The sequence below is a fragment of the Triticum urartu genome, chromosome 2A (assembly GCF_056163025.1).
Source record: "Triticum urartu cultivar PI428250 chromosome 2A, HENAU_Tu73, whole genome shotgun sequence".
Lineage (NCBI taxonomy): Eukaryota > Viridiplantae > Streptophyta > Magnoliopsida > Poales > Poaceae > Triticum > Triticum urartu.
The window spans coordinates 275,596,928-275,669,016 of NC_141874.1; the positions used below are offsets into that span (position 1 = coordinate 275,596,928).

Genomic DNA, 72,089 nt, shown 5'->3' on the forward strand with positions numbered 1-72,089 from the left:
AGCGCGTCATGATCCATGCAGCTTTCGCCACCACCCACGCCAGCAGAAGCTTTGGCATGCGCGCAGTTGCTCCTCGACTCTCCTCCTGCTGCGAAAAAGCTCGACGAGTGGAGAGCCACCATCCGGAGCCTCGTCGGCGCTGCCAACAAAGATGAGCCGCGACCAGCTGGGCACTCAGGCCGGTGCTCCGTCGAGCCACCACATGCCAGTGGTGGAAGGGCCGGAGGTGCTGCGGCCACGATGCACTCCCCTCCGCACGCCAGCCACCGCGGGTGTCGATCCGTCGTGATGATGTTTGTGATAATATTTCCATAGCATCGTCCGACCCATGGACCCACCGTGATCAGCGCCAAGTTCTTTGGGAGCAAGCCCATGAAGACGCTCGAACCACCATCGAGCGCCGGCGCGAAACACACCACCAGTCAGGTAGGTGGGCGGGGCCCACTATGGACCACCCAGCACTGGGAGGCTCGGGCGGCCTACCCTACAAGGTGGGTTGCCCAGCCTTTACCCATGAGCTACGGCAGTTCTAGTGGCCCTCCCACCGCACGTGCAAGCCCCACGTTGGCGAGAAGTACATCGGCAAGACCCACCCGTCGGAGTTCCTCAGCATCTACACGATCGCGATGCAAGCTGCTGGTGCTCGCGACGACAAGGTGCTTGCCAATTACTTCCCGTTGGCGCTTAAACCCAATGCCATGTCATGGTTGATGCACTTGCCGACGAATTCCATTTCTTCTTGGTCGGATTTGTGTCATGAGTTCGTTGGCGCCTTCACTAGAGGCCACCAAGCTCATGGCCAGGCAAGCGATTTTCATATCATCCCCTAGAAGGAAGGTGAAAACCTGCGCAAGTACATATAGAGGTTCAGTCGGGTGCAGTACAACATCCCAGATGTTCATCTCGCCGCCGTGATCAGCGCATTCCATCAGAATGTGCGCAACCGCAAGATGCGTGAAGAGCTGGCGATGAACAAGGTCAAAGATGTGGCCAAACTTTATGTTCTGGCCGATAGGTGCGCTCGAGCTGAAGAGGGGAGGAAGTACCATGGTGAGGACGCCGGTGCAGAAACCGACTCCACAGACGAAGACACAGCCACCCCGACGAAGAAGGGCCGACGCCGCAATAGGAAGCGCAAGGGCAAGACTGTGCTTGCCGTCGAGGGATCCGAGGACACCGGTGTTGCCAAGAAGGCCAAGGCAGACGACCTCGACAAGGAAATTGCTGGGTGCACCGCTTGCCGGGCCTTGGCGGCTGCTGACAAGCCAGGAGGCTCCAACAAGTAGTACTGCAAGATCCACCGCACCAAGGGCCACGACCTCCAGAATTACCGACAAGTTGAGTTGCTTGCTGAGAAGCAAAAAGCTGAGTATGAGAGGCGGGGCAAGGAGAAGGGTCAGGATGGTACCGAAGGATCCGGCAAGAAGCATGGTGGCCAAGGAGGTCGCTGCAGCAAGGATAACCAGCAAGAGAGGCCCGCCCGGGGCCGTGACAAGAAGCAGGAAGACGATGGTCATGACGAGGACGATGAGTCCAGCAAGCATGAGTTTCAGAAAGCTATGGAGGCCATGTGCATCGACGGTGGCGCCTCGCTGCACACCTCTCACTGCCAGCTCAAGCAGTGGGCGCATGAGATCACAGCAGCGGAACCATCATTCGATGCTCGAAGGCCCCTGAAGTGGTCCAACACGCCAATCATTTTTTACACTGAGGACCACCCTGATCGCACAACTGCGGTCCGGTGTTTACCGTTGTTGGTTTCGCCAACAATAGGCAACCTCAAGATGACAAAAATGCTAGTCGACGGCGGGGCCGGTCTGAACTTGATCTCGCATGTTGTGATCAAGAGGCTGCAGATTCCTGATGGAGACCTCGAAGAGACGGGCACGTTTCAAGTTATTGATGTGTCCCCTATTAAATCTTTGATTTGCAATATGAATCTTTATAATGATGGGACTGGAGATCAGTCAACTTTAGTTAGAAGGCGTCCCCATGATTCGGAGTTTTTAGATCTTGATGCAAAAACTGATAAAAGTGGGATTGGAGAGGTCAAAACTTTAAATAGCAATGAACCCACTATCTTGGATTTCAAGGAATTTAATTATGATAATTGTTCTTTAATAGATTGTATTTCCTTGTTGCAATCCGTGCTAAATTCTCCGCATGCTTATAGTCAAAATAAAGCTTTTACTAAAGATGTCATTGATGCTTTAATGCAATCTTATGAAGAAAAACTTGAATTGGAAGTTTCTATCCCTAGAAAACTTCATGAGCAGTGGGAACCTACTATTAAAATTAAGATTAAAGATCATGAATGCTTTGCTTTATGTGATTTGGGTGCTAGTGTTTCCACAATTCCTAAAACTTTGTGTGATTTGCTAGGTTTCCGTGAATTTGATGATTGTTCTTTAAACTTGCATCTTGCGGATTCCACCATTAAGAAACCTATTGGAAGAATTAATTATGTTCTTATTGTTGCAAATAGGAATTATGTGCCCATAGATTTCATTGTCCTTGATATAGATTGCAATCCTACATGTCCTATTATTCTTGGTAGACCTTTCCTTAGAACGATTGGTGCAATTATTGATATGAAGGAAGGGAATATTAGATTCCAATTTCCGCTAAGGAAGGGCATGGAACACTTTCCTAGAAAGAAAATTAAATTACCTTATGAATCTATTATGAGAGCCACTTATGGATTGCATACCAAAGATAATAATACCTAGATCTATCATTGCTTTTATGCCTAGCTAGGGGCATTAAACGATAGCGCTCGATGGGAGGAAACACAATTTTATTTTTGTTTCTTGCTTTTTGTTTCTGTTTAGTAATAAATAATCCATCTAGCCTCTGTTTAGATGTGTTTTTATGCTTTTAATTAGTGTTTGTGCCAAGTAGAACCTTTGGGAAGACTCGGGGAAAGTCTTTGCGATCTTGCTGTAAAAAACAGAAACTTTAGCGCTCATGAGTTTGCTGCCATTTTTATTGGAGAGTTCTATTTAGTTAATTCTTTTTGCAGATGATTAATAGATAAATTCCTAACGTCCAGCAATTTATTTTAGAATTTTTGGGGTTCCAGAAGTATTCGAAACCTACAGGTTACTACAGATTGTTCTGTTTTTGACAGATTTTGTTTTTCGTGTGTTGTTTGCTTATTTTGATGAATCTATGGCTAGTAATAGAGTTTATAAACCATATAAAAGTTGGAATACAATAGGTTTAACACCAATATAAATAAAGAATGAGTTCATTATAGTACCTTGAAGTGGTGGTTTGTTTTCTTTTACTAACAGAGCTCACGAGATTTTCCTTTTAAGTTTTGTGTTGTGAAGTTTTCAAGTTTTGGGTAAGGATTTGATTGATTATGGAACAAGGAGTGGCAAGAGCCTAAGCTTGGGGATGCCCAAGGCACCCCAAGGTAAAATCCAAGGACAACCAAAAGCCTAAGCTTGGGGATGCCCCAGAAGGCATCCCCTCTTTCGCCTTCGTCCATCGGTAACTTTACTTGGAGCTATATTTTTATTCGCCACATGATATGTGTTTTGCTTGGTGCGTTGTCGGTGTCAAAACCGGCGGATCTCGGGTAGGGGGTCCTGAACTGTGTGTCTAAGGCGGATGGTAACAGGAGGCAGGGGACACGATGTTTTACCCAGGTTTGGGCCCTCTTGATAAAGGTAAAACCCTACGTCCTGCTTGATTGTTCTTGATGATATGAGTATTACAAGAGTAGATCTACCACGAGATCGGAGAGGCTAAACCCTAGAAGCTAGCCTATGGTATGATTGTATCTTCCTCTACGGACTAAAACCCTCCGGTTTATATAGACACCGGAGGGGGCTAGGGTTACACAAGGTCGGTTAGAAAGGAGGAGATATCCATATCCGTATTGCCTAGCTTGCCTTCCACGCCAAGTAGAGTCCCATCCGGACATGGGATGAAGTCTTCAATCTTGTATCTTCATAGTCCAACAGTCCGGCCGTCCGGAGACCCCCTAATCCAGGACTCCCTCAGTAGCCCCTGAACCAGGCTTCAATGACGATGAGTCCGGCGCGCAGTGTTGTCTTCGGCATTGCAAGGCGGGTTCCTCCTCCGAGTAGACCACGGAAGAGTTTGAATACAAGGATAGTGTCCGACCCTGCAAAATAAGTTTCACACACCACCGTAGAGAGAATAATATTTCCACAAATCTAATCTGCTGACACGTTCTGACAGCATGACATCACGCCACGGCCCGGTCATTATTTGAACCGTTTTTCTTGACACGTCTTGTCAAAGCAGAGATCGTGTTCTCCTTATCACGGGATTCTCATCAATACAAATGTGGGTAACCCAACCGTGCCTGTTGGTATGACTCCTAGATCTTAGGTAAGTCTCAAACGACCATGAGGGGGACGCCTGATATTCACCCTCTTTATAAAGGGACAGGGCTTTTTCTTTTTCCCCTCCCGCGCTCAATCGAATCCTCCCCCCGCGTCGAGTTCTAACACCCAAAGCTCAGGTCAGGCGCTTCAGACCTTCAATCATGTCCGGATCCAGCCTTCAAGGCTGGTGGATTCCTTCCTCCATCACAGAGGAGGACATCAAGAAGTTGAGGGAGGCCAGATATCTGATAGCCGAAATTTCGCATAGGCTGCCTGCCCGAGGGCAGGTAGTCCCTACTCCCGAACCCAACAAGAGTGTCGTGTTCATCTCCCACTTCCTCCGAGGACTAGGCCTCACTCTGTATCCCTTTGTTAGGGGTCTTATGTTCTATTACGGGCTGGATTTTCACGATCTGGCCCCGGATTTCCTTCTTCACATCTCGTCTTTTATCGTTGTATGTGAGGCCTTCCTCCGCATTACCACTCACTTCGGCCTGTGGCTCAAGACCTTCGATGTGAAGCCGAAGATGGTCGAGGGGCAATACGCAGCGTGCGGAGGTGCTTTAATAAGCAAAATTGCTGACGCTCCATGGCCAAATGGTTCCTTTCCAGAGGTGTCCGGATTGTGGCAGCGGGAGTGGTTCTACATCACAGCTCCCCGAAGTGCCAAATGGGTAGCTGCCCCCGCCTTTCGCTCGGGCCCCCCACCACAACTGATGTCATGGATCAGCAGGGGACTGAGTTGGGGTCCAGCCAAGGACGTGCCAATACTGCAGAGCCGTATCTGAGATCTCTTCGAGGGAGATTTCAGTCTGGTTATGGTTATGCAAGTTATGCTGGTTCGTCGAGTCCAGCCTTGCAAATGCCGACCCCTCCGTATGTGGGAATTCAACCCGGAAGGACCATGCGCTATTCAGCATTTCCTCGGCATGACGCACGAGGAGATGTACAAATCGTTCTTCGGACCCCAAATAGAGTGTCCGGACACCACCGAGGACGTGGGCCTAAGCTGCAACCGCCCCGCTGCCCAAGTAAGTAATCCCATGACCGAACACACTGTCAATTTCCATGAGGAACAACTTATAGAATAAGTCTTACAATTTCCTCATGGAAGAATGACTAACCTTGCCAAAAGGAAACTATAACAATAGGTCCCCCGGCTAGGTGGGCTAGGCACGACATCCTGGATATAAAAGATGGTAATATTCCAAGGTAAAGAAGAACAAATGTTGGATAGCAAGGAACTCAAGGTATAACACAGAACACGAACAAGTTTGTGTTGGAGGGAAGGCAATAAAGTTGTCGATGATAACACAATTCATCGAGGGGCAAGGATGGTATTTCTCACCATGACTTCGATTGATATCCTAGAAGAGCTCAGAATGCTGATGATGATCACGACACAATTGTTGAGAGATTTCATGAAGATGTAATCCATCGGCGATGACATCAAGTCAAGAGAATGATGAAGCGAAAGGTTATTGGAACAACGGGTACGGCACAAACTCGAAACCAAGCTTGTGGTTTAAGGAGAAATGATATGATGAGGAAACTCAACGTAAGCTTAGCTCATCATCGAAAATTGTGCTCTGGGAAGAAGGACCATGTAGCACAGTTAAAATCGGCATGACAAGGATATAGCCAAGCAGGCTAGGAATGACATGATCGAGTTCAAACTCGTAAGTCATGAAGGTTACCAAGATTTGTTTAATCGCGGTGCGGACTTCAGTCAGTTATCGGTGTCTTTGAGTGTTTAATAACTCAGAGCCCGTGAAAAATTGGAATCAGTGAGAAGGTAGCACCTGATGAAGAACTCATAAGATGCAACACAGTTCTTAGATATACTCAAGATACCAGAGGGTAATACTCGACTGTAGATCAAGGTAGAGGTTGGACTGGTGTATTGACTTGCAAAAGACAAGTGCTTTAACTTGTCCGAGAAATGGGATCAAAGAGAAAATGTGGTCGAAACCACGATTGCATAGGATCAGTTCACAGATACCAGATAATATTATATCAACAGAATAGATATTATTACAAGAAGCTTCTCTGGTAGGATCTACATCGTGTCCATGGGCATGAACACAAAGTTCAAGGTCGACTCCCACTTCTTCAATGTATAACCTTCCATTCACCTCTCACTTTCGAAGAAGTTGTAGTGTTGAGATTTTATCTAGCAAAACACCAGAAGAGTATGACTCGTGAAAACTTTCGAGTTCACACATATTCAGGAAGGCATAGGTTCAACCCGTCAGGGTATCGTGGAAACATATACCACAAGCTTCAATAGTAAATACCACAAGCTCGAAAGCAGAGCATGGTTGGTCAATCAGAGGATAGGATTTACCAATGGAGAAAGAACTTCCAAAGGGATTGAATATGAAGGACGCTATCGGATAAAATCCAACAAAGGATCCGGTGGTCCTCAAAGGATCTGATGTGAGCATCGGTACTCAACCAAAGGAAGAACAATGCAAGGAGATCAGACTATAGAAACAATTAACTAATTCAAAGCTTAAATGCAAAAGAATTATGATTTCCGACCAAGGGATTAGAAGAAAACACTCTGATTAAGGATGGATAAGTTGCGTAAGCTTAGGGGTACAATCGATGGCAATCCGATTGGTCGAGAACCAGCTCATGTTTAAAATGATGTCTGAGCCGGAAGGATAAATCCTGAGGATTGCAAGCATCCGCAACATATCGAATCAATATACGCTAAATGATAATGACAAAGGATGCCAATAAGATTACCAGACCTATTGGATTAATCATAATGCTAGCAAGCAAGAATTTCAAGAGCATTAGGTTGTTGAGGATTTTCAGAAGAACGAACGGTATTACGAAGACTTTTGTGAAATACCTGAATCAACTGGGGATGAGCGGATACTCGGTAAGTGCGAGAATTATCCGTAGGGGTATTCAGGTGACAAAGTACAGCAAGGCACTAAGCTTAAAGGATTCTCGGAACAACAGGGAGTATTTAGGGACATCTTGTAATAACAAGATCAATGGGGAATGATTGTATGAATGGCAAGTGTATGCAGTTTTCATAGGGGTTGACGATGGAAGGAAATCGCAAATGCGATGTCACAAAGACTCGAGAGGACATCGTAGAGTAACTTTGGATTCTTCTAGTGCATCAGGCGATCATCTGAAGTGAGGGGCTCTCCAGGAGAAATAGTTACGAGAACCTAGAGTCGGATTTAGTAAATCCGTTTAACCCGAGTAGAAGAGAGTTCAGAGTCCCAGAGTAGAGATCGAGGAGTAAAAGACCCTAATACCACCCAGATGGCGACGTGGGCTCGTAAGGCACACAACCATGTTACTAAAAGTTTTTGTAATGTCTAGACTCAACTTCAGCCAAGGAGTGTGGAAGGGGGATTCCTACAGGCAGTCGGCTCTGATACCAACTTGTGACGCCCCGATTTAATCATACACTAATCATGCACGCAAACGTGTACGATCAAGATCAGGGACTCACGGGAAGATATCACAACACAACTCTACAAATAAAATAAGTCATACAAGCATCATATTACAAGCCAGGGGCCTCGAGGGCTCGAATACAAGAGCTCGATCATAGACGAGTCAGCGGAAGCAACAATATCTGAGTACAGACATAAGTTAAACAAGTTTGCTTTAAGAAGGCTAGCACAAACTGGGATACAGATCGAAAGAGGCGCAGGCCTCCTGCCTGGGATCCTCCTAAACTACTCCTGGTCGTCGTCAGCGGGCTGCACGTAGTAGTAGGCACCTCCCGAGTAGTAGGAGTCGTCGTCGACGGTGGCGTCTGGCTCCTGGGCTCCATCATCTGGTCGCAGCAATCGGGTATAGAAAGGGGGAAAAGAGGGAGCAAAGCAACCGTGAGTACTCATCCAAAGTACTCGCAAGCAAGGAGCTGCACTACATATGTATGCAATGGTATCAAATGGAATAAGGGTATCATATGTGGACTGAACTGCAGAATGCCGGAATAAGAGGGGGATAGCTAGTCCAATCGAAGACTACGCTTCTGGTAACCTCCATCTTGCAGCAGGAGAAGAGAGTAGATGGTAAGTTCACCAAGTAGCATCGTGTAGCATAATCCTAATCGATGATCCTCCCCTCGTCGCCTTGTTAGAGAGCGACCACCGGGTTGTATCTGGCACTTGGAAGGGTGTGTTTTATTAAGTATCCGGTTCTAGTTGTCATAAGGTCAAGGTACAACTCCAAGTTGTCCTATTACCGAAGATCACGACTATTCGAATAGATTAACTTCCCTGCAGGGGTGCACCACATAACCCAACACGCTCGATCCCCTTTGTCCGGACACACTTTTCTGGGTCATGCCCGGCCTCGAAAGATCAACACGTCGCAGCCCTACCTAGGCACAACAGAGAGGTCAGCATGCCGGTCTAAATCCTATGGCGCAGGGGTCTGGGCCCATCACCCATTGCACACCTGCATGTTGCGAGGGCGGCCGGAAGCAGACCTGGCCTAGCAGGCGTTCCAGTCCAATCCGGCGCGCGCCGCTCAGCCGCTGACGTCACTAAGGCTTCGGCTGATACCACGACGTCGAGTGCCCATAACTGTCTCCGCGTAGATGGTTAGTGCGTATAGGCCAGTAGCCAGACTCAGATCAAATACCAAGATCTCGTTAAACATGTTATTTTGAAGTAACCGCAGACGCCGACCAGGGCCAGGCCCACCTCTCTCCTAGGTGGTCTCAACCTGCCCTGTCGCTCCGCCACAAGGTAACAGTCGGGGGCCGTCAGGAACTCAGGCCCACCTCTACCGGGATGGATCCACCTGTCCCTTCAGCCCCCATCTCCGAACAGTACCACAGGTAATGTAATAGTGTAAAGTATATAGTATATGCCCGTGATCACCTCCCGAAGTGATCACGGCCCAGTAGTATAGCATGGCAGACGGACAAGAGTGTAGGACCACTGATGGAACACTAGCATCCTATACTAAGCAGTAGGATAGCAGGTAAAGGTATCAACAGTAGTAGCAAGGACAGACTATGCAGCAGTATAGGATTAACTGAAAGCATTAACATGCTACACTAATCTAATGCAAGCAGTATAGAGAAGAATAGGCGATATCTGGTGATCAAGGGGGGGGGGGCTTGCCTGGTTGCTCTGGCAAGAGAGAGGGGTCGTCAACATCATAGTCAAACTGGGGGCGCCGGCAGTCTCGATGTCTAGCGAGAAAAGAGGGGGAAGAAACAATAAATATTAAGCAAATAGATGCATGACAAGACAAATCGTGATGCTAGGTGTGCCCTAACGCGGTATGAGGTGGTACCGGTGAAAGGGGAAACATCCGGGAAAATATCCCCGGTGTTTTGCGTTTTCGGACAGATGAACCGGAGGGGGAAAGTTGCGTGTTCACTATGCTAGGGATGCGTGGCGGACGAACGGACTGCGTATCTAGATTCGTCTCGTCGTTCTGAGCAACTTTCATGTAGAAAACTTTTTCATCCGAGCTACAGTTTATTTTATATGATTTTTCAAAGTTTTATAACATTTTTGGAATTTATTTTAATTCAAAAATAATGTTAAAATGCTACGGGTACCCAGCTCTGTGTACACAGAATGTACACAGAGGCTGACATGTGGGCCAGGGGGACCCAGTTGACCAGTCAAAGTTTGACTGGTCAACAGGGGGTGGGCCCCCTGTCATTGACTGATTAAACTAGTTAGTTTGTTAATTAGTTAACTAAGCAATATTAATTAAGTTAATTAATTTTTAATTATATTCAGTTACTTTGAGATCCCCTTTTTTTATTCTAACAGGGGACGGGCCCCACTAGTCATACTCATAGGGGGTTAGTGCTAAATTACTTGGGGTTATCCCCTCCAAGTCAACAGAGGGGCCAGCTGGGCTCGCACGGGCACAAGGCGCCGGCGGCCTCGCTCGATAGTGGTAGGAGGTGGCCCCGAACAGTGGCGGCCCTGGCGAGCGCGGCCAGGTGCCGCGGGACGGAAGCGGTGGTGGTCGGGCGCAGGCGACACGCGCGCGCGGACAGGATGGGGCACCGATAACGGCAAGCAGCGGTGGAGGCGCTAGGTGAGCATGGCGGGGCCACGAGCAGTAGGTGGTGGCGGCGGCGAACAGCAGCAGGGGGAGCTGCAGCCGGAGGCGGGCGCGGGGAACGTCGACCGCGGGCGTGCGCGGCTAGCAGCAACGAGGGAGGAGGCGTGCGGCACAGATGCAAGCGGGAGGCACCAGGTAGCGCGGCAGCGGCGGACGCGACTGCGGTGCAAGACAGCAGCAGCCGCGGGAGCGAGGGGGGCTGGACGAGCAGGAGGTGGCCACAGGGGCTCGCATGCAAGCAGCAGGGGCGCGCGCGGCCATGGGTGTGGACGTGGACGGCGTGGTCGGGGCCGAGAGACTCGACGCCGGCAGCCGGAGCCGGGCGCGATGGTGAACGGCGATGCTGGGCACAGCAATGCAAGCGGTTTGCGTCGTTGGGTCGCTGTGGTTGCGTCGAGCATGATCGTGAGTTCGGACGCGAGCGGCAGCTGTTGTGGCTGCAGCTGCACCGTTACCGGCGGCAACGAGCTACTGGAGGTGGCAGGGGCTTGTTAGAGCTCAGGCTCATGCTTAAGAAGATGCAGGGGAGGAAGTGGAGCTCACGTAGAAGTTCATGGAGGGCTCGAGGATGCCGGAGCTGCTCGGAGACGGGCGAATCGAAGACGAGCTGTGGCGGTTGCCGACGGAGGGGATCGACGGATGCGGCGTCGTCTTGGCGTTCCGGCTCGAGGCAGTCCATGTCGAGGTCGAGGATGATGGCCTACATCTTCTGGACAAGGTGGAGTGGTGAGGGGAGCACGGTGGCTACGCCAGCAGCAAATCCATGGCGACGGCTACGCTCGAATTCACGTGGGAGAGAAGAGAAGCGGTGCGGGGAGGGAATGAATGGCGCTAGGGTTCGCCAGGGGGCTCGGGGTGCCTTGTAGATGACGGGGATGCGGCGGATTGCCGGTACGTGGCCGATCCGCGGCGTGGACGGGTGCAGGTCGGCCACCCAGCCTCTGATGAACAGAGGTTGAAGAAAAAGGGGGAAGTTGGGCTGGGCCAATCGGGTGGCCGAGGCCCAGGTGGGGATTGGGGCCCTTTGTTTTCTTTTGTTTGTTTTGGTTTTTCTCTTTTTCTTATTTTTCTTATTACTTTTCTGTTTCTTTTAGCTGCTGCTTATTCTAGCGTTAACAATATACCAAAGTGGCACCTAAATTGATGTTACCAATTATTTCACTGCCACATTAACTTGTTACCCAAACTAAAATAGTTTTTGTAATTATTTGATATTTAAAAGTATTTAAATAATAGTTTTCGCTACTGTTTTATTCATCTTATAGTATTGAAATATTTTATAAAGGTGTGGCTTATCCTCCATAATTACCTGTGCAATATTTGGTTCACTCCGAACATTTTAGTTTTAATATTTGAAAACTTTTATTGTTTGCTTGATTTTGAATTTGAATTTGAATCGGTTTCGAACTAACTCGAGTTTATCAATAGTAACCGAGGTGACGTGGCACCATTAGCAGAGTTTTACTGTAGCTTGATTATCTAGGCGTCACAGTCTTGACTCTCCGGTAGAAACTTTGGGGCACTCTTTGAAGTTCTTTGTGTTGGTAGAATAGATGAATCTGAGATTGTGTGATGCATATCGTATAATCATACCCACGGATACTTTAGGTGACATTGGAGTATCTAGGTGACATTAGGGTACAAACTCTAGGATAGATTGAACGGAAAGAATAACTTTGTGTTATTTTACTACGGACTCTTGAATAGATCGATTAGAAAGGATAACTTTGAGGTGGTTTCGTACCCTACAATAATCTCTCCGTTTGTTCTCCGCTATTAGTGACTTTGGAGTGACTCTTTGTTGCATGTCGAGGGATTGTTATATGATACAATTATGTTATTATTGTTGAGAGAACTTGCACTAGTGGAAGTATGAACCCTAGGCCTTGTTTCAACGCATTGCAATACCATTTGTGCTCACTTTTATCATTAGTTACCTTGGTGTTTTTATATTTTCAGATTACAAAAACCTATATCTACTATCCATATTATACTTGTATCACCATCTCTTCGCCGAACTAGTGCACCTATACAATTTACCATTGTATTGGGTGTGTTGGGGACACAAGAGACTCTTTGTTATTTGGTTGCAGGGTTGTTTGAGAGAGACCATTTTCATCCTACGCCTCCCACGGATTGATAAACCTTAGGTCATCCACTTGAGCGAAATTTGCTACTGTCCTACAAACCTCTGCACTTGGAGGCCCAACAACGTCTACAAGAAGAAGGTTGTGTAGTAGACATCACCCGACACTCCTCTGACTTCCCCTACGGTAATTTCATGAATAAGGCCTTCCACATCACTAGGACGTGGTTCCTCGATGCTACCTTCATAAAGTAACTTACAAACCTCACAAAAGTTATAAAGCGTCATTTCTTTGTACTCATCATATAAGTGAAAATCTACCGTGGGTGGTGATCCCCTAGCATGAAAATGAAAATTTTGCACGAAAGTATTAGTGAGTAGGAGACACTGATTACACTGGTCGCATAGGAAGTCGGTGATGCCTGCATTCTCAGCCAAATATTAGAAATCATCATAAATCCCGGCCATTTGTAAGAATGCATCACGTGGCCATTCGCACAGCCAAATTTCCGCGGCGCGAGGAAGATTATATTTGTGCTTTTCCTTCTCCTCATTTTCTTTTTCCTTCGAACCCCGGCTCGAGGAGCCTCTCAACAATCTCCTCAACATTTTCTTCCTTTGTATTTTTTTGAAATTTTTAGTGACTCAAAATAAAGGTGAACCAAACTGAACAAAATTGATAGCAACTACTCCCTCAAGTGTCCAGAGGCTATATCACGCATCAAAACTACTTTGGACCATATAAATTTGGCATGCAAGCTCAAGAACAGGGTCACCACAACATCATTTTTTTCAATAAATAAAGCATTAGAACAAAAACTAATTGGACTGAGGAGTCACATAACGAAGAACAATCCCCAAAGCAGTTTTGTGAATGGAGCTTTGAGTAAGGAGATCGAAAATTGCAGCAAGATGAGCAAGAACACGAGTTTGAGCAATGGAATGATTTTTTTCTGGAGGAAGAAGGAGTGGATGGGTGCTGGAATAAATGGAGGGGGCCACGTGGGGCCCACAAGGTCAGGGGGCGCGCCCTGCACCCTTGTGGCCAGCTGGTGAGGCCCCCTGGTGTGTTATTTGCACCAGAAATTCTAAAGCATTCTATAAAAAATCATATCCAATTTTCAGGGCATTTGGAGAACTTTTATTTTTGGGACATTTTTTATTGCATGGTTAATTCAAAAAATAGACAGAAAATACTATTTTTGCTTTATTTAATCTAAATAACAGAAAGTAAAAGATGGGTACAGAGAGTTTGTGCTTCTAAATTCATCCATCTCATGCTCATCAAAAGGAATCAATTAACAAGGTTGATCAAGTCTTATTAACAAGCTTCTTCCGAATGACATGAAACTGGAGAACTTTTGAATAACACTAGGTTACCTCAACGGGGATATGCATTTTCCCAACAATAAGAATATCATCTTTTTGACAGTAGGAAGAGGGAATTCAAAACCTCCGATAGTAATAGTTGAATTTTTTTCCCAATAGAATTGATACTATGAACTTGAGGTTGTTTATTCGGAAAGTGTACCGTATGCTCATTACCATTAACATGAAAAGTGACATTGTCTTTGTTGCAATCAATAACAACCCATGCAGTATTTAAAAATGGTCTACCAAGAATAATCGACATACTATCGTCCTCGGGAATATCAATAATAACAATGTCCATTAAGATAGTAACATTTGCAACCACAACAGGCACATCCTCATAAATACTGATGGGTATAGCAGTTGATTTATCAGCCATTTGCAAAGAAATTTCAGTGGGTGTCAACTTATTCAATTCAAGTCTACGATATAAATAGAAAGGCATAACACTAACACCAGCTCCAAGATCACATAAAGCAGTTTTAACATAGTTTCTTTTAATGGAGCATGGTATGGTTGGTACCCCCGGATCTCCTAGTTTCTTTGGTATTCCACCCTTAAAAGTATAATTAGCAAGCATGGTGGAAATTTCAGCTTCCGACATCTTTCTTTTATTTGTAACAATATCTTTCATATACTTAGCATAAGGAGGCATTTTAAGCATATCAGTCAAACGCATACGCAAAAAGATAGGTCTAATCATTTCAGCAAAGCACTCAAAATCCTCATCATCTTTTTTCTTGGATGCCTTAGGAGGAAAGGGCATGGGCTTCTGAACCCATGGTTCTCTTTCTTTACCATGTTTTCTAGCAACAAAATCTCTCTTATCATAATGTTGATTCTTTGATTGTGGGTTATCAAGATGAACAGCAGGTTCAATCTCCACATCATTATCATTACTAGGTTGAGCATCAACATGAACATCTTTATTAACATTATCACTAGGTTCATGTTCATCACCAGATTGTGTCTCGGCATCAGAAATAGAAATATCATTGGGATTCTCATGTGTATTTGTATCAGGTTCACTAACATGCAAAGTCCTATCAGTTTTCTTTTTCTTTTTATTAATAGGACTAGGTGCATCAGTATTAGTTCTCTGAGAATCTTGTTTAACTCTCTTAGGATGGCCCTCAGGATACAAAGGTTCCTGGGTCATTTTACCACCTCTAGTCATAACCCTAACAACATTATCATTATTTTTGCTATTCAACTCATTAAGCAAATCATCTTGAGCTTTAAGTACTTGTTCTACTTGAGTTGTAACCATAGAAGCATGTTTACTAATAAGCTTAAGATCACTAACAGTTCTACTCATATAATCACCCAAGTGGTCAAGCATGTAAGCATTACGTTTCAATTGTCTACTAATATAAGCATTGAAATTTTCTTGTTTAACAATAAAATTATCAAATTCATCCAAGCATTGACTAGCAGACTTATTATGAGGAATATCACCTTCATCAAATCTATGGAGAGTTTACCTCTACTACTTGTGTCGGGTTATTAAGACCATATATTTCTTCAATAGGTGGTAGATTCTTAACATCTTCAGCTTTAATACCTTTTTCTTTCATAGATTTCTTTGCGTCTTGCATATCTTCAGGACTGAGAAATAGAATACCCCTTTTCTTCGGAGTTGGCTTCAGAGTTGGTTCAGGAAGTGTCCAATCATTTTCATTACTCAACATATTATTCAATAGCAATTCAGCTTGCTCAGCAGTTCTTTCCTTAAAAACGCAACCAGCACAACTATCCAGGTGGTCTCTGGAAGCATCAGTTAGTCCATTATAAAAGATATCAAGTATTTCATTTATCTTGAGAGGATGACTAGGCAAAGCATTAAGTAATCGGAGAAGCCTTCCCCAAGCTTGTGGGAGACTCTCTTCTTCAATTTGCACAAAATTAAATATTTCCTTTAAAGCAGCTTGTTTCTTATGAGCGGGGAAATATTTTGCAGAGAAGTGATAAATCATATCTTGGGAACTATGCACACAACCAGGAGCAAGAGAATTAAACCATATCTTAGTATCACCCTTTAATGAGAAAGGAAATAGTTTAAGAATATAGTAATAACGAATTTTTCCTCATGAGTAAATAGGTGGCTATATCATTCAATTTAGTAAGATGTGCCACAATAGTTTCAGATTCATAACCATAGAAATGATCAGATTCAACCAAAGTAATTAACTCAGGATCGACAGAGAATTTATAATCCTTATCAGTAACAAAGATAGGTGAAGTAGCAAAAGCAGGATCATATTTCATTCTAGCATTCAAGGATTTTTCTTTCGGCTTAGCTAAAAATTTCTTTAGACCTTCTCTGTCATTGCAAGCAAAGAAGTCTCTAACAGTTTCTTCATCCACAACATAACCCTTAGGAACAACAAGCAATTCATATCTAGGGGGAGAACCATAATCATCATTTTCAATAATATCATCACTTTTAGTAATTTCATTCTCTCTAACCCTAACAAGTTGTTCATCAAGAAAATCATCAAGTGGCACATTATTATCAAGCACAAAAGTAGTATCATCATAAGCATCATGCATAGCAGAAGTGGCATCATCAATAACATGCGACATATCAGAATCAATAGCAGGTGTAGGTGTCGCAAGTTACTCAAAATAAAAGAGAATCAAGAGCAGAGCTAAATGGTAGTTCCTTACCTTCCCTCGTAGTTGAGGGAAAAATCTTGATTCTTTGATCTTTCAAGTTCCTCATAGTGATCAACAGATATAAATCCCAAGTGACTCAGAGAATAGAGCTATGCTCCCCGGCAACAGCGCCAGAAAAAGGTCTTGATAACTCACAAGTATAGGGGATCGCAACAGTTTTCAGGGTAGAGTATTCAACCCAAATTTATTGATTTGACACAAGGGGAGCCAAAGAATATTCTCAAACATTAGTAGTTGAGTTGTCAATTCAACCACATTTGAAAGACTTATTATCTGCAGCAAATTATTTAGTAGCAAAGTAGTATGGAAATAACGATAACGGTGGCAAAAGTAACAGTAGTAGTTTCGTAGCAGTTGTGACAGTAGCAGCCGAAAAGTAACGCAACAAATATCAATATATGCAAAGCTCGTAGGCAATGGATTAATGATGGATAATTATGTAGAATGGCATTCATCATGCAACGGTTATAACATAGGGTGACACAGAACTAGCTTCAATTCATCAATATAATGTAGGCATGTATTCCAAATATAGTCATACATGCTTATGGAAAAATAACTTGCATGACATCTTTTGTCCTATCCTCCTGTGGCAGCGGGGTCCTATTGAAAACTAAGTGATATTAAGACCTTCTTTTAATAGAGTACCAAACCAAAGCATTAGCACTTAGTGAATACATGAACTCCTCAAACTACAGTCATCACCTGGTCCCGACTATTGTCACTCCGGAGTTGCCGGATCATAACACGTAGTAGGTGACTATTGACTTGCAAGATAGGATTAAGAACACAAATATATTCATGAAAACATAATAGGTTCATATCTGAAATCATGACACTTGGGCCCTAGTGACAAGCATTAGGCATATCAAAGTCATAGCAACATCAATCCTAGAACATAGTGGATACTAGGGATCAAACCCTAACAAAACTAGCTCGATTATATGGTAAATCTCATCCAACTCATCACCGTCCAGCAAGTGGCGGAGAAGGCGGCAGAGTTCTCGGAGTCAGCCTGCCGCCTGGGCGGAATGAAAATCAAGGCAGCTGGGCGGTTGGCATGCATCCGCCTGCTTTTACATCTCCTGAAGGTAAAGATGCAAATTTGCATCTCCAGTTGTTGTATTTTACATCTCTTGAAGAAGGTGGCGTATTTTTTTTCCATCTGCCTCATGTGCTCAAGATGGTTTTTTTTGAGAAATTATTCATTCAAATCATGAATCAGTACAGAGTAGATGATCCTTACAAGCACACTGAAACGCAAAAACAAAAGACCATAAACACTTAGAATACCCTAAGACAATCATAACACAAGAAGATCTCCGGAGCCCTGTGTCATCATCCCTGAATCTTGAGAGAAGACCCCTGCAACAGAAAGATATGCAACCAGTCGCAAACAGGTCATCATCTTCGACCACGGTACAATTGTCACCACGCTGCTTCCTCCTTTCTTGACACCAGCGCTGAGAGGGCATGGGCATCAATCCAACACACATGCAACAGATGTCGCCATCTTTGGCTTTGAGTACCGCGAGAAGTGTCCCTTCCGGAAGAAAGAGAACCCGAGTCATCCGACCGGTCCAGCACCGCGGCCGGGCCATTTGCCCGGACAAAGCAGGATCTCCCACCAGTATCAGCACAGAGGAAGGAGAAGAACAGCAACAACAAATCATACCAACAAGGAAGAAGAAGGGTCTTCGTCTCCCTGAATCCATCGCCCATCTGAGGACCCAAACGGCCAGTGCCGATGGACCTCCAGCCATCAAAGCCCGCGACCTCGACGAGACCCGGGGATCCCCAACTCCGCTGGCTCCTAGACGAAGGCAAAAGCCTCGCCTGACCGCGAACGAAGCCTGAAGAAACTTATCCCGACGCGACACCACCGCAACAGACTCGGCAGCGTCTCCCTCAACCCTAACCCTACCACACACCCACCTAGTGAACAGACCCGAGGTTCCCCCTCCCTCCCGCCGCCGGAGCGGCCGATGGAGAGAGGGGGAACCGGAGGTGTCACCGGCGGCGCGCAAGGGCCTCGTCACCTCCTGATCGCCTCGTGCGATCCGATCCTACTTTCCGGTAACTGAAACCGCAACCTCGCTGAAGATGAGTTTTTGGTCTAGAAGAGACGCAAATACAACACCTGAAATGTGCTCTAATACACTAGACTTGAAATGAGCTAAAACGCATACAGTTTCTGTCAAACAAAGCGCAAATTAATCTAATCCAAGCTAATCTATTCATTGCTTCCGACCTACCAATAATTTTGCTCCTCCCCCGCCCTCCTCCCCTTCTCATCGCCTTCCCGTCCCGGCCTCGCGTCGCTCTCGTCTGGTGGTCGTCTCCCCTCCCCTCCTCCGTCCCCGCGCGAATAAAGCCGGCGTCAGATTCTCCCCAGCCCCAAGCAAGCTCCGATTCCCCCGCGCCAAACCAAGTAGGCTCTCGCCCAGGTTAGGATTTGGCTCCACACGCCGATGCGCCAGCGCGACGCATGGCCGTGAACTGCCTATACGTCGCCGCCGCATCCACGGCGGCCAGTGCCGCCGCGCTGCAGTGGTGGGCGGCGTCCTTCCTCGACGCCCCACGGGACGGGGATGTCGGCGGCGGGGACTGGCTCGAGACCTCGTTGCGATCGCACGTGACCGTCGCGCTCTTAGCGAATCTGGCGGCGCACGTCCTCCTCGTCCTCCTCCTAGCTCTCAAGGTGATTGGTTAATCGGCTCAGCATAGGAGTGTTTATCAATTCGGGGATGGTTTTCCGGGCTCGATTAATGCCGCCACGGATACTGGGTTCCATCGCTGCGTTGTAGGCAATCGACCGAGCTCATTATGGTAGGTTGCGTTTCTGGTGGCTAATTGCGTTAGCAACCTGCGTCATATTCCTGATGTTATGGTCCTCGAGCTGCAATTTTGTTGGCCGTGCATTTTGTTTAGAAAGGCTTGTCACTCGTCCTCATTTCATTTACCAATGGATTGATGTTGATAGTTGGGACTGGGAAATGTGTGGTAAGTTTTTTCTCCAGTCCAAGTGCTGGTCTTGCAAGAGCTGGGTTGATGCTGTGATATGCTTAGTTGAGCCTGTCCTCAAGGTTCATTTGTTTGTGAGTTGTTTAGTCGTCATGTAAGCTGACGATACTAAATGCATTTCACTTTGTGCTATGCTCATAATACTAGTGAAATCGTTCTATTAAAATATACGGTCTTAGATGCCAAGCCCATATGTATTTTGCATTTGCTGAGTTTTAGTTATTTACATCGCTAGGTTTCTTGGCTAAACAAACAGTAGTGGTGGGCTTATGACGGTGGAATCCCAATGAAACTACTGAATAACCCAATCTTAATGATATTACTAATTATTTTTCCTATGAAGTTATCCACTTGGAATTTATGTCTGCCTGACTGAGTTGTAACTGAGTTTCTTCATATTCACACTGTGCAATATGAGACATCTTAAAACAGGGTTATAATCTTGAATCTCAATCATGAAGCTCAACCAAGGCATGTTCTATGCTGGGAAACTCTAGTGTACAATGTAAACAGCTTGGCTATTTCCCTTAAAGTTCAGTTTTAAAGGAGAAATCAAGTTTAGATCTATTACAGAACAAAATAAAATGATGGTACGTACTATGGCGATGGCCACCCAGTGCTCCAAGAAGTAGGAAAGATAAATGAACAGACCATCATCATTCTTTGAAAGTAGCAACTGTTGCTATCTGGCCATATCTACCTTCTCTTGGCGCCTTTAATTAATTAAGCTGAAAGCATATTAGATCTTTGTACTAAATCAGCGACAATTAATATGGATCGGAGGGAGTAGTAATCTCCAGTAATATAAAATATCCTCGGGTGCTGTAGCTCGGTTGTAAATTCAACACACTCATCTTTCTTATTTCTCTAATACAACAGTCTGAGACTTACATATCTTTTCTCCTATGCAGACATTATTTTTTGTTCGGTTAACTTCTACAGAGACTAGAAAAGTGTTGGAACACATCATTAACTATGTAATCTACAAGGTAATACTCTCTCTCTCTCTCTCGTTATTACATGTCCTTCCATTGAACTATTCATGTGTTTTTACTGCTCCCAAATATTGCTGACAAATTTGGCCTGCTTAAACCTCTAGTCCTCTGAACAAGTCTATGGTTGATAAGATGAATCTTCAATCTAAGGCCCCAGTGAGCTTCAAGCATCTGGATAATGAGCTTACTTTTTTGAAATGAAATTAAATGCAATATCGCACATGTCTATGACTTGCAGCTGACATATAATGCTCTTGTGCCCTCATGCATTTCCAATAATAATACACATACATCATAGGAAAGCCTTGCCCTTTCAGTTTGTTGAAGTGATTTTACTTATAAACTCGGCAGCAAGAGAATTGGCATAGATTAACAGCAATGCGAAAGGAGACCACATAAATCCTATAGAAAAACAACTAGGACCAGAAAGGCCACAAAGATTGTATAAAAAAGGACCAGAAAGGCTTTGTCGGGGAACTGCTAGACAAGGAGGACTCGAGCGAGAGGTTCCCACGGGGGCCTTAATCTGGACGTCGGCCGAGTGAGATGACATGCAGGCGGTTGGCGAGAGGTGGCAGCCCAAATGTGGCCGCATTTGAGATGTGGCCACAGGATGGATCTTGGCTACGAGATTGAAAGCGAGACCAAATGAATCAATCGGGAAGTGAGACCAGATCAATCTATCAAGGAGGAATGACGGGAAAAATCAATTAGAGTTTTCGATAGAAGTGGAGACTGATATTCGATAAGATGGAGACCGAGAGGGAGAGGACTCGATCAGGAGAGACATGGACCAGTTCCGGTGTCCAGCCCATAAACCTGGGTTCATGATACCATGCTAGAGGAGTAACTTATCTGTATTGCGTAGCCCGACGGGCGAATATATATTACAATGAACTTGGAGTACAGGTAAGGAAATCTAGACTAATACTAACATGTAAGGAGACCTAGACCAATACTTATACTCCTTAATAGTTGTGACCTCTAACAACCTGCACTTGGGGCTGGATGGATACTAGTGGGTGTGTGGTTTGTCTTCTAGGTCTCCTGTCCCTTCTCTCATGCCCTGTCCTTTCAGATTGGCTCACTGCAGGTGGATACTCCCTTCTTAATGCCACCAAGTAGCTGTGGCAGCCATGACTACTAGCAAAATACTACTCCCTCCGTCCCATAATGTAAGACGTTTTTTGACACTACACTAGTGTCAAAAAGCGTCTTACATTATGAGACGGAGGGAGTAATTCAGTGCCGCCTAGAAGCTAATACAGCCATGGCTACTTCTAGCGATACTAAGAGCATCTCCAACAGGCGCGGCAAAACGCGCGCCCGCGCGGTAAAAGCAGTTTTTCGCGCGCGCCGGTTGGTTCCGCGCGCTCCAGCGGTGGCGGTTAGTTACCACGCGCGGGAAGCGTTTGCGCGCGCGCGGGAGAAAGCGGCACGCGGTGCGGTAGATTTGGCGCGCCGCTTCACGCGCGCCTATAAAGTCCCGCGCTTCGCCACGCGCACAGAACAGCCACGCGCCCTCCTCCTCGCAACCTCGCCGCTTCGCCGCTTTCTGCGCCACCACCGCGCCACCATGCCGCTGCGCCGCCGGGGTGCTTCGGGCTTTCGCGAGCGCCCCAACGGCTGGTACTCCGCCGAGATACGGTCCGGCGACGTCCGGCTCGGCCTCAGGACGTTCCGGAGCGCGCGCGAGGCGGCCCGCGCGTACGACGCGGCGGCGTGGCGCTTGGAGAGGCCCCGGTCGTAGATGAATTTCCGAGACGTCTTCACGCGCGAGGAGGCGCAGCGCCTCGCCCCTCCGCCGCGTCTCATCACGGACATGGATCGTGCCGACCACTCTCGGCGGCAGCGCCGTCTCCTCGTCGCCGAAGAGGACGAGCGAGCCATGGCAGAGTGGCGCCGTCGCCACCCAGAGGACGTCGACGCCGAGCGTGCCTACTGGGCGGAGAGGACGGCAAGGCGCCGCTTGGAGCGGGCGGACCGGTGTCAGCGGAAGGCAGTGGCGAACGAGCAGTGCGACATCGTCTCCGCAGGTGGGAGGTCATTCTTCACCTCGGACGATGAACGTTGGGACGACATATGGCTCTCAACCTCGGACGACACCGACGAGAGTGATGATGGTGGTGATAGCGACTTGGAGTAGTTTCCTATCTATGTATGCCGTAGTAGTTTCTATCTATCTATCTATGCCGTAGTAGTATCTATCTATCTATGTATGTCGAACTATCTATCTATCTATGCCGTAGTAGTTGCACCGATGTAAATATCTTCGTATCTTTTTTATATCTATGTAATTTTAATTTAAAAAATATTGTAGAATGAGCGCGCGCTGCATTTTACCGCGCCTGCTGGAGCTGCGCGCGCGCGCGGCTTTTCAGCGCGGCTGCTGGAGCAAACGCTGCGCGCCGCGCCAAACCAGGCGATGGGCGCGCGCCAAATCCGTTTTTACCGCGCGGCGCGTTGGGCGCCTGTTGGAGATGCTCTAATGCAGTTCTGATTCAAGATGTCAAAAAAGTACTCCCTCCGTCCCATAATATAAGAAACACTCTTATATTATGGGACAGAGGGAGTAAAAGTCAGAAAATTTACTTTCTACACATTTTTCAGTTTTACAATTGGAACGTCAATGAAGAGAAGGCCAGAGCCCTAGCTGCTGCTAAGTTGTGCGCACACACAAAGCCAAATTATGTATGTGCATGAACCAACACATGAGGTAGAAATAGAATTATCGGTCGGCTGTTTTTCTGGTAAGACAAAAGGAAATGTTTGCAAGGCCTGTACTTGAGTAATCACATGGTTGATTTAGATTGGAGGGAAGTGTATGGGATGGTGTCCAGTTTGCGTGCAACAAAAAAGTCTTTTCTGATTTGTCCCAGGAAGTCAAGAGCCACTTGAATTGTCAACTGAGTACAAGATGGATGCCACGTTGGAAGAGTCTAAAGTGAGCTTAACTCACTTGGATGGGGTAGTGAATGTACAACCCAGCCACCCAGGTTCAAGTCCTCACGGACAGGAGTTTGGGTTCTTATTGAAAAACCCGTTGTAGGGGACTCCCTTATGACTTCCCTTTCCAAAAAAAAAGTTGGAAGAGTCTGATGAGTTCTGTTCAGTTACAATCAGAGGATAATCAATTGGCGAGTCCAAGGAGTTCTGTTCAGTTACAACCAGAGGATAATCAATACTATTGCTTCGGTAGTCCATGACCACAAGGATTTATGGAGGTTTTGCTCATGAGGATCACTAGGGCTTTGCAGCGCGCAAAGGCTTGCACGGGGATCACCAACTAGATGTAACAAAATATAACACAGCACAACAAGTAATTTCGTGCATCCGTTTACTATTTTTGGAAATAAAAGAAGTTCCAAGATGTGAAAGACTTGTCTATCAAAGAGAGGTTGTTTTCCAGATTGAGGGTATGTTTGGTTTGATCCCCAACCCCAACTACCCCCCTCAAAATTTTGGCAGTTGTTGTTGTTTGGATTGTGACCGTTATATCCTCCACAATTTTGGCAAATGAGACCGTTGTTTTGTTTGGTTTGTGACCAACCAACATGATTATTATACTAGTTCCAAAAATATTTAATTTATCTATTATCTAAAATTGAGAAGAAATACATATCAATACTTAGATGCAGTTTTTCTAAAAACTTAGATGCAGTCACTGTGAAGAAAATCGCCAAAAGAATGACACGGCATGCTGTGTGTACTTCATGTTGGTATATCTTTGGATGGAATTCCTGTTTGTATGCAGTTGCTAATCATGCACAGGCCTGCATATCTTTGAATTAAAAGCGCCGCTGATTGGTTACAGCTAAAAATTTGACTTATCCTAACTGCATGCACGGAGCAGGCCCACCATAACAACCAGAGTCACAGCCTTCCTCGTCTTGCCCACACGTTGGTGAGAACTACACGTACGGGCGCTGGCATGCTGGGCGAGCCAATTTTTTGGCGCAGATCCAAACAGTTACCAAATTACACATGCAAGCCAATTTTTTGGTAGGGTCGACTTTGGTAGTAATCTAAACAGGCCCTGAGTCTTTCTTTCCCTTTTATTCTAGGCATGAGAAATTTGTCGGTTGATTGTACTATATAACAGAAGGGGAGCCTTGGCGCAGTAGTAAAGCTGCTGCCTTGTGATCATGAGGTCACGGGTTCAAGTCCTGGAAACAGCCTCTTGCAGAAATGTAGGAAAAGGCTGCGTACAATAGACCCAAAGTGGTCGGACCCTTCCCCGGACCCTGCGCAAGCGGGAGCTACATGCACCGGGCTGCCCTTTTATTGCACTATATAACAGCTACATATACCATTGTAATGATAAGTTGCAAGTTGATGAATTAGATTCAAGGTGTGCTTTAGGGTGGATAGCCATTATCATTTTCTCAGAGAATCTTGACAAAAATCTGCTTTTGGAGAAAGCTTTATTATACCTTTGTGCCATCTGTGTGGAATTGTCCTGATACGTAAGTTGCCATCTACAGGATTGGTCTTGTATGCTGAATTGCTAGGTTCAAACCCTCTAGGCCTCTACTTTGTGTACATTGTGCGCGTGAGCGAGAGGCCTTCCCGTGTGTTGCTGCTTTTTGGACTAGTTTGCAGGACCGTGGAAAATTTGGAGCTGGGGTGCAGCGATTTTTCAGAGAAGGGCATATAGAGGTGGTGGGGCAAAGTGACTGGAGGAGGAGAATGTGGAGGGTAGAAAATGTTTGCACAGTGCCACAAGGACTTGGTGGTGAGGTGGTGTGCTGATGGGTTATGTATGGATTTGGGGTGCGATGTGGAGATGATGAAAGGAGGTAGAAGGGACAAGTGCGATGCGGGGTCTTTAGAACCCATTACACTGCCTTGTGGAACCCTCATGCGGTGAAATGGACGTGGCAACGGAGGGTAATGGAACCTAGTGCAAAGTGTAATATCGTTTGTCCCAAAATGCTGTCAAGTGTCTATTCTTCCGAAGCCTGGTGGTATAAAGAAAGGGACACAAGTGGTACTCTACTTTGTATTATGTGCAATTTACTCCGTCCTTTAGTTATTTATGTGCATGTGGCAGTCTACAATGTGAATAAAATTACAAGGACTTCTCTTGTGTTGCAGGGAACTTTTCTCCCATTGGTTGTGCCTCCTAATTCTCAACAAATAATCCTTTGGTCAACTTGGCTAGTCCTTCTTTGTTCACTGAAGGTACTGTGTGCAATTACATCTACTTGTTGAGATTCTACCCATCGTATTAACTGAAATAAATGTCATATCCAGATGTTTCAATCATTGGCCAGAGAACGTCTTGAGTGCCTCAATGCGTCACCCTCAGCAACTCCATTGAAATATCTCCGTGTATATTCTGCGCTGTTGCTGGTTCTTTCGACTGATCTACTATGGTAATATTCCCTGGTTAGTCAGCATGGATCAAGCTTCATAGCAATTTATCTAAGTATCTTTTGGGGATGAATTTACCCAATTTGTTAAGGTATTATGGTGTTGCCCTGTCGGTCTAGGGCTGTCCTTGAGTCCTTGTACTATATATTTGTACCCTTTGGCTGTTCAATACAGCAAACCCAGTTCGTAACAATGTATTAGAGCTAAACCTAGAGTGCCATTTGTCGCCACTGCAGCTCATCGTCTTCGTCTCTTCGATGAGCTGTCCCTGGAGAGCGAGCTCCACTCCAGGGGGCGGACTTGACACCCCAAACCCACTGCCATACCCATTGTAGCTGTGTAGTAGCAACTGGCTGATGTCTCCATGCCACATCCGCCTCACCGGTTTCCTTATCCCTGAGATCCCTCATTCTCAGCTTGGCGCCTGTTCAAGTCGAGCCGACCTGCGCCCACGCCGGATTTGGGAACCACCTTATCTTGTCGCCGCTGGTCCCCAGTCTGTCGCTGGTGCTGATTTTTAGCCCGCCAATCTTGTCCGGCATTGCTGGCTACCAATGTGGTATTCTCGTTGTTGGCCTTGCTTTTCCAGCAAGGCCTATCCGTTGCTGATCCAATCTTCCACTTCATTAGCTCGCTGGCCAGCCTCCTCTTTTCATCTCCACTGGCTTCACCCTCAGCACTGGTCCCTCTGCTGCAGCTTGTGTTGGCCGCAGTGTGCTGCTTCTGCTACTTGTTGCAGGCTTGCAGCCATCGCTTGGATCAGCCGCTAACCAGGCTTGTACTGTAGAGTGAAAGAAAGCTGGAAAGGTGTGTTTGATGAAATCTGCATCTTCCCAAGAACCTACACCTGGAGGAAGATTTTCCCATTGAACAAGCCATTGAACCACCGGCAGATTATCTCGTGGTATTTGCCGGGTTTCCAGTACTGCTGCTGGAGCATATTTAATTGATCCGACTTAATTGATTAAGGGAAGATCTTGACTAGGCACCACTTTTTGTCCCAAGTGCTGTTTCAGCTGACTAACATAGAAAATCGGATGAATCTGCACACCTTCAGGTAACAGGAGTTTATAGGCCAGTTTGCCCACTTGCTTGAGTATCTTAATAAGGCCATAGAACTTGCTCTGTAGTATAATGGTGCCACGCAACCCAAATGCTGCCATGCGGTAGGGTTCCATTTTAAGGTAGACCGTATCACCTTCTTTCAATTGGCGCTCAACCCTTTTTAAATCAGCATATTTCTTCATGCGATTCTGAGCTTTATGCAAGTTATCCTTAAGCTGGGCCAACGTCTCTTGTTTAGTCTGAAGGAACACAGTTGTTTCCTCATCCATAGGCCCAGGGATAGAGATTTCAGATATCAGAGGTGGGGGAACCCATACAAGGCCTGAATGGGCAGAACTTTGTGCTGGTATGAAAACATGAGTTATACCAATAGTCAGCTAATGGCAACCAAGCAGCCCACTTCTTCGGTTTATTCATAGCCATGCAACGCAAGTAGTTTTCCACACATTGGTTAACACGTTCTGTCTGACCATCAGACTCTGCATGATAAGCTGTACTGCACCTTAGTTGGATATCCATTGAGTTAAACAGGTCCTTTCAAAAAATTGCTGGTGAAGATCCTATCTTTGTCAACTTGGGAGGGCCATGTAATTTGATGATTGTATCCAGAAATGCTCGTGCAACAGTATGAGCAGTATGGGGGTGGGATAAAGGCATAAAGCAATGAAATGGGCATATTTGCTTAATCTATCCACCACCACCATTATAACCACTTTTCCTGGGATGTTGGCAGCCCCTCTACAAAATCCGTTGTACTGTAGGTCCATGCCATATCAGGAACAGGTAAGGGATCTAAAAGCCTTGGGTAGTGACGGTGCTCAGATTTTGATCTCTTAGAGACCGGGCATAAAGCAATAAGATATGTTGCTCTGGTTCCTGAATGTACCCCAACAGCAGAAGAATGGAGAGCTTGTACGCGCCTTATTTGTAGTGCTAAATCATTGCCAATGACAATTCTCCCTTTATATCTCAAAACACCAGCATGTAGAGAATAAGCATTAGTATCAGTAGCCGGGGAAATGAGGAGTTGCTCTAAAAGGTGTAACAACAGAATAGAGAAAATGGAATTGCACATTCTGGACAGTGCATCAGCTACGATGTTTTTTCTTTTCCTTTTTTGTACTCCCTCTGTCCCAATATAAGTGTCTCAACATTTACAACTTTGCACTAAAGTTAGTACAAAGTTGAGACACTTATTTTGGGACGAAGGGAGTACTTCATAGTGAAGTCAAATTCCAGAAGTTTGAGCATGAGCTTGTGCTGGATACCTTACGTAATCCTTTGCTCTGTGATATACTGTAGGTTTTGTTGATCTGTCCTGATTATCAGTTTATTGCTCCACAAGTAGTGTCTCCATCTCTTTAGAGCTTCTATAGTTCCAAGAGCTTCTTTTTCACAAGCTGACATGGCAGCGTTTCTGGTAGGAACTTGTACCCTACCAGGCCTGGGGCGTAAGCAGTAGGGGAAGGAGGGAGCTGGGCGAGGCGATGAGCGGCCGCGCCGGCGGTTGAGCGCCGTCGCGGAAGAGGAGGGAGATGGCGGCGGCTAGGGTTAAAGGCGGCTAGGGTTCCGGCTCCTCTGGGAGCCGGGCAATAGAGATAATAATCTTCTTATTGCTTAATTCCAGAAAGAGTCTTACAGCCTATATTTATAACCTAGATAACTTGCAGAAGAATTAACCTAAGATAACTTGTGGGCTAAGATTGCCCGGTGGGCCTAGCTAAACCGGCCATAACACTTCTCCCCGCCTGCACAAACAGCTCGTCCTCGAGCTGTAAGGTGGGGAAGCGCTTGCGGAACTCCTTTAGGTGATCAACCAGCGTCAAACACCTTCCCGAAGCTGGGGCGGCCAGGTCGGCGGCGACGGCGTCCTCCGGAATGCAGTCTGCAACCTCCAGGTAGAAGAGTCGCGGGCAAGCATGGCCGGGCGTGTAGGGCTCGTCGCAGTTGAAGCACAACCCTTGGTGGCGACGCTCGAGTAGCTCGGCTGAGGTGAGCCGGCGGAACGGGCGCGCCGCGGTCACGGCGAGGGGTGCCGCAGTAGCCTGTGCAGGCCGACCCTGTGCGGAATCCGGCCCGGGTAGCGACCCAGCGGTCCGGGATGGTGATTCCTGCTGGATGGCCATCGCGCGGCGCTCGAAAGCGCGGGCGTAGTACATGGCCGACTGGAGATCCTGGGGTCCCCGAAGCTCCACGTCCACGCGGATGTGATCCGGAAGTCCACCGACAAAGAGGTCGGCCCGCTGCTGCGCCGTCACACCCGACGCATGGCATGCCAGGGCCTGGAAACGGTCGGCGTAGTCCTGCACCGTGGAGGTGAAGGGAAGGCGGCCGAGCTCCGCTAGGCGGCTCCCGCGAACCGGAGGCCCAAAGCGAAGGAGGCAGAGCTCGCGGAAGCGCTCCCAAGGGGGCATGGCGCCCTCGTCCTGCTCGAGGGCGTAATACCAGGTCTGTGCCGCGCCGCGGAGGTGATACGAGGCGAGCCAGGTACGCTCCGATGCGAGAGTGCGCTGCCCGCGAAAGAACTGGTCGCATTGGTTGAGCCAGTTGAGGGGGTCCTCCGTGCCGTCATAGGTGGCGAAGTCGATCTTGGCAAACCGTGGCGGTGTCTGGGTCGGAGCGCCGTGTCGAGCTGGCTCAGAGGTGCGAAGCAGCGAGGCGGGTGGCGCCTGGTCGGAGTACTCCGGGTAGGGACCCGCGGAGCTGGATGGCCCGCCGAACTGCGGAAACGGGGTCGGTTGCTCCAGAGCCATGGTGTAGACCGGCGATGGCGAAGACCCAGCCGCCCACGCTGGAAGTGGCGACGTGGAGGGCGGGAACCGGAACTGATGAATCGGGAGGTGGTCGGTGAGGGTGCCCCTGAGCTAGGCAGGGTCGGTGTCGGTGGTTGGAGCGTCGGTGGCGGGGGGTGCACGGGGGCGTCGGTGGCCGCGGGAGGGGGTGGCTGCAAGTACCACAGAGGGGCCGCGGCCGGCGTAGTCCCGCCGGGGTGTCCCGCTGGAAACGGCAGCAGGGGCTGCCCAGTGCAGGTCGGCGCGGAGAACGGCTGCAGCGGTCCGGTGGCCGCCGCCTGCGGCATCTGCTGTAGCGGCCAGGGGCCCGAGGGCGGCGTCGGCGCCAAGGGCCAGAGGGGCGCGCTGTACGGAGAGACGCCCTGGAGCGGCCACGGCGTGTGGCCGTAGGCGGCAGGGGGCGCCGTCGGCAGGGGCATGTAGGGCCCGGTCGTGTACTGCTGCTGTTGCAAGTAGAGGCTCTGGACGGCGGTGACGAGGTCCCGCAGGGTGGCCGTGACCTGCTCCGGTGTGAAGACGGCGGACGGCGGCGGCGCAGGAGGAATTGTGGAGGACGGCGCGGCCGGGGTCGCGGTGGAGACGGGGCCTGCCAGCGTGGTTGATCCGGCGGCGGACGTCGTCGGCGCGGTGAGGGACGGCGCCGGCAGCATCGGCGCGGTGAGGGACGGCGCCGTCGTCATCGGCGCGGTGGATCCGCTGGAAAGCGCCGGCGGTGGTGGTGGCAGGGACATGATCGGAACTTGGTCTCTGATTACCAAATTGGTAGGAACTTGTACCCTACCAGGCCTGGGGCGTAAGCAGTAGGGGAAGGAGGGAGCTGGGCGAGGCGATGAGCGGCCGCGCCGGCGGTTGAGCGCCGTCGCGGAAGAGGAGGGAGATGGCGGCGGCAGCTAGGGTTAAAGGCGGCTAGGGTTCCGGCTCCTGTGGGAGCCGGGCAATAGAGATAATAATCTTCTTATTGCTTAATTCCAAAAAGAGTCTTACAGCCTATATTTATAACCTAGATAACTTGCAGAAGAATTAACCTAAGATAACTTGTGGGCTAAGATTGCCCGGTGGGCCTAGCTAAACCGGCCATAACAGTTTCCTGGGCAGAGGGTAGAGCTATAATATGCAATTGGTTTTCCATTTTGCATGATTACTGCTCCCAGTCCTGTGCCCAAGGCATCAGTTTCAAGTACAAAAGGTTGTGCAAATTTGGTAATGCCAACACAGGTGCTGATGTCATGACCAGTTTCAAATTTTCAAAAGCCTCTTGCTATACAACAATCCGGTTGAAGTTTCCCTTTTTTAAAAGTTCATGGAGAGGTCTACAGATAATCCCGTAGTTCTGGATAAACCTTCTATTACCAGTGAGCCCCAAAAATCTTCTTAATTGTGTCACATTGGTAGGTGTTTGTCAGTCAATAATTGCACTGATCTTTTTAGGACATGTAGATACTGCTTCACCAGAAATGATATGCCCAAGATACTCCACTTGTGGAACAGCAAACACACAGTTACTGAGCTTTGCAGCTAAAGAGTGCTTCATGAATAGTGTTAGTACTATTTCCAAATGTTGCAAATGAAACTTCATATCATTGCTGTAAATTAAGACATCATCAAAGAAGACCAAAATAAATTTCCTTAGATAAGGGCCAAAATCCTCATTCATGAGAGCCTGGAAGGTTGTTGGTTTATTAGATAAGGCCAATGGCATGACTACAACAACAACAACAGCAACAAAGCCTTCAGTCCCAAACAAGTTGGGGTAGGCTAGAGGTGAACCCATAAGATCTCACAACCAACTCATGGTTCTGGCACATGGATAGCAAGCTTCCATGCACCCTTGTCCATGGCTAGTTCTCTGTCGATACTCCAGTCCTTCAGATCCCTCTTTACGGACTTCTCCCATGTCAAGTTCGGTCTACCTCGACCTCTCTTGACATTATCGACAAAACACTCAAAATATCCAAAATAGTTTCTGAAGGCAGTTATCTCAATGTCAGGTTCATACATTCTCACTTGATGGTACCCTGATCTGAGATCGAGTTTGGATTTTTTTTGCCCCATCATACTTTGAGAATTGACTTTTCTGTAATCTATGCATAGCCTCCAAGTTGTGTCTTTACCATTATAGCTGGCGAGGCATAAGGGCTCTGACTAGCTCTTATTAATTTGTTTGCTAGTAATTTGTGAACCGGTTGTTCCATCTCATCTTTTTGAGTGTTGGGAACTCTGTATGGCTTTGAAGGAGTAGCATCTGAGTTATCATGCCAGAGATTACCTGATCCAACCATTTGTTCAACTGTTGAGCTCCAATTAATTCCAGTTTCTCTGCTGGGGTGCAAATGTCCACTGCAATCATACCACTGTCAGGTTTGTTCAGAAGTAGTTTGTTGTTTGCAAAATCCGCAGAGATGGGACTGTACTGTGCCAGCCAATCACATCCTACAATAACATCATGATTTGGTAAGTTGAGTACCCTGAAGCTAAAAAGCCAGGGACGTCGAGGGCGGACCGCCCCGCCAAGGCACCACCGCTCCATCGCACAACGACGCAAGTCACTTATCAGTGCGGTGTCGAGCCCCCAAGTGATTAAGTGGCTGTCATTTGGCACGTGGCAGCCATTTGGGGAGAAGATTCACCCTGCATGACACCCGTCCAGAGGCGTGTCAGGCAGACAAGGCCAGAGACAGCTAAAATGACGCGGCAAGGCTTGCCAGGCTACATCCACGACGTGACACTAAGCGGTGCATTTAATGCGCCTTGTCCTGTCTGCAGAGTTAGATATGATAGCACTATTTGCTATCTAATCAGTGTATAACGACTGATTTGTCACTGTGGTAACCCCTTAGCCTATAAAAGGAGGGCCATGGCGACCTAAAATAGGATTCGGACCCTTGTACACTCTTACGCGCGTAGCTGCTCTCCCCGAGGCGACCTTGCGGGGCTGGAGCGCTGCGTGTTCGTCACGGTCCTCCATCCAATCCACCAAAGCAGGAGTAGGGTTTTACGCTTAGCAGCGGCCCGAACCTGGGTAAAAACCACCACGTCACCATTGCCGTGCTGCCTTACGGTCTCCGCTCTTTGTGCAACGTGCCCCTCCCCCTTGCCGAACCACAAGGGGCCAATTGGCCCCATAGGTGATCGTGTTCTGCCAAGACACCTCCAAGGATTAACCTAGCTCTGAATACGATTTGGCAGATCCCTATTTTACTCAGATCGGTGAAATCATGAGAAATGGAACACGAAAGTGAAATTGTGTCTAGGGTTCGCCTCGGAAGAGAGACCCCGACTTGTATTGCTATACTGTAATTTTGTCCTTACAGGATAATGATCAATGAATGGCTAACACAGCGCACGCCCCACGCTTATATACTGCTGAGCTAGTTACTCGACAAGTGAAACGGTAACAATAACTAGTGACAACAGGTGAAACTGAATAGTTTCAGGTAAATGGGCCCTGCAATCATCTTGGCTGTCCAATAACTGACAAAACGGAAGGCAACGTTGACAGTAGTTTCAGGTTCAGGCGAGCTCTGGATCTGACATGCTGATCCTCTCTGCAGTGCAAGTCTTCATTCAGCGCCGCTGACCTCCTCTATTATTGCCTGACTACCTCTGCCATTCCATGAATGGATATGCAGCTGCAGATTCCTTGCCGCAGACTTATGCTCCGTTCAGCTTCATTCATGATGGCTTTGTGGGCGGGTGCCACATTACTTAGTCCATGGGTTACTAGTTTGGTGCTGGTTCGGTGCTGTTGTTGGACTGGTGGTGTTGGGCCGAGTGCTATTGTGCTGGCCGATGGTGTGCTGTTCTTGCTGTTTTGGCTGAGTGCTTGCTGGCTGCTGCTACTTCTAGCTAGTATCCCTTCTTGAGTCAGTCTCTTCAGTGTATTGGTTATGTTACATCCATCCATGTCCATCACTCTGTCGTGTTGGTCCATGCCATACGAGTACACAAAAGCCTTGGTCATTCAGCCTCCGTTTTTTCTGGTCCTGGTCCATTCTTTATATTGGATGAGCATGGCCTCTTTCCATTTGCTGCATGGTCCTTTATTGTAGAGGCCCTTGTGATGCCGCATTGCAGTTTTGCTTTCCTCATGTGCTATGCTCTTTGCTGCTGTGCCTCTCTCTCTGGTTTGATTTGACAGGTTTGATGGCGCTATGAAGACTTGGACTGCAGCTGTTTATCTGTCTTTAGTATCTTTTCCAAATGCAATGCTACTGCATATGTTTGACATTTAAGAAGAGGGGGAGGGGGTTGGTACGTGGGTTATGGTCTTTTTCTATTGGTCTAGAGTAAGGATGTCTCCTTCAGTCCTTTTACTTATATATGTATTAGGTGCTTCGGGTTGTGCAATACAACAAGCTCTGTTCATAACAGAAGTATGGTGCTGTTTCTGTTCAGAGAACTCACTAGTTATTTTTATCTAACTTCTCCAGGATGAAGCTTTGTGTAGGGTTCTGCAGTTCATGCAATTCTACGTTATTTTGGCTTATGTTATTTGAGCCACTTAGTATTGCCTTTGAGTCACTGCAGGTAATTTGAACCAATATTGTGAGGGGTATTTGTGACTCATTGACTTCCAGTTTACTTATATATTTTGCTGCACTGCCATTATGAATATTAAGTTGTTAACTAGAAAAAAAAATGAATGTTTACCCGTGCATAGTCATTACTTCTGAATCTCTTGATGACTTCTCTGAAATAGCTCTCCTTCTTGGCAGTCTATCATGGTGCATGGATTTCAGTTGTTTGACATTTGGCAGCGACATCTGATGGACAGTGGTGTGGACTATCTTGATTTCCAAAAAACTTATAAACAAGCAGCAGGTGATAAGCTCCTCAGCTAAACTCATTGTTGATATATAACTCTTATGTTGTGCATGTACAGTTTTTGTGTTTACCATCTCAATGATAGTAATATTGAGGCACACAAGCAGGACATCTGGTTACAAAAGTGATATCCATGCTTACAGTCAAACTATTTAACTTTGACCAGTAACATCTTTGTGAATATTTATCTTGGCCATTAAAATAGTGTGTGTACATTTGTCTAAGAAATTAGTTCATAAACATTATAATTTCATTAGATTGTACTCCCTCCGTCTAGAAATACTTGTCGGAGAAATGGATAAAAATGGATGTATCTAGAACTAGAATACGTCTAGATACATCCATTTCTCCGACAAGTATTCTGGACGGAGGGAGTGCAAGTATGGCCAGAATGACTCTTCTTGACCAGGGAGTTACACAAACATCATTTTCAGTCACACATGTCACTACTTATTGCTTTGGTGTATCTGTAGGCTGCGCTTTATCTTCTGTTGGGACTATGTTTCAGGAGCAAGACTTACTAAGCTCCTGTGCAAACTTTTCTTGAACTCTTTTGACTTTGCTACCAGGATGTAATCATGCTTCACATCTGCAGGTTCATTTTCTGAATGGAGAGGCCAACTTATAAGGAATTTTGGTTTTGTCATTGACCTGATAAGCTTGTTGATGTCACTTGGTCATTATTCGATGATCTTTTGGCTCCGTGGTATGGCGTTTCACCTGGTCGACGCAGTCCTCCTGTTGAACTTGCGTGTAAGGCAGACATCACCTATTGGCAACTGTTGATAAACTGTGTTACTTTCATGGAAGTTATTTAATATGTACTGATGTGTCTTTTATCATATGCAGGCTCTTGTAGTTTCATTTTTGAAGAGGATTAAGACCTACATTAAGTTAAGAAAGGCACTCCGTTCGCTCGATGGAGCACTCCCAGATGCTAAATACGATGAGATCTGCACATATGATGATGAGTGTGCCATCTGCCGGGTAACAGTTTTCTAGATCTTCAGAAACTCTGTCATCCTTGACTACTTGTGTATCTGAATTTTTTGCTGCAACTCACAGGGACCAATGGCTCGAGCTAAAAAGTTGCCTTGCAACCATCTATTTCATCTACCTTGCTTGCGATCTTGGTATGCCCTTAATTGCTTTTAGTGTGTTGCCAATTGATGCTTGATTGCTAGTAAAAAATCTTTTGAGTTAAAGGCTGTAGTTATCAGTGTACTCTTCCATATGTCCATGTCATTTAGTTACTTGAATTCCGAACTAAACTATGAGACTAGTGTCCTGAATTCCTGATTTTGCTGTCAACTGGAACTTTCTATAATGGAATCCGTAAAGGAGTTTATTTGATACTTCGTCAGCAACAACAACAAAGCCTTTAGTCCCAAACAAGTTGGGGTAGGCTAGAGCTGAAACCCATAAGATCTCGCAACCAACTCATGGTTCTGGCATATGGATAGCTAGCTTCCACGTGTTAGGAAATATGCAACTTGTATTCCCTGAGGGCCAATGGCCAATATGTATACATGTACAGGTGGTAAACATGCAGGAAACCCCTCATACAACAGGGAAAATATATAGGCTACTCCCTCCGTTCCTAAATGTAAGTCTTTTTAAAGATTCCAATGAAGGACTACATACGGAGCAAGATGAGTGAATCTATACTCTAAAATATGTCTATATACATCCGTATGTAGTTTGTATTGAAATCTCTAAAAAGACTTATATTTAGAAACGGAGGGAGTAGAATATAACTCTAACACCCCCCCCTCAAACTCATGGTGGATAAACAACACTCAGTTTGGAGAGATAGAAGCCATGCTGCGCTCTAGTCTGGGTCTTCATAAAGAAATCTGCCAACTGTAACTCGCAGGGCACATACTCAAGAGCAATAACTTGATCCTACGCACCAGCGCACACATAGAACCAATATGCTTGGTGAGCTCATGCTAATAGCATTGTTAGACAAGAGCAGAGTAGGTGTAGTGACAGAAACACCAAAGTCCTGAAGTAACCACTGTAACCAAGTCACCTCTGCCGTCGAAAGAGCCATAACTCGTAACTCAACCTTTGCACAACGCGAAACTGCACTCTACTTCGTCTTCCAGGCAATGAGAGAACCACCAAGAAGAACACAGTAAGCAGAAAGTAAACGGCGATCCGAGGGATCACTAGCCCACGTAGCATTCAAATAGGCCCGAAGCTGTAAGGAACCAGAGCGAGGAAAGAACAGGCGGTGAAAGATCATGCCTTGAAGATATGGAAGAACACGAAGGAGGTGACTATAGTGAACCGAAGTGGGAGCGGAGACAAACTGACTCAAAATATGGACCGGATAGGAGATATCCGGACGAGTGACAGCTAGATAGACAAGACTCCCAGCAAAATAGACAAGACTCCCAACAAGTTGACAATAACGCGACAGATCAGGCAAGGGGTCATCATTAGTATCACAGAGGTGAACATTGAGCTCCATGGGAGTCTCAACAGTGCGCTCATCAGTAAGAGCAGCATGAGCAAGAAGATCCTGGATATACTTTTCTTGGGAAATAGAAAAGCCATCAGAGGTAGAAGAGACCTTGATCCCAAGAAAGTAGCAGAGGGCCAAGATCAGACATAAGAAACTGTTCACTAAGATCCCACTTACAAATCATGGGACGAATACCGGGAGGAAGAGAAACAAGATCCCATGTGCCGGTGCGCTCAAGAGCAACAAGCTCCACTGCCATCGCAAATTGCCATTCGGCATGAATAACAACTTGACGATAAGAAGTCGGCTCAAGAACAGCAGCACCAACGCGTGGAAAACCAAGGCGATCAATAGGCGGAAGCGGTGTGAGGATGCAAGCCATAAGTAGGATGAGATGAGGAAGATGACACTTCAGTAGATGTATCCACATTACACGGACGACAAGTATAATACTAAGGAAAATATGGAAGAATACGAGGAGGATTCATCGAGATAGGCGAAGGTGACAGAGAAGATATCGGGGATGAAGGTGCAGAATCCGGTGACAAGCCAGGCGAGGAGACCATGGGAGATGGTGGCGTTGGACCTGCAACAATCGGAGAAGCAGGGGCAATAGGACGGACGAGCAAGGGCTCGACAGGAGTGATAGGTGTGTCAGGAAAAGTGAGGGAGGATATATCCTCTACTGAAAATGTCAAGGAAGATGGATGCGGGGGGACGACCAAAGAGACACTCGAAAGGAACGCCACCTTGCAGAGCAGTGGACGACTGAAGGTTGACGAGATAGGTGGAAGTGGAGACAGCCTCGACCCAAAAGTGAGGCGGAAGAGAGGCGACGATCATCATTGCACGAGCCGTCTCAAGAAGGTGATGATGCCTGTGCTCAGCCATGCCATTCCAACCATGAGCACCAGGACAAGCAAACTGAGCAAGAGTACCCTACTTAGCAAGAACTCCACGCAACATCTTGGAGTATACTTTCCAACAGAATCAACACGAAACACACAAACATGCGTAGAGAACTGAGTGTGAACCATGGCAGCAAAACACATATAGATAGATAAGACCTCACTATGAGAAGACATGAAATATATCCAGGTGTGGCGAGAGAAATCATCTATAAAGATAAATATAGTAGCGACGACCCCCTTTCGAGGTAAAAGGAACTGGACCCCAGACATGAGAGTGAACAAGGTCGAAAGGATGCTGAGATACAGTGTCGCTATGAGGATAAGGTAACTCGACCTGTTTACCAAACCGACAACCCTAGCAGTCTAAAGACACACCGCTGGAGGATCCAAGAAGACCAAGTTGAACCAAGGATGAGAGACGAGAGCTACACAAGTGACCAAGGCGATGATGCCACTGCTGAAAAGAGCTGGTAGACAAGGCAACGGAGGGGGAGAGACTGTCGGCAGTGGCAGCGGATGGAAGGTGAAGCCAGTCAAGCTTCCAGAGGCCCTGGGAGTCACGGTGCCGGGGGCCAGCAACAAGGAGAGCAAGCGGAGGGAAAGGTGAAGCCAGTCAAGCTCCCAGAGGCCCTGGGAGTCACGGTGCCGGGGGCCAACAACAAGGAGAGCATCAGTATGGCGGTCTAGAATAGAGACCGAGTCAAAGTCGAGAATGACCCGACAACCAGAGTCAACAATCTGACTACCGAACATGAGCTGCATGGTAAGTCGAGGAATACGAGCAACATCAGGAACATGAAAGGATGAAGTGCTAAGAATGCCTCGACCATTAACCGAGAGGTACCATCCGCAGTAAGAACATGAACATGAGAATTGAGAGGTCGAATAGAGGACAAAGTGGATGGATCATGAGTCATATGAAAGATGCTCCAGTATAAAAAAATCCATAGATGTTGGTCTCACAATGCTAGAAGAGTCAATAGCATAACCAGCAGAACCTGTCGATTGAGAACCAGAAGATGAGCTAGCAGGCATCGAAGTCACACAATTTCCTGCTTAGTCAGGGGCTCAACGAAAGAGGTCGACGTAGATGCACCCGACAATAGAGCCAGAGGCAATCAGTAGGGCGTGAAGTCGCGCAATCTCCTCAGTGAAGTACAAAACTAAAGTAGTCAACACAGTAGCACCGGGAGAGGAGCAGCCACCACCACCCGTGGCCGCTAGATGTGGCGGTGAAGCATGACTAGTACCGTCCGTAAAGTCTAAGGGCGCATGCAGACAAGCCCCAAGCGTCATGGGAAGGCACGTGTGCGAGGTGTAGTTTGTGGAGTCATATGCACCAGCACAGCCAGTGAAAGTCGCAAGAGGAGTCGGTGTAGAGTGACAATCACCGGTGAAAGTCGCGAGAGGAATGGGTGTAGAGCGACGTTCACCATGTGCGGAAGTCGCGAGAGTAGTTGTAGGAGAGCGACCAACACAAACTAAAGAAAACGCCAAAGGGAACACAGGCGGACGAGCACCAAGCATCGAAAGACAATGCATGTGCAAGAGGTGATCAATACAGGGAGCACCGTCGAAGATCATAGAAGGACAAGCCGGAGACACCATTTTTTTTCTAGAAGACAATCAGCAGAATCAGTCCCAATAGAAGAGGCCGGCGCCTTGATTCAAACTTTGGCCAAAAGGTACTTTGAACTTGGAACGAGCATGAAGAGATTAATGAGACTTCTTTCTCTCTTGAGTTTTTCTGGCGGACCTACCGCGCAAGATCTTTGGTCTTCCCCTGGAACCGATGATGAAGATGCAGTTAGCAATGCCTGTGATCGGCAGGGATGACTAGCAAGCAAATCAGCAATCAATGATTGCTGGGCACAACAGGCCAGCGAACGTGGCAGGTCACGGCTGTGACGTCACGACCGTGACCTTATCCAGCGGAAGCACCTGCAGGATGGGCGACGCAGACGCGGATGCAGCCCTGCGGAGCGTTGACCCAATCTGGAGGGCAGGACGATGACCCGATCTGTAGGGTGCGGTGAAGTGGAGCGAGCTGACGGGTGGAGCAGCCGGCGGTGGGATCAGTAGCAGTTTGGTTTGATCGGGATCAGGCAGTGGGGACCAATCGTGAGGAGCGTGGTGGCGTCATCCTTAAGCCGAGGGGCGGCCTGAGCGAAGAGTTGCAACAATGGCCTGACTTAGATGAGGTGGGCGGCTCTGCTGTGATCTGGAAGTTGGCCTGTAGATGGGCCGTTGGGTGGAGCAAGTAGCGCAGGCCTGTAGAAGCGTCGTCCGAACGCGGCAAGACCTGGTAGACGGGGCCGATGGAGGTAGATCAGCCATCGGGAAGAACGAGCAGCAGCGTCAGCAGCCAAGAGAGGATGGTGGCGGAGCGATGGGCAGGATTCAAGCATGAGTTGCGCGTGCTAAAAAAGACCTAGCTCTACTATCATGTTAGGAAATATGCAACTTGTATTCCCCGAGGGTCAATGGCCAATAGCCAATATATATACATGTACAGGTGGTAAATATGCAGGAAACCCCTCATACAACACGGAAAATATATAGGCTAGAATATAACTAACACCACGCACCCCTGTCCATGGCTAGTTCTTTGGTGATACTCCAGTCCTTCAGATATCTCTTTACAGACTCCTCCCATGTCAAGTTTGGTCTACCCTGATCTCTCTTGACATTATCAGCACGCTTTAGCCGTCCGCTATGCACTAGAGCTTTTGGAGGCCTACGCTGAATATTCCCAAACCATCTCCGACGATGTTGGACAAGCTTCTCTTCAATCGGTGCTACCCCAACTCTATCCTGTATATCATCATTCCTGACCCGATCCTTGTGTGGCCAGACATCCATCTCAACATGCGCATCTCGGCTACACCTAACAATTGAACATGTCGCCTTTTAGTCGGCCAACACTCAGTGCCATACAACATTGCGGGTCGAATCTCCTATAGAACCTGCCTTTTAGCTTTTGTGCCACTCTCTTGTCACAGAGAACTCCAGAAGCTTGGCGCCACTTCATCCATCTAGTTTTGATTCGATGATTCACATCTTCATCGATATCCCCATAGCCCCAAATATCGAAAGTTGTTCTTCTGAGGTACCACCTGCCCATCAAGGCTAACCTCCTCCTTGTGCCTAGTAGTACTAGTACTACTGAAACCACACCTCATGTACTCAGTTTTAGTTTTACTAAGCATAAAACCTTTCGATTCCAAGGTTTGTCTCCATAGCTCTAACTTTCTGTTAACCCCGTCTGACTATCATCGACTAGCACCACATCATCCGCAAAGAGCATGCACCATGAGATATCTCCTTGTATATCCCTTGTGATCTCATCCATCACCAAAGCAAAAGGATAAGGGCTCAAAGCTGACCATTGGTGCAGTCCTATTTTAATCAAGAAGTCATCAGTGTCGCCACCATTTGTTCGAACACTTGTCACAACATTATCGTACATGTCCTTGATGAGGGTAATGTACTTTGTTAGGACTATGTGTTTCTCCAACGCCCACCACATGACATTCCGCGACATCTTATTGTAGGCCTTCTCCAAGTCAATGAACACCATATGCATGTCCTTATTTGATACTTCATCCGTTCATAAATATAAGATGTTTCCGATATTTCAATATGGACTACATACGGACTGAAATGAGTGAACGAACACACTAAAATGGGTCTATAAATCACCAAAAAGTTAGAACATGTTATATTTGTTAATGGACTGAGTTACTTACCGGTGCATAGCGAACAAATCATGGACATTTCATCTTCAAGGATCAATTACTGAAGTCATGTTTGAGTGCCCCTCTGTTGATCTGCTTAGTAAATTATTAAAAGCTTAAGTGTCTTTACCATCAAATGTATGTAGGACATTTGCTCCTTGTTTTATTTTACTCATATTGTTGCTATGGGTAGGTTGGATCAAGGATTAATGGAGGGTTACTCTTGTCCAACTTGTCGAAGGCCACTCTTTCTTTCAGCTCAAGGACATTCTAGGTCAACAACAGCAGAGGTAGCAAATGTTCAGCTAATTTCGGAACAGCTAAATATGGGATTAAATCAGCAAAGGGTTCCTGAACAGCAGGATCCTTCAGATGGTGTTTGGAGGTATGCATAAAAACTTACGATGTTCTATATCTGTGGCACTTCACCAGACTCCAGATTGCTTCTCTAATTTTCGTAAGTATTAGATAGATTTCTGATATAATAACGTCATTTCGAAATTAGCCCTCAAAACTCAGTAAAGTAGTGCAATTTGTGGTTCTTTAATTCCCTGCATCGACCCTCTTCAAAGTTAGCACGCACTCAAGAGTAATGGTGTTCTAGTTTCAAAATCTCAGTTTCTTAGTAACTGGCCAGTTGACACTGGTTATTGGAAGTTCTGCTGGAATCTGGTTGCTTAAAGACTTCTGATTTAGCATATGTGCAGTTGAATATAGATGTACTCCCTCCGTCCCAAAATAAGTGACTCAACTTTATACTAGCTTTAGTACAAAGTTAGTATAAACTTGAGTCACTTATTTTGGGACGGAGGGAGTACTTCGAAAATTAGAACACCAGCAGTAAGTTAACATAAGTTTTGTACTCCCTCCGATCCAAAATAAGTGTCACGCAAAACTAAAACCACGACATTTATTTTGGATCAGAGGAAGTAAATAAAATGCTCAGGTGTAGAACTCTTAGCTGTTTTATTAACATGTTAACTCAACACCCAGAAGACATGGTTCATCAATGATGGCAGAAGTGCAGTTTTCCATTCAATTTATGTGACTACAGAGTTGTTGATATTTGATTCCTTAATGTGTTTGTGTTTGTTGTCGCAGAGGTGCGGGTCTTGATTCTCGCTGGGCACCACCGTGGTCGAGCCCTGGGGTGGATGACCCCAGTTCCTCTAGTGCAGTGAGATCCGTGGGGCTTAGTGGAGTTCAGATGATGATGAGGCAGTTCGCTTCTGTGACTGATAATTATGGGCATGCAGATGCCACCTGGAATCTGTGGCCTGAGTCAATGGCAGGCCCTTCAATTGTTCCATCATCTTCCTCGAGGCCTGATGTGGCTTCTGCTAGCTTGCGGTTCCGAGGCACGGCAGGAACAATTAATGGAAGCATGTCGCGGGTTAATACCATGGTAGATAGAGTACGGGAAGTTTTACCCCATATGCCTGACGAGCTAATTATTGAAGTACGTTTCTGTTTTTGCTAGCCTCTTGTTGTAATTTCTCTAGACGCTAGTATGCACTAATGTTTTTTCCTTTTCAACCTTGTTGCAGGACCTGATGAGAACGAATAATGTGAATGCCACTGTGAATAATCTTCTGCTGATGCAATGATAGAGCAATACAACATTTAATGATGATATTTACTGGCTATAAGTTTATATATGAAAAGTTTGTATAGTTAAAGATGAGCCTGCATGTTAAAGCACTGGGTTGTTTTGGTCTATTTCGTTCCATATGGATAAAATGCGCCAGCTTTGTATAGTAGTCATAGCTGTACAACATTATGCTCAATATGCTGTAGGTTAGTGTATGTAGAAAGATGCAAGTGCTACCACCGAAATAAAATTACCATAGGTAACTTGTGTTGGGAAGCTCCCAAAAGATACCTTGAATGGCCTGTGTCAAGAAAATGGTGAAGCTGCTTTTTTTTTTATTATCGTGAATCACGAAGTTGCTTTTACCCCTGAACCATGCCTAGGTCATCGGAGCGAATTGGATGATGACTCCCTTTTTTTCTCCATTCTCCAATTTCCTTCACAACTCGTTTGGCATCCATCATTTGGGTAAGAACTTGTGGAATTCATTTACGAATTTCATCACCAATATGTTTGGCTGCCTTGGAATTGCTTGTCAGAATTCTTTCTCGAAGTAGCATAAGGTTGTGGAGGAGCAACTACACCTTGCTGCTACGAAGTGTATGGCAAAGTGTTGAAGGAACTACTTGTCGTGCTAGGTATTGCTCGAGGCAGAAATAGGCCGATGTGGTAGGAGTTCAATCCAAAATTATAGAGCTTAAGATCTTACGCAAAAACACTAAGGTCTATTAGGCCTTGTACAATAAGAGATGTTTAGAGAGATGTTTAGAAAAATAAATCGGGTTTTTCTGAAGCACCGGTGCCTATTTCTATAGGAGAAACGCTTAGTTAAGCGTTTATCCTATACAAATAAGCACCGGTGCTTTAGAAAAGTCTGGTTTATTTCTCTAAGCACCTTCCATTGTACAAGGCCTTATAGGTAGTTGGTACATAGTTTGGTTATAAACTAGGGGTGAGGACCACTATTTATAGGGCTTTGAAAAGTCTTTACAATTCACTTCTGCTTATAGCTAAAATACTCTAGAAAACATTACTTAAGATTAAGGAAAAAAACTAGACTAGAGTAGAAGTATCTAGAAGTAGCTAAATAGATTTGACATATGATTTTATTTTTCTTTTCCTCATCATTCTCCCCTAATTGTTTGGAACTCGACCTCGAGTTATTTTCATAGAGCGCTTCTTTTGGACAGTAGAGAGTCAAGTCCGCAACATTGATAATGTGTGGATATACCCATGTTGCTTAGAAGGTCTATCACATAAACATTATCATTTACTTTCCTCATAGTAGAGAAGGGCACATGCCTTCGCTGCCTAAGCTTCCCTTTAACACGTAAAGACAACCTCTTTTTTTCTGGGTAGACCATCACCTTATCACCAACTTGGAATGATTTCAGACTCCTTTTGCAGTTAACAAGTTGTTTATATTTCCGGTTTAGTGCTTCTAGAGCACCACAAATTTCTTGCTGATTTTGAGTTTCCCATTGATGGTAGCTTTACCAGGTCAACACATGTGTTGTAACTTTAGTGCAGACAATGGAGAAGGACTCCTTCATGTGGATAAATGCTTGAAGTTAATGTAGGAGAACTTTGTAAGAGATAAAGCCAAATTTCATTGTACCTTTCTTTCTCCACAAATGCAATATATCGGTTTCCCTTTGTTCACCACTTCTGTTTGTCCATTTGTTTGTGGATGGGCGGTGCCTGATTTTTTTTAATTCAATGGTGATTTGCTTCCACAAAGTGAGCCAAAATGTAGTAATAAACTTCCTATCATGGTCTGAGATGGTGGACCTTAAAACTCCATGAAGTCTGACCACTTCTCGAAACAATAAGTTTGCCACATGATGATCATCCATTATCTTTATACATGGAATGGAATGAGACATTTTAGAGAATCTGTTGACCACTTCTGCCTAGTAGGAAAAGGACTCCCCAAGTTATTAAAGCTCGAAAACTTCCTACAATTCTTGCTGATATGTACTCCACTTCTGCCTTGTTTTGCTTAACTTCTCACTAAAGAAAGCAATGGGCTTCCTTTCTTGAGATAGAACAACTCCAATTCCTACTCCATCTGCATCAGGCTCCAACTCAAAAGTCTTGTTGAAATCAGGTAACACCAAGACAAGAGCTTGTGAGAGGTTTTGCTTGATCTTGTTGAAACTAACTTCAACCGCTGTTGTCCATTAGAACTTTCCTTTCTGCAAACACGATAATTGGTGCCATAATAGTGTTGAAATTCTTCACAAATTGCCTATAAAAGGTTGCAAGTCCATGAAAATTTCATACCTCATAAATGGTCTCCGGAGTTGGCCAATCTTGAATTGTTTTAACCTTGGAATCATCAACACAAATGCCCTCACGTACCATGACAAATCCAAAGAAAGAAGTTGCGTTTGTAGGAAAACACATTTATTTAAGTTGATGTAGAGCTCATTTTCCTGTAGTAAGCCTAGAACCTTCCAAATGTGATCAAAGTGTTCATCCTCATTCTTGCATAGATCAAGATGTCATCATAATAAACCACAACAAAGTGGGATAAGAAGGGCCTAAGGACTTCATTCATCAATCAAGTATATGAAGGTACTTGGTGCATTTGAGAGTCCAAATGGCATAACTAGCCATTCAAACAACCCTTCCTTTGTCTTGGAAATCTATTTTCCATTCATCAGTGGTTTAATGCGAATTGATGACATCCGCTTCTTAAATCTAGCTTTATGAACACTCTTTCTCCACTAAGCTGATTCGACATGTCATCCAAGTGGGAGATAGGGAATCTATACCTTCTAGTGATCTCGTTGAAGGCCCTACTGTACACACACATGCACCAAGATCCATCTTTGTTTGGCTTGAGCAAGGTTGGTACAACCCATGGGCTAATGCTTTCTTGAATGTGTCCTTTTTCCAGCAATTCGCCCACTTTCTTCTTCAATATATCATGCTATTTTGGGCTATTTTGGTAGCGTGGAAGATTAGGAAGACTTGCTCCCGAAATTAAGTCAGTTCTATGTTTAATTCCTCTCATCGGTGGAAGGCCTTGTGGCTATCCAAGAATGCTCTAAAATTCTGCTAATAAGCCATGTACCTTTGATGAAATTTCGACAACCTGGTGTTCTTCTCCCTTTATGATAAGTACATCACACAAATCTGCCTCCTTCAAGTCTTCCATAAACTCATTAGAGGTGCGGGAGATAGTTAATATACTTCCCCCTCCTCCTTAGAGGTATTACCATTAGTTTTGTTTGGTAGAATAATGATCTTCCTCTTGTTCCAAATGAAAGATTTAAGAATTTTCCTGCCCTTTATGTGTAATCTCCACATCAAATTGCCAAGGTCTCCCAAGAAGAATATGGTTGGCACTCATGTCAACGACATCACACGACATATTTGAGCGATAACGTTGGCTCAAAGAAAGTGGCATGTTGCATTGTTTGGTGACCCTCTTATTAAATCCTTTCTTGATCCACCTAATAGTGTAGGGATTTGGATGATCATGATTTTCAAGATTTAAACGGTTCACCACATCCCGAGAAATAATATTCTCGCAACCACAACTATCAATCAGTAATTTGCATACCTTGCAATTCACAGTGCATTTGCTCCTGAATATTTGCTTTCATTGTGCATCATCAAGCTGTGCTATAGAACATTGGAGATGTTGAATCACACATACCACCTCTTCACCTTCTTCTTGACAAACCTCTTATCCCTCTACATCTTCAAATTCATATTCTTCCTTGTCGACTTCATCATCATGGACAGTCGTGTTAACAAATTTCCTAAGTGGGCAACCACTAGATATGTGTCCCCCTTAACCACATTTATAGAATTCCGGGCCTTCATTTGCCTTACTCGTGCCTCTAGTTTTCTTCGGGATGTGTCGTTTTTTCCTTTAGTGGAGCAGCCTTTTCTTCCACTCTATTAGTATGTCTGCTAGACGACCCTTCGGTATGAGAATATGTAGCCTTAGATACTCCTTCGTGTAATCAAAAAGAGTCCTATTTCCTTGAGCACAATTTTAAAATTGGACAAATAGCATGTGGTCATAGTCAACGGGCAAAACTCTCCCTTTCAAAATAGTCTTCATTTGCTGCCAGGTTATCACATGAGATTCTCCTCTCAGCACGCGTTCTTCTTGAAGGCGATGCCACCATGCAATGACTCCTCCTTTCAGCTTGTAGGTGACCAAAGGAACTCTATGATCTTCCGGAATCTCCATGACCTCAAAGAAAGTCTCCACTTCATAAAACCAATTAAGGCAACCCTTCAATATGAACATTTCTGTTAAAAGTTGGGACCTCAACTCTCACCTTGTATGTACCCCGCGCATATGTAGGGTGTTGGGTTCTACGGTAGGGTGAGTTGACCGCAAATTAAAATTCCTACCCGCAGAACATCTAGGAACATGCTATGAGGGATGGATCGCGCATCGTTACCACTAGATGCCCAATGCCGTGCAGCGGAAGAAGAGTTGGGGCAGCGCGTCTCCGGAGTCGTCTCCTTCCTGTCGATCTCCCACGTAGACGACCAGATCCCACGAATAGGTTTTCCGGAGTGGTGCAAGGGCGCTGCCTCTCACAGCATCCACGCGTGCAGGAGGAACATCGTGCGGCGGACTGCTAGGTCCGATCACACAACCAACAACGAGTGGAGGTGGCTAGTTGTAACACATGCAAAGCCCTAGTGATGGCGCCGAAGCAATCAGCCGAATGAGTGTGTCGCACCTCCACTATATATAGGCATCCATCGCGGGCTCAACACTTGGGCCTCGCATGGACCCTAAAGCCCAAAGTCAGTTTGGCTGGATCCGAGTCCGAGTATGATCACATTTGACTCGTGGAGTCGGATCCAGCCTCACATGTTCCTTCCCTTAAGTGTGCGACCCCTTAGCCTCAAACCGGCTTGGTCGTAGGTCGGATCACCTCTGACCTGCTCGGTTGGTAGCGGCCTCTAGCAAGGCGTGCTGACCCCCAAGTAGACAATGAAGCCGGTTGGCGAACCTGTACAACATGTCACACTTATGTTCCCTTTGCCACACAATATATGTTGTCGGGCTCAAGATGAGTCTGTCATCCTTGTGCTAGCCCGACCACTTTCTTGTTCCAGTGATGCCAACCAATAATAGGATTATCTCATAATCCTTGTCACATGGCCATGCTTATCTTGGTCGAATCACATGAGGGCCCTAGAGTATATCTCTCCAGATCGGAGGGGCAAATCCCATCTTGCTCGACCATTTCTTGCAACATGGATCTGGACAAGCCCGAAACCTACCTTTATAACTACCCAGTTAGAGAGTAACGTTTGGCCGTCCTAGAGCAGGTCTATCACTATCCTGAGTACATGCGCCAGCTCATGTCTTAGGACATAGAACATATGTTGTACTAGAGACTCAGAGATGACCTATCGTTGCGTCTCATAGTCGGGCCTGTCTGACTCAGACCATATCTGGACTCGGATCCGACTATGTTGAATCCGACCAGATCTTTCCAGTCCATATTATTTGACTTGCATCCAATGCAACATGGCCAGTGAGACCGAGCCATCCATCGTGTCATATGCTAGTCTAGTTAGCTGCGCATCCACACATACCTTTCACTAGTGACGTTTTAGGGAATTCATCATACAATGCATAGTCCCACAAACAAGTCACGTACTTGCTGATACACATCATTGGTAATGTCCAAGGACTATCTTTATTCATAAACACATAGGAAATATCATCATACATGATTGCCTCTAGGGCATATCTCCAATATAGGATTGCAGTACTCTCCGATATGAATATAGATCAGGCCCCTCAAGGGCATCAGCATATTCTTCACCTTCAGAAGCTCCAACATAAATTGTCCTTCTTGAAGTACGTTGAACTACACGCTGTTATGGTAGTCTAGCTCCAAGATCACCTCTCCTTCTTCTCTGTTGAACATCTTATTCATCATTTGGTGAATTTTATTCATTGGCAGTAGGGGGAACACATTTTCTTATCATCTCAGCCAGCTGATCTAATCTATGGCTAAGATCTTCACGCAACACTTTGATTTTTTGTTCTACAACATCCGTCCACTTCTCCAATTGATCCATTTCTTATTGTAGCTCCACTCTCAAAGAGAAAATCAAGAGCAAGTGTGGATCAACAAGGCTCTGGTACCACCTAAAGCAACACAAGGCTGTGGAGGAGCAACTCCACCTTGCTCCATGAAGTGTACAACACAAAGTGTTGAATGAAATACTTCAACATGCTACACTAGATATCATTTTAGAAAAGGAAATAGGCCGATGTGGTACTATGAGTTCAATCCAAGACTCCTAGAGCACAAGATCTAGTCCAAGATCTTAGATAAGAACACAAAGTTCTACTATAGGTAGTGGGGTACATAGTATGATTAGAAACTAGAGGTGAGGGCTTCTATTTGTAGGGCTTTGGGAAGCCTTCACATCTCACTTCTACTTATAGCTATAACACTCCACTACTGCAGGATGCTGCTAACGCAACACTACGATCAGAGACCCTTTGACGAAACTATGTGCGATGCAATAATCGCAAACGGGGGTGTAAAAAACCGTCAAAATGGTGCAAAACGTTTGCGATGACGGATGCATCAAACACGGTTCGGATTTTAGTTGCGTGTGTGATGCAGGGCATACGATTCAGTTCAATTAACTGTTTGCGATGAGGAGGAACAGAAGAAACAGGCAGCCAGATGAAGGTGTGTGCGATACATAGCATACGGTTCACTCGGATGAACTGTTTGTGATTAGGCAACACAAAAGAAACGGGCAGCCAGATGAAGGTGTGTGCGATGCACAACATACGGTTCACTCAGACGAACTATTTGTGATTAGGAAACACAAAATAAACGGGCAGCCAGATGATGGTGTGTGCAATGTACAACATACGGTTCACTCGGATGAACTGTTTGTGATTAGGCTCACAAAAGAAACGGCCAGCCAGATGAAGGTGTGCGCGATGTACAACATACGGTTCACTCGGATGAACTGTTTGTGATTAGGCAACACAAAAGAAATGGTCAGCCAGATCAAGGTGTGTGCGATATACGACATGCGGTTCACTCGGCCTTGTCGTTAGTGTGTGACCTCTGTGGCAACCGTTCGCTCTCCACTAGCCTCTTCTTGTATCGTGGCAACCGTCCACCGCTTCTCTGCCTTTCCCTCTCGATTTGGAACTGCTGTCGCACGCTCTTCCTCCCTCCATTTGCCTTCACCCTTCCTTCTGCCATTGTTCGATCATCTTCTCCATGGAGGGAACAGGCCGGAAACGACACCGTTATTCTTGCCCCGATCTGAAAGATGATGTGGCACTACCGTAGGATGCTGCTAACGCGACACTACGATCAGAGACCCTTTGACGAAACTGTATGTGATGCATTAATCGCAAATGGTGATGTAAAAAAACTGTCAAAAAAGATGCAAAATGTTTGCGATGAATGATACATAAAACACGGTTCAGATTTTAGTTGCGTGTGTGATGAGGGGCATACGGTTGATCTGTACGAACTGTTTGTGATGAGATAGAACAACAGAAATGGGCAGCCAGATCAAGGTGTGTGCGATATACGACATACAGTTCACTCCAAGGAACCGTTTGCGATGAGTGAGGTGAACACAAATGATTCGGCGTAATAAGATGTGTGTGATACCCGGCAAACAGGTCGGTAATCAGAATTGTGTGCGATCATTATAGACAGCCCATACGGTCTTTTTTTGTGAATTGTGTGCTCGTCAAGGCACACAGTTCAACAAACCAACCTGTTGGCGATAATGTAGAAGATCTCTGTTGAATACATATTACTAACCGTCTGCGATGAGATTGACAGGATAAACAGAGATATATACAGTCTGCTTAATTTAGTCTTTCTTCTTGTTGTTCTTGTTGGATGGCCCCGCGACATTGTCTTGGCGAGGACGCTTCTTGCCGCTGACCGTTGGCTTTTCATCGCCGCCGTCGTCGTCATCGTCATTGCTGTCGTCGTCGTCCTCCTCCTTGTTCGACCATTCCTCCTCCTCATCATCGTCCTCTTCTTCGTCCTCCGACGGTTCCTCGTCCGTCTGGTTGTCGTCTGACGACTCCGGAGGTGGCGTCCCTTCCATGAACCGAATATAATCAAGGTCTGGGATCGACACCGGACTCATGGAAGACGAGCGGGATGATTATGATGTTGACCTATCATTGGGCGCCAGACTGCTGGCCGAACTGTCGTCCTCGCTGTCGCTCGACATGGCTGCAGAGTGCGTGCTAGTGTGTAGCGCGGCCTGCCGGGGACGATGAAGATGGTGGACACTTAAGCGGGGTATGCAGAGAAGAGGAACTGCCAATTGAAGCGGGGATTGAAGCGAGGGTTGACGCATTATCTAACCGCTGGTATAATCAACCACAATTATTTGTACCCAGTCGCTCCAAATTCCCGGGGTAGCGTAGGACTCCTATTGGCTATTTGGCTGGTTTCCTTTTTTAGGACAAAAACAAGGAACGAGTTTTGGGATTATGCACCGGTACCGGTACGAACGGAGTAGGAAAGTTGGCGAGCAATACATTGAGCTGTTCTTATTGATAAAGCCAGTAATAATCAAACTAGAAAGGAAAAGAAAAAAGACAAAGAAAAATGTCTGCATGAATCTTCACGTAACATCAATGGCATAGGACCTAGATGTGCATTACTTAAAGCACATCTAGATGTGCTTTAGTAATACTGTCAAACAAAACCCCTAATCACCATTGCAAACAACGCATGAACATGTCTAATGAGACAACCACAACTACACATGCTAGTTCCTTCTTGTCTCTTGCTTTCATCTGTTGCCTGTGATTGATTCTTTCTTGCTTCATCGTACTGATTGTACATTCCAGACCAGCCAGTTTCTTCTTCAACTTTACGTTATCTTATGCGAGCTTGGTGATAACACTTTGAGCCCCGCCATGCCATTCTTCATCCAACCAGTTAACAAAGGCACAAGCCTCATATCCCTGCCAATGTTAAATAGTATTCTGGATGAGCGGTGGCATTAACCGAAGTAAAATGATGAACTTAATTAGCACTAACCTCTAAGGGGCAACTGAGAAACCGCCTGCCAATGTCGGATCCCTCCGTACATACACGTCAAGCGGGAGTGTGCCCGTGCACACAACTCAGGTTTTGGTACTTCTCGGTGGCGCAAAACTCGGAGTCGAACCCATGTTGCGGGAGTCTGGAGTCAAGCTCTAGATCCGGCGGCATATCGCTTTCTTGGGGGGGGGGTCATTCAGGACTGATTCAACAAGGATCTATACTTTGTACATGCTAAAAAGATCGGGATAGATTGGAACCTGAAAGGACGATTCGGATCTGTAGTACACCTGCCTTCTGATGACCTTAGGCAAGTGCTCGGCGACGACCGCCGTCATGGTGGCGATATGAGTAGGAGCAGCCGCACCGAAGCCATCAACACCACTCGTCCGCATTCCCCCAATGTCAGCGCCACACGAGGGAATTTGGAGGCTATGTAGGGATTTGGGGGAAATGGGGAAACTGTGGAGATAAGCTAACGGTCGGGAACTACTAATGGAACTATATATATGTTGTATATGACACACTGTTTGTACATGTCATTTGTGTTAGGTATTACAACGTCACACACGATTTCTGCACCAAACCGTGTGAGAAGACAACGTAGGTTAGACACAGTTTCCGTTACATAACCGTATGTGATGTACTACCCTGTCCATATAATTGAGTTATGGTGAGATACCGTGTAAACAGCCGCTCTGCGGATATCCGTAAAAAAAACAGCCGCTCTGCATATAGAGATGGCAGCGGCGGCCTAGGCAGCGGCTACCGGAGAAGAGGTCAATCCTCGGTCGGTGGGCGGTGGCGGCGTCATAGGAGGTCAATCCTCGGTCTGCGGCGGGAGATAGGAGGAGCTCAACCATCGAGGTCGGCGGCAGCATGATTCGAGCACATCCATCACGGGCGATGGCGGGATAGTGGAGGTCGAACTTCAGGCGGCAGCCGCACTAAGCTTTGCTCCTTGACCCTGCTGTCTCGGCGTGCCGCCGCATCGCGCTTGTCTGTCTGCTGGGTGGAGGTCGCCGCGCGGCTAATTAATTAAGGTATTCTTTTCGTGAGTGGCTAAATTAAGGTATTCAATTCCTAAGTGTAGTGTTGTACTAGTACTCTGCGTGTAAATTGAATGGCCAATAATTTTGTCATTGCACGTATGGATAACAACATGGAGCGCCCTCAGTAATTATTAAAATAAAACCTTGTGATTTATGCACGCATCTTTGGGTAGCAGTTAATCCGTGTATTAATGTTGTTGTTTTGTTTTTAATTACCATTCATGTGCTACAGATGGAACGATCTCGATGGATGAAGAGTCGGAAAACCGTAGATTTTACCAGTGGCGTGACAGAGTTCATGAATTTGGCTAAAAGTACAAAGAGGAGACTTGGTGATGCGGATTACATCCTGTGTCGATGTACTGATTGTGCCAATACAGAGTCACATGAAGTTACAGATGTCTAGATGCACTTAGTCTTTAGGGGATTCATGGATGGATATACACGTTGGACCAGACATGGTGAAGAGGAGGTCATGGATGAAGATACCCAGGGCAGCGAGATGCCAAACCCCGATCAGTGTCACATGGATGTTGAATCTAACATCGGGGCAGAGGCGTCAAGCTACCAATGGAACACCGAAAAGCTGAAACGCCCACTGGAAAACCAAGACGTCGACGCAGATGACGACGATCTTGATATGCCAGATTTTGCTGCTATGATTGCAGATTTCGAGGGCCCAGAAAAGGATATGATTGGGTACAAGGATCTACCAACCATTGATGCGGACTCCAAGAAAGAATTGTATCCATGTTGCAAAAAGAAAATATTCCAGGTTGAGTGCCACCCTAGCGCTTCTCAGATTTAAAGCAGCAAACAGTCTATCAAACAAGGGCTTCACAGAGATGTTAGGTCTCTTGAAATAAATTCTTCCAGAATATAATGTGCTCCCCAGAAGCACGAATGAAGCGAAGAAAATTGTTTGCCCATTGGAACTTGAAGTACAGAAGATACATGCTTGTGTGAATGATTGTATATTGTACCATGGTGAGTACAAAGATTTTCGTGCATGTCCCACATGCAAGCATGCAAGATACAAGCGCAGGAGAGCAAAGGACAAGTACAAATTGGACGATGAGATCAAGACAAGAATCCCGTTCAAGGTTGTTTGGTACTTGCCTTTAATTCCAAGGTTGAGGCGTTTGTTTGCAAACCCTAGAGAGGCAAAGAGGTTGCGGTGGCATCATGATGAGCGAATTGCGGATAGGTTTATGAGGCACTCGAAAGATGGGGCTCAGTGGGAATTAATCGACAAAAAGTTTGAAAAATTTGCCAAGGATCCTAGAAGTATAAGGCTCGGGGAGTGTACTGACGGGATGAATCCTTTTGGCGATATGAGCACCAATCACATCACATGGCCGGTGCTTCTGTGCATATATAACCTAGCTCCTTGGTTGTGTATGAAGAAAAAATACATTATGATGTCAATGATTATCCAAGGCCCGAATCAACCTGGAAATGACATCGACATTTACTTTCAGCTACTGGTAGAAGAAATGCTGACAGTGTGGATGGATGCGCCAGCTGTAAAATGTTATGATGCTTACAGAAAGGAGATTTTCGATCTACATGCGATGATGGTGCACACCATTCAAGATATGTTGGCATTGGGCAACACATCGGGGCAGAAAACAAGGGGAGATGTAGGGTGTGTCACATGCATGGATAGGACAACTAGCAGAAGACTTCCCAACTCGCGCAAAATAGTGTATTTGCGTCATCGTAGGTTCTTACGAAAAAATCACCCATACCAAAAGATGAAAGATGAATTTGATGGTACGATGGAGGCAGGTGCGGGCCCAAGACCCTATGAAGGGGAGGTGGTCCACAACATGGCTAAAAAAATTAATGTTGTGCTTGGCAAGAACCACCCTTTAATGGTGAAACTAACACCCAAGGATCAAGTGTTTAAGAAGAAATCTGTTTTCTGGAAATTACCTTACTGGGAGATTCTACGTGTACATCACTGCATCGACGTCATGCACGTAGTGCATAATGTGTGTGAAAGCATCCTTGGTACTCTGCTCAAGATTAAAGGTAAAAGAAAGGATGGTGACGGTTCACGGCTCGATATGCTTGCTGATCAATCACAACGCAAGAGTGAAGCAGAAGATGATGACAAATTCATCAAAGCTTGCCAGAGTTACAATTTCAGTACAAAAGAAGCAACATAGTTCTTCACCTATTTGTTGTCAGTTAAGACACCCTCTTCCTACTGCGCAAACATCAGAAGTCTCATGGATGTGAGCTCAGGTAAAATGAAGTTGGGACACATGAAGTCACATGATTTCAACGTAATGTTGACACAAATCCTCCCGGTGGCCATCAGGAATCTGATGGACAAAGATATAAGAAACACACTCATTGACCTCTGTGATTTCTTCAACCAACTATGGCAGAAAGTTGTAGATCCTGAAGAGTTGGATCATATGCAAGATGATATTGTAAGAATATTGTCCAACCTAGAGATGTTTTTCCCATCGTCATTATTTGATGTCATGGTCCATCTCACTGTGCACCTTGTCGACGAGATAAAATATTGTGGTCCTGTGTTTCTTCGCAACACGTATCCCTTCGAGCGGTTTATGGGAATACTAAAGCGCTTTTGTCGGAACCGAAATCATCCAGAGGCAAGCATCCTACAAGGTTATACCGCAGAGGAGGTGGTTGAGTTTTGCACCGAATACATGAAACAAAGATTTATAGGTTTTCCCCTCTCTCGCCACGAGGGAAGGCTGAAAGGTAAGCCGGTCCTTGCTGGCACGCAAATGGCTGCACCCGGAGAATTGGCAGAGAAAGCCCATTTGATGGTACTGCTTAACAACCCAGTTCTCATCGCTTATGCCGAAGAACACTTGGTGGAGATACGCCAAAGATTCTTACCAATGGTGCCTTCATCAGAAGTGGAGATGAAGGAGCACACTAAGAACTATGCTGGATGGCTGAAGAATCGTTTGGCACAAGGATCCATTAATGATATTGCTATGTGGTTGGCACAAAAGCCATCACCTACGGTGCTGACATACCAAGCATATGACATAAATGGATACACGTTCTACACTGAGGAATGTGATAAGAAGACCTCGTATCAGAACAACTCTGTTCGAATAGAATGCATGACTGTAAATGAAGCTGATAAAAGGGTATACTATGGAACCATCAAAGAGATTTGGGAGCTTGACTATGTGAAAGTTAAGGTGGCATTATTCAGGTGCGCATGGATCCCTCTTGGTCAGGTAAGGATTGATGAGTACAGGAAGAGTTGTGTTAATAGGACAATGATGGCATATCACGCGGACCCATTCATTCTTGCGAGCGATGCTACCCAGATTTTCTTTGTGGAAGACCCGTTGCATAAGAACGACCATTTAGCGATGCATGGGAAGAGAAGGGTACTGGGTGTCGATGATGTTGCCGATCAGGACGAGTACGATGAATTTGATGAGTTGCCAGCCAAGGGATCACGCACCCATGTAACAGAGCAGTGTAAAATCATCAAAAACCCCAAGTTCATTCGGGGTCAACTTAATGATTCTAGTTCCCCCATGTACATGGGAATTAAGCTGTAAGACTAGTCTTTATGCCTACCCTGCAACTTAATTCGTTCAATTTAGAACTGTCGCGTGTACTGAATTTGTGAGTTATGCCCGGTTTTCTGTTGATGTAAGAACCGCTAATATGTTGACCTTGATATGCTGTCAGCTCAGGCAATGAATATGGACTGTTTTCTGTTATTATTATTATTATTATTATTATTATTATTATTATTATTATTATTATTATTATTATATCATAGAGGTAGAACACTCAATTAATCTCACTACAATATGTGTGAACAGATATATGCAATCTGGTTTGCGAATAGCACACAGTTTGTTGATGAAAGCCGTGTGCCGACCAAACCCCGCCACCCCGCCCACGATCTGAGTCATGCTTTCTAATTGGTCAGAACCCAAACCCCACGGATCGTACGTCTGCACCGTTGGATGCTCCCAGATCGAATGGTGATCCTCATCCCTTTCGACAGCACATGCAGTTCCGGTTGTAATTTTATCTTTATGCACAAAATGCACGTTAATCTCAAAAATGTCTTAAATATAGCTAACGGTACCTCAAATGCGCCAAAAAATCAAATACGTGGTATATTGGTGATTGCGTACCGTGGGGAAATTTTTATGAGCCCAAACGATGAAGTCACCGGCCATAGGAGTTTGAATTGAAACGTCTCCTTTTGGAAAACCATGATCCTTCATGTGAGATGCTCTGGTTTGGAAGGAGCGGTCATCAAAACTTGTGCCAAACTTTACCAATTTTTTTCCATGGGGTCGTGAGAGCACGCCACATGCACACATCGATTTTGATTATGTCAGAACTCCATCTGAATTTCCTGTAATTAAAATACCAACTAGGCCTACGCCAGTGGCCGCACCTCGCGGCCGAAATGTTTGAAACTTCTCACCGCTTCTCGAACAAACAGATGAAAACTCACAAAGCGACGCACAAATGATCCGTACACCTTTGCTAGGCTGATAGTAAGGGGGTATCATAGCTAGTATCATGCATGCCAACTAGGCAATTTTGATGAGAGCTGTCATATAATTAATTAAATGAAGAAAGAGAGGGTTAAGTATCATACCATGAAATCGTATAATAATAAATGCTATGCTACTATGTGTCATGCATGACAATATAAATAAAGTACTACATATGATACTAGCTACTCTATGATACTATGCATTAGAGAAAGTACACAATTGAGTGACATAATTAAGACTAGCCACAATGGGTAGTAACATAGAATGTTACTAGTCTATGTTACTACCTCTATAGTGGGGAGTAACATATGTGTAGTAACATGCAACACTTCATTTATTAGGCTATAGACTCGTCTTGCCTTGAGATGTGTGATGTTACTCATACTACTAGTAAGACTAGCCACAATGGGTAGAACATAGACTAGTAACATGCCCATGTTACTAGTCTATGTTACTACCTCTATAGTGGGGAGTAACATATGTGTGTGGTAACATGCAACACTTCATTTATTAGGCTATAGACACATCTTCCCTTGATATATATATATATGTGATGTTACTCATACTAGTAGTAACTAGCTATGTTACCACTTTCATCTCTTTCTTCATTTATTGCATGCCACATCATCTATTTAACCTAGATATGTGTGATGTTACTACCTATATGTTACCACTTTCAGCTAGTTACGACTAGTATGAGTAACATCACACATATATATCAAGGGAAGATGTGTCTATAGCCTAATAAATGAAGTGTTGCATGTTACCACACACATATGTTACTCCCCACTATAGAGGTAGTAACATAGACTAGTAACATGGGCATGTTACTAGTCTATGTTCTACCCATTGTGGCCAGTCTAACTAGCTATGTTACCACTTTCCTCTCTTTCTTCATTTATTGCTTGCCACATCATCTATTTTATCTAGATACGTGTGATGTTACTACCTATGTTACTCCCACTATGAGTAGTCTAAGCAGGCTATAATGAATAGAATAATATATATCTGCTTATTAGTTGGAGGAAAGAGAAGAGAAGCGGGCTCTTGGTTAGTAGAGCCAGTTGCAACACGAGACCGAAGACACTTTGTGAGGATGTAAGGTGGGCCAACTATTGATAAACTAGTACGTATATAAAACTTATTATTGTACATGCCCGCTAAGAGGTTGGCCGTATATGACATGGCAACTACTTATAGCCGACCCTTGGTTGTATTATTAACCATGCTCTTAGTGAGGTAGCTAGTATATCATAGAAGACTAGCTAGTATCAGATCACTAGCCACAGTGGGAGTAACTTCAGCAGTAACATCGACTCCAACTCAGCAAACTTGCTTATGTGGCAATAAGTTAATGAGGAGAGAGATAGTTTGAATAACTTAGCTAGTTACTATAACATCACATGTCCCAATGCAATATGAGTCTATAACCTAATAAATGAAGCTTTGCACGACACTACACTTATGTTACTACCCACTATGAAGGTAGTAACATATATAGTCTAGGGATATATGTATGTTACTAGTGTACTCTCCATTGTGGCTAGTCTCATACTCCCTCCTTTCCGGTTTAGGCTGGTTGTAATGGTATTATCATAAGCGGTATCATGCATGCCAACTAGACTTTCTGGATGATGTGGCACACAACTAAATGAGGAAAGAGAGGATGTGGTATCATATCATGATACCGTGTCATATTAAATGTTGTACTACTACTTTGTGTGATGCATGACAATTAGTAAGGCAACCTAAGATGCTAACTTATGATACTATGCATTACGGAAGTAGTATCCTACACTATCATATGCATGATACTAGTATATGATACTCCCCATTACAACCAGCCTTATAGGGCTCAATTCAAAAATCTCACCAACCAAGGTAGATGGTGAGTGGTGGAATACTTTTTGTAGTTTGCAAAAACACACAATTAATGCTTTTGTTTTCCTCAAAAAATTATGTTTTCCAATGTATTAATTGCGATACATGCATGCATATATAAAGTACATGCATTGGTCAACTTTCTCTTAATACTTGCATGCAATGATTTAATGCACCTTGGCATTTGGACATGTGGTGGGGAACAACCAAATTGAGCTTTATAAAATGGAAAAACTAAAATTTTGAGATAAGCCTATAAACCGGAAAGGAGGGACTATATATGCATGATACTATTATATGATCGGCAACACCTCCGTAATGCGCGCATGCATAGTATCATAAGTTAGTATCTTAGGTTCCTTATTAATTGCCATGCATGACACAAAGTAGTACAACATTTAATATGATACGGTATCATGATATGATACCACATCCTATCTTTCATCATTTAACTTTGTACCACATCATCTAAAAAGTCTAGTTGGCATGCATCGTACCGCTTGATACTCCCATATTACGACCAACCTTATTGGGGCGGCCATAGTGGGGGTATCATAGCCGGTATCATGCACTCGAGAATATAAAATATGATGATGTGGCAAAGAAGTAGTAACATATGTAGATACCTAACACACACACATATATAATAAATGCTATACTACTTTGTGTCATGCATGGCCATAAATACGGTCATCTATGATATATACTCCCTCCATAAACTAATATAAGAGCGTTTAGGTCACTATTTTAGTAATCTAAACGCTCTTATATATTAGTTTACAAAGGGAGCTAGTACTACTCTATGATACTATACTCCCTCCTTTCCAGTTTATAAGGCTTATCTCAATTTTTTCATTTTTTCGATTTATAAGGCTCATCTCCATCTTCTTTTAAGATTCCAGGGCGCATTAAATCTTTGCATGCAAGAATTAAAAAGTAATTCACCAATGCATGTAATGCTACTACTCAGCTAGTGGCCAAGCATGCATGCACTGCATTTAATCCCAATTAATGCATCAATTTAGTTTGGGTAGTTTTGTAAAGTACGAGATACATTCCTCCACTCACCATATGCCTTGGTTGATGAGATTTCAGATTTGAGCCCTATAAACTGGAAAGGAGGGAGTATATGCACTATGAAGGTACGTACGTAGTATCATATGCATGATACTATATATATAGTATATGATACTCGCCACTATATAAGGCTGGCCATAGTGGTGGTATCATACCCGACGATGTCATGCACTCGGAAATAGCAAGTATGCCAATGTGGCAAAGAATTAAATATATATAAAGAGGGTTAGAGTAACATATAGGTAGATACCGTATCATGTTAAATGCGATGCTAATGTAAATGTTTTAAAAGAGCACATGGTTCACTCACGAAAGCCGTGTGCCCACTAAACCGTGGCCGATGCATCTCCCCACCCCTTTGCCACACGCGCGATCCGAGTCGTGCTTTTTGATTGGCCAGAACCCAAACCCCATGGATCGTACGTCTGCACCGTTGGATTCTCCTTGATCGAACGACGATCCTCATCCCTTTCGACAACACATGTGCATGTTTTGAAATAGCCCCTCCCCAAAAAATGTTTTCAAATAGCATACGGTTCACACACGAAAGCCGTGTGCCTACCAAACCGTGGCCGATGCCCCCCTCGCTGCGCGCGCGATCTGGGTCGTGCGTTCTGATTGGCCAGAACCCAAACCCCACGGATCGTATGTCTGCACCATTGGATGCTCCCAGATCGAACGGCAATCCTCAGCCCTTTCGACAAGAAATGCAGTCCGTCTAGGAATTGATTTATATGCCAACATGCACGGTAAATGCCAAAAATGTCTTACATATAGCACACGAGACCTGAAATGCGCCAGCAAATCAAACCTGTGGTAAAATTGTGATTGGTTTACGTGGGAAAAATTTAGAGGCGAAACGATGAACTGACCTCTTCATTTCAAATGAAATTATTCTGTTTGTGCACACAAGCGCTTAGAGGCAACCGTTTGCATAGGCCTTTCCGCACGCGCGGCGACCGGGGATATTTTTCACCCTTTTCACCTAGGCCGCCAACACCCAGAGTCCCAAGCACCCCCACCATCCGCCCGCGTTTCACTCAACTAGTCCACCGAATCTCCTTCGCCAGCTCCCCCTCCCACCAGATCCATAACAGAACCCTCTCCGGCGCCGCCATGCTCACCCCGGCTGTGTGCCCGCTCTTCGGCGTCAAGCCTACCTCCACTGGCGTTCCCAACACACGGCAGCCCGCCTCGCCATCTTTGTTTGCTCGCCAGCCACCCTCGAGCATATCGATGCAGTAACCCTCGCCTCTCCTGTGGTCTGGCCGGGTTTGCATTAAGAAGCCTGTTAGTTACTGCTCTCCATCGCGGTGAGGCATATTTCCTCGCAATCCCTCTTCCAATTTTGTTCCGTATGTTCCCAAATTGGCTATAAAATAACGAAGAGCGTATATATGTTCATTATCTACCTTCCTTACTACATATAAGCTGTATTTGTTGCAATAAGTTACTGCCTATTTACAGATCACGGGCGCCTGAGTCACACAAACTCAACAAATTAGCCGTACATTTTCTAATTTATTGCATGGCATGTTTAGAAAGCTTGATACCAAGTTGTTAGTTTTATGCTTATCCTCCTTTCTTGAGTTTCACATGTGTTCTCTGTAGATGCCGAGTAGCAGTGACAACACTCATTCAGGCCATGTATCTTCATCTGATTCGGACAACCCTAGGTCTTCAGCAGATTGTGAGGGATCAAGCAGTCTTGAACGGGATAGAGCTGCAGCAATTACCCTTCCGGTCAGGACACGGAGGAACGCTCCAAGGAAGCCCACACACCAGCCTAAAGGTGTATATGAAGTAAACGAGATTGATTTAAAGTCCCGGGCTCCAACTAAACCAGATAAAGCACGCATGAGGTTCAGGAGTGTGTGTGGATTTCTTGACAGGGCAAGGCTCAACATTAATTTGCCGGGGTTTTGGAAGGCTGACACAGAAACACGGCGAAGGATAGTCCGGGAGATCATGGATCACTTCAACGTTCCGGAGCAGCGGAGAATGCAGGTGGAACACGCTGCACTAAAGAAGGCCAGGGATGCTTGGAGAAACTAGAAGCACGTGCTGTACAAGAAGTAATTGAGTGAAGGCAAGGACCCAATCCCCGCATACCCCCAAATTACAAAGGCAGACTGGGCAGAATTCAAAAGGGTCAGCGCAACTCCAGAGTTTGCTGAGAAGAGTTTCAAGCAATCGGAACTTCAGAAGAACATACACCCCCACCGTATGGGTGTGGCAGGATACTACGACATGAAACTAATACGGGAACAACAGGACAAAGAAGTAGTAGCGGCGGGTGGGAATCCGGCCTTTAGTGAAATCAGGGGCGAACGTGCTAGAGACTACTTGCGGCACATGCAAAGAGGTGTGATGACAGAACTTATTACTTTGAAAACGCACGCGACGCCAAACTGTATGAAGTGATGGTAGAGGCTTCTAAGATCCCTGGAAGGTTCTACAGGAACTCAGGGCCATGTGACATTCTGTCCATTGCTCTGGACACAAAAGAGCCCCCTAGCCGTGCAAGGGGTATAGGTGTTAATGTCCCGCACAAGAGGGCTTTCACACTCAGCAAAGAAGAGAGGCTTAGCATGAAAAAAGCGAGGAGTGAAATGAAGCAGAATGCATTGTTTGAAAAGTTGTAGGAGATTTATCCGGCTGTTCGAAAGGATGTTGAGGAGTCAATGATGATGCAGAAGACTCTAACACTGACAGATAGCCAGGAGATGGGAGGGAAGGCATGCATGGATGATGCTGCTTATTGTGCGACAACACTGCACAAGAGTAGCTGTGCATCAGCTGACCCTAGCGACACTGAGACTGCAGCTTCTCGTGATGATGCTATATCTGATCTATCTGGAATGAAAGACAGATTGAAGGGCGTGCTTACACATTATGAAGGTACATTAAAATGTGCAACAACCTGGGTTTGCCCATCCTTCTTGGAAGATGGCCTCTTCTTGGACAATGTGCCATTGAAGCCAGGCTGTGTGAAGTGCTATGTGACTGAAGTAAAGCCTGGATTCAATGAATTTGCCCTGAAGAATGTCCTAGGAGACTTCAATGAGAAAGTGACCTTGGGAGAAACACTGTTACATCACATCCAGTGGCCAAGAAAGGAAATAGAGTTCATCGATGAGATTCCTGAAGCCCCGCCAAGAGCAACCACTGTCGCCCCTCAACCGGTGATGCTCTCCTTGCCACAACAGCTCTCGTGGGATGATGCATCAACCTGTGATCAGCCAGACCGACTTTGTGGCGTACATGCCATGTCATTCTCCACCCCAAAGCAGCCAGTGGCAAGGCCTACAACTGCTGATGACGCACCACCGGTTCAGATGCCGGCCGCTGAAGCAGCAGGGGGAGACCCAACTGCAGCACATGCTTAGCAGACTAACTTGGTGGAACAGACTGCTAAGCAGTCTAATGCTTCGGAACCGCCTGCTAAGCAGTCTAATGCTTCGGAACCGCCTGCTAAGCAGTCTGTAGGTCCAGAACCGACTGCTCATCAGTCCGTCGGTCCGCAGGCGCGTGATCAGCATACCAATGCGTCAGCACTTCCTGCTCAGCAAACCAACGTGTTGGCACAGCCTCCTCAGCACACCGACAAGTTGGCACCACCTGTGTAGAAACCCGACATAGCTTCAATGCATGGTCAGCAGTCTGATGCCTCTGCTCCTATAGCCTAGCAGTCCGTCATGACAGCACCGCCAGCTCAGTGGTCCGGCCTAGATAAACCGTCTGCTAAGAAGTCCGTCCAAGCTTCACCGTCTGCTCGACAGTCTACCTTGCAGGCAACCAGACGTTCTGCCAGAAATGCTTCAAGTACCAAGAAGGAAGTGGCCAAAAAGGCTACACCCACGACCATGAGGAAGCACAACGGGAGAGTGAAGAGGAAAGAGAACGATTGCCTCTTACTTAAAGCACTCATCGCCCGGAACCAAATTAACAGTAACTTGTTTGAATCAGGGAGTAATATTATTTCTGACGCCATGGATGATGAAGAAGTAGAATTGTTGCTTTCTAAAAGTAAAGCAGACGTACTTGAAGCACGCAATTACGTCCATGGCCAGCCATTTCTTGTTGGCGAATACTTTGATGAGTGCAGCTCCAGTTGCCGCGAGTTACATGAATATTGCATGGATCAAATGTCAGTAGGTCATCATGCTTTGCTAGTCCACTACAATAGAGATCATTTCCGACACGAAGCTGGTTCCATCAATGTGAGTTTCGAAGACTTACATCTCTTCTTCAACTTCAACGTGCTCGATGCACTCTTGTTAGATGCCTGATTTTGTAAGTACTTAACAAACTCTGATCAACTTCTCCATACAAAGCTGTAAATGATAAACAACTAACTGCATTTTATTCCTCTCAGGGGATTGAACATGCAGAGAAGAAAAACGGAGAGTGTGTATTTTATAGATCCTGCATTAGCAAATGGCACAACATTAGATGGTAAGGACCGACGGGACTGGGCCGTTAATACGGTCCTCCATATCTTCGAAAACACGTCCCATGCAGAATCATTTCTCTAGCCATATCATGAATGGTAAGTCAAGTAAACAACCACGCATACACTAATTGTCTTTCAGATTTCGACATCATTCATAAGTCCATGGATTTCTTAATATGTAGCAATCACTGGATATTGGTATTCATTGTTCCAAACAAGAACACAGTTTACTACATCGATTCTCTTAGAGAGTCAACAAACGCTCAGGATCTGATGCATGTTCAGCAATTCTTGGATAGGTATTGAATTCTATGATGTTGAAATTAATTTGCATTCATATCTGGTTCAATAATTGATGTTGTCAAAATTCATCATCATTTGCAGTGTGCTCGCAGTGTGGAAAACTAAACCAGGGAACCTGTTCAAGATGGAACAACCCATGCAGCACGAGATTGTTCTCCGATAACACAGTGAAATCCGTTATTTTTGGAAAATTTATCCAACAGTCTGCAAATACCTTTCCTTACGCTAGTCAAATGTTCAAGCTTCTAAATAAACCTCTTTCTATTTTTTCCAAAGAAAAAATAATACCTCTAACACCGGTTAGGTTGTTCCTAACAGGACAAATACACGACTAATTTTGTACAAAAAGTTTCAGTGTCCTCAGCAAGAAGCAGGGACCAACCTTTGTGGATACTATGTTTGCAGACACATGATCTCCATATGCAAATTTGCTGATAGTTGTGACGATCCTCGCGAATTAGTACCAGTAAGTCTATCTTAATTAATATCTTCTACTCCACTCATATGGCACATTCTGATCTTAAAAATACTGTAGCTCATCTTAAAACTGAGGACCCCTGAACCGCTCCCGGCTAGTGAATTGCTGATGGTTTAGAGATTTATCAGCGACTTCTTCCTGGATCACTACATCAATCCCACTGGTGATAATGAAGATTTCAGCATGTGTTCTCCTGAAGCATTGAGTAAGAGTCGCTAAACGTATAACGCATGAATCCATTGTTTTCCATCTGATGAGGTCTTCGTATTTTGTACACTATGATTAATTATGTAATGCATATATGTGTGGAAAAATCATTGGAATTTAGCTACCATATGTTCAATTGCAATTGTTGCGAAATCTGATGAATGTTCTTCCTGTGGACACTATTTGTTCAATTGAATATTGTGGCGAATTTGCTTTTTGCGTACCGGTTCAAAATGGGATATTTTTGTTTATTTGTTCAATTGAATATTGTGGCGAATTTGCTTTTTGCATGCCGATTCAAAATGGGATATTTTGTTTTAACCTGGCAATTGCTCCGCACACGGTTCAACTAAATGAGTGTGTGCGATCCACATCGGAAAGCATACGTCAATCGTAGCGGAACCGTCGGTGATACACAACAGATCGCAAATGATTTGCAGTGCTACTACGTGTGCGTAGGTTCTCCGGAACCATTTGTGATATCGCGTTACCGCACACGAGAAATGGGAGTAGACTGTGCCCAATGCAAAATACAATGCCAGTCGTAATTTTTTCAGGAAACGTGCAGGAATCCAAACGAAAAGCACACGTCACTCTTGCGGCAACCGTCGGTGATACCTAACAAATCATAAATGGTCTGCATCACTTATATGTGTGCGAAGGGGCTCCTGAACTGTTTGTGATAGAACATTATCGCAGATGGTATTTGTTGGAAAACGTGTGCGATGGAGTCTAGCATGGTAGATGGGTTACGCAGAAAACTCGTGTGCCATGGCGCACAAATTGTACACCATTCATATGTTGGCCAGTGTGCCTTACATATTGTTTCCCAAACGGTTCGTTGCGACAGACCGTATGGTTCCACTGCGTCATTAGAAATGCTTAATCACCGATACCACACATGCAAAAGAATTTAGTGTGTGCTGCATCGCACATGATTACATTTTGGAAGGCCTTTGGATCACTGTTCCATATCCCCGACGGTTTCTGGGTCGTGTGGGAAGGACACCCTATTGCACACACTCACTTAGCGACGGTTCCAAATGCCGTCACGGAAAGGGGTTAAAAACCGTTTGTTTAGGACCGAAGCGCACCAGTGTGGTGGAGGAACTCATTGATCGGTGCGATGTCATCACCTCGGCTAGTATGGCAGGTTCGTTCAAGACCATTCTCGACTCAACTAATAACATCATTACAAGGAACCCAAGGGTCTAGGAGCGGTTTGATCTCCCCTATCTTCTTCGCCATGACCCTGCTGACTGGCATGGGGACAAGGGAAGCCTCGCCTCGTGCAAGTTGATGCCGCTTGATAACGATACATGTGATGTTAAGATGCCATCGCTTGAGGGCAAGGCTTGGGCAGGTGCAAATGGAGATTGGGTTGTTTATATTGGGTACAACTGCAAGTGGGAACTTGTGAATGTGTACACTCGTCATCGGGTTCCACTTCCAAAAATCTCATACTGCCCAGAGGTTGAGTACACCGGTATTCTACGTGAGTTCAAATACGGTCATGGTGACTATCGTTTACGGAAGATAGCAATTTGTCGAGTTCCCATCCGCTTTTGGGATTACACGAACTATGAAGTTGTTGCTATCTTCGACAAGCTTGTTGCCGCCCTTACTTCCACGCCTCGATGGATATTGCTCAAAAATCAATTTCTGTAGACGGATGAGTACTGTGATGCAATTCAATACGAGGGTCTTGTGTTTGCTGCCACCACTCGTGGCACTATTTTTGCATGGAATTCTGATTCTTTCGGCACGTTTGTCTTCCACCGTAATTATAATTGTTTCATCCACATGCATGCGGGTTAGCTAGTTTCCCTTTACTAATTAACCTTCTTGTGTTTCCAAGGTCCTGTGAACATTCCACCATCTATACTTGAAATTTTTTATAACCAAGGGGGAGATGACGATGCTGATGATCACGAGCATGAGGACGAGCATGACCCATATACTCAATGGCGCCTGGCAATTTATTCCGATGGATCACCTCTTCTTGTCTGTATACAGGGCACTGCTGATGTTATTAAGGAAGCATGTGTCGTCTTGCATGATCGCACTCTTCGGACCTATTCCAACATCCATTGCAGGGTATTCGGGATGGATACTAGTGTAATAGTGCCAACACCTTCTCCCTGGTTCAGTATTGAAAGTCTTGGAGGAAACTCGCTCTTCCTTGGACAAAACTATCCAATGATGGTGGAAGGCGATCCAGCTGCTGTTGACACAACATTGCTACCATTTATGAGAAGCAACTGTATCTATACCTCGGACATTGCTATGCTTCCCTACCGCCCCAATATGGGTCCTGACATAGGCCGCTTCAGCCTGGATGATGAGTCCTGCGTTGGTCTCGAGATTAACAGTAGCCGGCCCTTCCCATAGAATCACTTCTGGTTCAAAGAAAGCGTTTCCAACGCCGACGAGTGGTTGAGATGAAGTTCATTTCATCGCTTTGTTATTTGTTGTGTGAGAAAAACTTTACTTTACTAGAATGTTTTGTTGGAAATGATCAATAATCCAACGTGTATCCTCGTTGTCATTATGGGTTGACACTTGTTGTATGTAATCAATGGTACATTTGCATATGCGTCCATCAACTCACCCCAGCTAGTGGTGTCCATATGAACAATGCTAGTGATTTTAGATGCAAAAATTATATAGTGCTAGTGATTTTAGATGCATATTTTGACAAATCACAGTGTTACAAGGTTGACAAATGGCAATGTTACTAGATAAACAAATGTCAATCTTTCCAGTTTGACAAATGGCAACATACCCAAAATGACAGATGCAAATCTTACCCAATTGTTTCTACGTGGTTGCACAAGGGTCATGCAAAACAACCGTTTGCATTGAAGGGATGCACAAATCCTGCACTGTACGGGAAAACCATAGCTCTCACTTTGCATACGAGTGTTCTATCTAAAACATTTGCGATCAAAAGCTGTAGAAATCCTTCTCGGCACATTTTCCCTTGGCTTCCTGGGGAAGCTGTCGGTTTGCATACGGGTGTTCTAACTAAAACGTTTCCGATGAGTGTTTTACATTTAAATACCATTGAAGTTTTTTCAAAAGAAAATCGTTTGATAAGTCTGTACATTAAGAGAGAAAACACAAGTTCATTCAAACCATATCTTTCATTCAGTCACACCGCGAATTTATATTCATATGATCGAGAATTCGAGATATAGTATTAAACCCCAAAAAACTATTTCTGGCGGCAGCGGAGGCGGCATGCCGCGCCATCATTGTCGTTGTCGTCCTCCGGGATGCCGCTGTTGAAGTCTTCAAGGCAGCACAAAATGTTCTTCACTTGTAAATCAAACATCGTGTCGTCGCGTGATCGACGAGCGGGGCGCGGGAGGACGACAACTGGCGTCGCTGAGAGGTAGTGGTCGACGGCAGCGTCCCATGCCGCTGAGGGGGGCACGAGCGCGGCAGGTGCAGCCAAATGCATGGGGACCGGCACCGCGGTGGGTGGAGGGGCGCGCATGGGCAGGGGCACGGGTGCGGAGGGTGTAGCCAAACGCACGGGGGCCGACACCATGGTGGGTGGAGGGGCACGCACGGGCACGGGCGCTGGCGCTGGCATGTACATGAGCTCGCGTGGGTCCGCGGAGACCTCGCCGACGCCTACGGCTTCCAGCTCTGCGATAGTGCTCGGCGACCAGCCCGTCAATGCTACAGGGATGGTCGCTGGCGTGGGCATGGGGATGGGAGCTGGGACTGGAGCGGGGGCAGCAATCGCCGCGGCCAGCTCGTTCTGGGCCATGTCCATAGGCCCCATTCCTTCTTATTTTCTATCTCCTCCGGCTTGGAGTCGACTTCACAAAACTTGAAGACTAGTGGCAGATGATCATTCTTGCCATGGCGTTGGTGGAGGTTTGCGGGAGGGAGGGGAATGGGAGGCGAACAGTAAGGCCGCCCGTATTAAACAACGGCTCGGGCACCATTAATGGAGAGGAAGGCAGGCGACCATGGAAGTCAAAGGGCTCGCTTCCAGTGAGCCTGCGCAGTGTACAGCTCGCATGCTTCCTGATGAGCCTGCACATTGGAGGATAGCTTTCATGCCTCTCGGTAAGCCTGCGCACCGGACACCGCTCACACGCCTCCCATTTAGTCAAGGTCAAGCAGCTGTCCGCACGACACCTCCTATAGCCATTAAAACGAAGACACGCGGCGTCACGTGAATGGTTAACAGAACGTACACGATTTGAATTATACAACCGTTGAGATATTAAAGTGGCAGCTATTTTTTTTCAAAATGCCTTTGTTGGCTGTTACTCGAGTGCGCCTTCTCTCAAAATGGACATGAAAAATACCACAGCATGTCGGGTGCCATTCCATGAAAGCATGCCAAGTTACATGAATTTCAGACGAGTTTTGGATTTACTAGAATTTTAAAACAAAGTATCTCAACGTTTTACCGGCAATCAACGGTGCCCTGGTGTTTCAAATTCATTCCCATTTCTTGCATGGGACCAAAGCATGCACCCAAGGACACAGATTTGATTTTTCAACCAATTTATATGCATTAGAGCATGTGCATGTAGTTCAAATTTGAATTATGCACATAAATGCATCGAAAACTCAATTAATGTATAAAAATTTCCAAACGAACCTCGAAGAATCCCAAAAATTGACACAACACGCCTGTTGTTCTATGTTGACACAAGAAATTTTTTGAAAGGAATAAGAGGCAATGGATATCGTTTCATCCCCAAAGGTGGGACGTTCCCTACTGAAACCATCATGCTTGTTGTGAGAAGCTCTGGTTTGTGAGAAGCATATCCCCAAACCAGCCCCAAATGGGACAATAAATTTACCATGGCATGTTGATGCCACTCCATGATAGCATGCCAAGTTTCATGAATTCAGACAAGTTTTGGATTTGCTAGAATTTAAAAACCAGGTATCTCAATGTTTGCGGCCAAGTGACCGTGGCAGGGTGTTTGACATTCATTCCCATTTCTTGCACGGGACCTAAGCACGCACCCAAGGACACATATTTGATTTTTCAACCAATTTATATGCATTAGAGCATGTGCATGTAGTTCAAATTTGAATTATGCACATAAATGCATTGAAAACTCAATTAATGCATACAAATGTCCAAACGAACCCCGAAAAATCCCAAAAATTGACACAACACCCCTATTATTGTATGTTGACACGAGAAAGAATTTGAAAGCAATAAGAGGCAATGGATATCGTTTCCTCCCCAAAGGTGGGACGTTCCCTAGCGAAACCATCAGGCTTGTTGTGAGAAGCATATCCCCAAACCCGCCCCAAATGGGACAAAAGAATTTACCATGACATGTTGGTGCCGCTCCATGATAGAATGCCAAGTTTCATGAATTTCATACGAGATTTGGATTTACTAGAATTTAAAAACCAGGTATCTCAATGTTTGCGGCCGAGTGACCGTGGCAGGGTGTTTGACATTCATTCCCATTTTCTTGCATGGGACCTAAGCATGCAATCAAGGACACATATTTGAATTTTAAACCAATTTATATGCATTAGAGCATGTGCATGTAGTTCAAATTTGAATTATGCACATAAATGCATTGAAAACTCAGTTAATGCATAAAAATGTCAAAACGAACCCCGAAAAATCCCAAAAGTTGACACAACACTCCTGTTGTTCTATGTTG

The 72,089-nt window shown here is 45.5% G+C and overlaps 1 protein-coding gene and 2 pseudogenes across 1 annotated transcript; 2 read left to right on the plus strand and 1 right to left on the minus strand.

Moving 5' to 3' along the window:
- The first annotated feature begins 18,850 nt into the window (after positions 1-18,850).
- Positions 18,851-43,669, plus strand: LOC125537156 (E3 ubiquitin protein ligase RIN2). The gene is made up of 12 exons (XM_048700461.2): positions 18,851-19,285; positions 20,520-20,597; positions 25,701-25,787; positions 25,860-25,981; positions 34,267-34,363; positions 34,552-34,657; positions 35,256-35,413; positions 35,510-35,647; positions 35,726-35,793; positions 41,975-42,166; positions 42,883-43,240; positions 43,329-43,669. Exons 1-12 carry the CDS (start codon positions 19,073-19,075, stop codon positions 43,386-43,388), a joined length of 1,677 nt encoding a protein of 558 aa, XP_048556418.1. The 5' UTR covers positions 18,851-19,072; the 3' UTR covers positions 43,389-43,669.
- LOC147984799 (uncharacterized) lies at positions 20,604-25,081 on the plus strand (annotated as a pseudogene).
- Positions 28,857-30,169, minus strand: LOC147984800 (uncharacterized; annotated as a pseudogene).
- Positions 43,670-72,089: the final 28,420 nt, after the last annotated feature.

Excerpts from the sequence above, each read along its gene's own strand:
- LOC125537156 (XM_048700461.2), top strand. The coding sequence starts at position 19,073 with ATGGCCGTGAACTGCCTATACGTCGCCGCCGCATCCACGGCGGCCAGT. Across the intron at positions 34,364-34,551 it reads TTGCCTTTGAGTCACTGCAG|TCTATCATGGTGCATGGATT; the intron begins GTAATTTGAACC and ends CCTTCTTGGCAG. Across the intron at positions 35,414-35,509 it reads TCCTCCTGTTGAACTTGCGT|GCTCTTGTAGTTTCATTTTT; the intron begins GTAAGGCAGACA and ends TATCATATGCAG.